This window comes from Ochotona curzoniae, unplaced genomic scaffold (assembly GCF_017591425.1).
Source record: "Ochotona curzoniae isolate NIBS_2020 unplaced genomic scaffold, NIBS_Ocur_1.0 contig_3819, whole genome shotgun sequence".
In the NCBI taxonomy this organism is placed as follows: Eukaryota; Metazoa; Chordata; class Mammalia; order Lagomorpha; family Ochotonidae; genus Ochotona; species Ochotona curzoniae.
In genome coordinates, this window is record NW_024466004.1 from 42,900,342 (window position 1) to 42,972,430 (window position 72,089).

Genomic DNA, 72,089 nt, shown 5'->3' on the forward strand with positions numbered 1-72,089 from the left:
TGAACAGTGGCTTGAGGATCATACATGCTTGTTTTTGTATACCTGGTCTTAGAGTATATAACAGTATCTACACACAAAAAAGACTGAAAAATTAATTTCAATACTTCTAATTCAGATTTATTGTAACAATCAGCTTTCTACTAATGGTCAGGGAAAGCAGTGGAAGATGGTCCAAACCTTGGGCCCCAGCACAGAAATGTGAGACCCAGAAGACATTTTTGCTCCCAGCTTCAGAAAGTGTATTAAAGGTCAGCAGGGATTAGGAAAGGAGAGAGCAAATCGAAGTCTATTTTGTGATAGTTGGAGATGATGGAAAATACCAGAGATGAATAGCATGTTGTTTGAATAAACAAACCTGTGTCTGAACCCTGCTCAGTACCTAGAATGTCATTAAAACAATGTTGGAGGCAGAAGCATTGAAATGTTAAATGAAAACATCACGTTACAACCAATGTAACAAAACTTACGAAAATCCACTAAACCACTTCAGTTCATTAAAATTTAGAACTGCAGTGCTAAATTAGAGAGATGTGAAATAGCTTCAGATAGAGGGAAAGTGGCAACCTAAGATTTTGAAATACAATAATCAGAGAATAACAAGATACCACAAAGAAATATTTAAAAAGCCACTTTGGTTTATATTAGTAATTTCCTAATAAGTATTACAACTTAAAATCTTACTTAGTCATTCTCATTCTCCATGCCACCCTTTACAGGTATTAATTTACAGTTAGATAAGAGTGAGGTTTTCTGCAATTCTCATGCATAACAGGATGATTAAAATGTTACTAATACGCTACACATATGCATGCACCAAAAACATATATATAGGAGTTTTGCTTTGGATATTTTTCCAAAAAGGAAAGCTAAATGTTTGAACAGATAGGTACATTTATCCTAATAGGCACTGAACAAAAATTGCATCAAAACATTACATGTTACCAATAACTATGTGTTATTTTCCTGTAGAAAAGTTAAAAATGATAAACAAAATTCCATACCATAACTAAATATAAAATAAAAGCGTTGACAAAAACCAAATCCTACTGAATAAAAATTCTTAAAGTACTACTAATATTCCATATATATTTCCCGGAATTTTCAAAAATATTTATTAATTTTATGTGTAAGTCAGATTTACAGACAGAAGGAGAGACAAAGAGAAAGACCTTCCGTCTGCTGGTTCACTCCCCAAGTGGCTGCAATGGCCGGAACTGAGCTGATCTGAAACCAGGTACTAGGAGCTTCTGCTGCATCTCCCACATTGGTGCAGGGTCCCAGGGTTTTGGGCCATCCTCCACAGCCTTCTCAGGCCACGAGCAGGGAACTGGAAGGGATATAGAGCAGCCAGACTATTAACCAGCACCCATATAGGGTCCCAGCAGATACAAGGCAAGGATTTAGCCACTAGGCTAGTATGTCAGGCCCCATTTTGGGGGATTTTAAAAGCATCTGCCTTTAAAATAAAGGGATCAATTACAACAAAGAGGACAGAATTAAATCAAGAGACATACAGAATGCAATGCAGGAGAGAAACAAAAGAAATGCATGCCCTATACCATTTCTTGAAGATTAATTTATCATTATTACAAAGGCAGATTTTATAGAGAGATATAACAGAAAGAGCTTCTGTCTGCTGGTTTATTCCTCAAATGATCGCAATGACCAAAGCTGAGCTTATCTGAAGCCTAGAGGCAGGAGCCTCCTGAGGGGCTGCTACATGAGTACAGGGTTTCAATGACTTGGACTGTTCTCTATTGCCTTTCCATGCCACAAGCAGGCAGCTGGTTTGGAAGTATAACAACTGACCCTATGTGGGTTACCAACATCCACTGTTAGGGTTAGCCAGTTATGTCACGGTGTTAGCATTTCATCTTAAGCCATTTTACAAAGACAGTTGTGCCATGGTGCAGAGAAGGGCAGACCAAAAGTGATAGGGGGCTGGTGCCATTGCTCAACTAGCTAATCTTATGACTACAAGAGCCAGCATCCCACTTGGGCATGCGTCCTGGCTGCTCCACTTCCAATCCAGCTCTCTATACAATGGAGGATGATTCAGCTCCTTTGGACCCTGCACAACATGGAAGACCCAGAATTAGTCCTGGCTCCTAGCTTCAGATCTGCTTAGTCTCAGCTAATGCAGCCATTATAGGAGTGAATCAGAAGATAAAAGACCTTTCTCTCTGCCTCTCCTTCTCTGTGAAGATCTGTCTTTCCAATAAAAATCAATGAATATTTAAAAAAAGGTTCATGGACCCAAGGACAAATATGCCCATACATTCACATGCTTTAAATATTGAAACCAACAAGATTCTATTGTGAAATAAAACAGTGATATATTATTCAATGTAAATATAAATTGTTCAAAAAAGATGCATTTATTGTTTATTTGAAAGTCAGATGTGTGGAGAGAAATAAAGTGAGGGCAGGAAAGAGAAAGAAAAAGAGGAAGAGAATGACAGATTGCTCCATTTACTGGTTGGCTGGCTATAGCTGGGCCAAGTGAAAGCCAAGAGCCTAGAAATATATCTCATGATGTTGACAGGGTCCCAAGCACTTGAAGCATTCTGCTGCTTTCCCAAATTGCAGTAGCAGGGAGACGATGGGTAATGGAGTAACCAACATTCAAACAGGCTCTCAGTATTGCAGGTAGTGATTTGACCGCTTGCAGCACAACGCTGGCACCATCATTCCACTTTTACCCAAGAGTTCATGTATGTTTCATGAGATGAGCATATCTAAAGCCAGGAGCCAGGAGTTTCTTCCAGGTATCCCACATAGGTGCAGGGTCCCAAGGCTTTGGGGCATTTCTTGCTGCTTTCCCAGGCCACAGCAGGGAGCTGGATTGGAAAAGACACATCTGGGACATGAACACAGGAGAGCCTGGCACTTAAGATGCTGGAATTAACCTGTTGAGCCTTGGCATTTGCTGCAGAAGATATAATATAAATTAATACAAATATTATTCAAAACATTATCCATTGACCTCTATGAGCATTTTTGATAATTCTGAAAATTTTCTATATACTTTATTAATTACTTCTATTAAAGATTTACAGGTACACATATGGGCACAGATATCCATCTACATATTCTTAAAGCACCTATTGTCTATTGGATCCAAATGGCACTTGTGAAACTTAATGTTTAGTTGACGTTCTGGAAAATTTCTTAGGTATTTACCAATGATTTTCTTCATTCATATCTTGCCATAGCTTCCAAGCTGCTTTCACTTGTCATCCTCCTCAATCAAACTGAAATTTCTCCCACTTACCTAACCAAGTATCGCTTTGCATAGTTTCTGTTTAGGTAATAAAAATACTTTGCCAGTTATTTCTTCTTGCAATACATTTTCCTCCCTTGGTTCTTTTATAAAGACTTTGCACTTGAGCAATGCTTTCTTAAACTGAATCTTAAAGTTTTGTTTTTTTGTTTTGTTTTGTTTTGTTTCAGATATGTCACCTCAGTATTCTTATTGAAGATCTTATAGTGTATGCAAGCACCAAAGTCCAAAATTTGTTCATACATTGAATTTTGAAAAGTCATGATATTTGCTTTCTCAGATTTCAGGAAAGTTAGACTACGCTTATACCCATAGATGGATGAAGCATAATTCACCCAAAAATGGCATCACATGGGCCATTCATTGTGCATATGTGATGTTTTTGCAATATTATATATCAGAAAGTCAAACTGAAGATTCTGGAACTTCCAGATAACAGAGTTTGTGAATACCATATTCAAAGCTGCCTAGTCTTCATCATTGGTTTTCATAATGAATAAAATCATGTCAGAAGACTTTCCCAACCCTGAAATACAGATGGTAGCCAATTTAAGTAGAGTAGATAGAATAGAGGACAAGATGTAGACAAGACAGAATAGAGGACCAGATGGAAACCTATCCCTAATTTATTGTTGTATTGATTTTTTTCCTGTTTAACAGGGATTGTGCATTTTGTACTAATCTCGTCATCAACTACTCATTTGCATCAAGTTTTGTTACATTTTTGGTAGGCTGTGGAAATTAGTATATGTTTTTAATTCACTGAATTTTTCTTAAGATAGGATTGCTGTATTATATTTCACAGATACACACAATATTAGTGTCCCTTATATTTTCTCTGTTTTAGTTATTTATTTGAAAAACAGTGTTATTTAAAGAGAAGGAAAAATACAGATATACAGAGGAACAAAGAAAAAGATAAATTCCATTCTCTGTCCCCCTCCTGATATGGCCACAACAGCTGGGTAAGCAAAACTGTGGAACAAGGATCTGAGCCTCCTATATGGGTGGTCGGGTCCCAAATGCTTGATTTATCTTCCACTGCATTTCCAGTTCCATCAGCAGGGAGCTTGATGGGAACTGGAGCAGCTGAGGCTTGAAATGGCACCCATATGGTATTCCAGTGTTGCAACTAGCAGCTTAATGAAGTATATCGCAGCACAAGTCTCCAATGTTCCTTAATTAAGTGATAGGTTTAATGATAAATGAGTAAAATGCTATAGATACACACATTCTCCTAAAAGGAGTATAAAGTGTGATTGTTGGATAAGAAGGTTGTATCTGAAATTTTCTGCATTTTCTTTTCTCCCATTGTCAAATGGATCATTACATTTGAACAGTTAATTCTCTTTTACTTAAATTCTATATTATTTCAATTGATCACTTCTTCTATTAGTATAATTTTCTGTTCATCGTATCTTTATATTAATGAAAAGCTATTCTGTGGATTTTGTTAACATAAATGATCTAAAATTTATAAAGGAGAAAGGAAACATAAATTCATTTTTTTTTCCCTCATTGGTTGATGAGAATATTTCTCAGTCACTTAACCACTAGACCTTCATGTATTCCTTGGACTAGGTAGTGGGTCACTCACATCTATCAAACCTTGCCATACAATTAACTGAATCATTAAAACGGTACTAGACTTTTGTGACAAACTGAAATGACTAAGATCCTGCCTAAGGCACCACACTGCTTGGCTGTTTAAGAAAATTCCATCTTTCTCTACTGTTGATGGATAATGTGACAAAGATATTCCGATTAAATTCTAACTTTGGAATACTTAATAAATTAGTTAACGGCATTGGAAGTGCCATGTCTGTTCTCCTGTCAAGGCAGAGCAGGGCTGTACCACTGATGTTTTACCCTTTCTGTTGCCTTTGAGATAGCGCCTTGCATTTGAGGGGTCACAGCCTGTGAAGGTAGAAGATGACAGCTGGGGCTGAGGTTCATTTGTAAAGCTCCTGTGCTTATTCATTTCTTTCTTTCAAAAACATAATGCATGAAGATCACAAAACATTATTTGACAGGTTGAAACCTTACATCTCTCTTCCTACTTGTCATCTTCTGTTCTTTTGAAAATTTTGCATAAAAATAAAACAACTATCTTTTACCATTTCAGGACATTTTCAAGGAAGTTGATATATATACAGTCATCTATATCTATCTATCTATCTATATATATACATAAGCAATTTTTAATAGACCTGGATAAAATAATATACAAAATGCATATTGAATGAAAGCTTACAACTTTGCATTTGTTTTCTCACAAATTTGTTATGTATGCAAATATTGAATGACACATTTGTTTTTACATAGGCTAAATAATTTTAACTAATGTTATACTATTTTCAACTCATAACTTTTATATATTATTATAATTATTAGGTTTGTATTTAAAAAACATCATGCACATAGAGTGGCAAACTTGGAAAAGTATATAATTCTAGAAGTTAATACATTGAGGGCTTTCTCCTAGTTTCAACATTAAGTATTTGTGACCTTCATAGTCACTTGATACCTTTAGTTCTAGATTTTGTCGTCAGGGAAATAAGAAAGTGAGTTTGAGCAATCTTTTAGATCCTTCACAGATTTAACCATTGTCAAGTATCAACATTAATAATATGTTGTAGATTATTAACAGATAGACAAGCATATTGTTCTATGACATCCTGTTTCATATATATTGAGAATGGAAGCTTGTATAGTTTATTAAACTGCTTTATGAAGTAAGGTAATTTGGAAAATGCTCCAATCTTATTTCAGGACAAGATTTGTTGTCTTCAGCAGTAAGTGGATGATCTGTTGTTCATGCGAAATCTCGCTGTGTGTCACCAAGGAATTCCCCTGTTTTGACCAACTTTTGCCGTTAGGTTTTTAAACCTGTGATTCTGATCTATAGTGATTTCCTGTCTGCCCAGCTGTCATCCCTGGTACTTCACTCTTGACTTTGATGCCTGTGTCTGTGGCTCCTTTCTTTTTAAGTTTTTATTGTGTATCATATTTTTATTTTTGAAATAATTTTCATATTTCTGAAGTCAGTGATAAGTTGGCAACAATTTTTCTGATTTTCACAAATAGTGGATTAGTAGACAGTACTATAATTCCAACTATGTATAATTCTAATTATTGGTAGGGGCAGTGACAGTATTATTGCTACCACCACTGCAAACACTGGTGAAAAAAATGTAGTCCTACTATTACAATAAATCTAGAGCGGCCTTAATGTACTAGATTTCATCTCAGTGTATCACTTACTGTAACCAGATGAGTATATTTTCTTTACATGAGTAATGAAACAATGGGAGAGATATTACTGTAAACACCATTGCATACTCTTAGTCACTGAATTAAGAACAGAAAGCTCAGTTATATGTAAAAAGGAGAATATTGTGAGTTCATTATAATGTGCAAGCCATTAGCAGCAATATATTCTTCATTATAAGCTAATTCTACTTATAAAGTATTCATGATCCCTATTTGCATTGTGAGTTCTGTCACAGCACTTTAACTTCTTAGGTTTGTCTCCTATATGCAACTTCTCTGTACCATGATGAAAGTTTAACTCACGATGTATTTGTCTTGTTATTCTGATCCTAATATAGGGTTGAAAATAGACCAGAGTTCAGAGGTATTTCCATTAAGCATCTAATATAATGGAGATGTGTTTTAAAATGATCATTTCAAAATTAAACTCTAAATAATTCCTAAAAAATAGTTGGGGAATTAATATAATGTGTTCTGATAAATCAATTCTGTAGTAACTGACAGAGTAAGGGCAGAATATATTCCTATTAAATGAATGTTTAATGAATAACTACATAAAACACACATGCGTGTATACACACACACAGAGCTAACAAAAATGCCCACGTCTCTCAAAATTTTAAAACAAAGAAAAAAGGAAGAATGGAAGATAGACAGAAAGTAGAAGAAAGAATGGCAAGCAGGTAGGCAAATATGTTTCAGAGTGGGAGAGAAAGAATATAGGAGAAGAAATACAGTAAAGAAAGAAAAAGAAGGTGAAAGTAAGAAGAGCGAGCATGACAGAGGGCAGAACCTGAGCATTAAGCTTACAGTTCAAATGGATAGGTCCTACATCAGAGTGTCTGAGCTTGATACCAGGCTCCCCAGACACCAGCATCCCACAAATGTAGACCCTTAGGGGCAGCAGTGATGACTCAAACAGTTCCTGTCGCTTGGGTAAAGTATCCACACTTTATTCCCTGCTCCTAGCCTTGGCCCTGAGCCCAGAATGCACCACAGCTACCATTTTATTTCTACTTCTATTTCTCTATCTTTGTCTCTATTTCCCTTGCTTTGTCATCCCTCTCCCTTTATTTTTTTACCTCCCTGTTTGCAGAATTTGAAAAATAAGCAAGAGAGAAACAGGATAAAAAGGCTGGTAGTACTGTCTAAAAAGTATTGAAATAAAATCTTAATGGGTCCGGTGCAACAGTGTAGCAATTAAAGTCCTCTCCTTGAATGTGCCAGGATCCCATATGGATGCTGGTTCTAACCCTAGCGGCCCCGCTTCCCGCCGAACTCCCTGCTTGTGGCCTGGAAAAGCAGTCAAGGGTGGCCCAAAGCCTTGGGACTCTGCACCCACGTGGGAGACTCTGAGCTCCTTCCTGGCTCTTGGATTTGAATTGGCTCAGCTCCAGCCGTTGTAGCAACTTGGGGAGTGAACCATCGGACAGAAGATCTTCCTCTCTTTTTCTTGCCTCCTCCTCTCTGTATATCTGACTTTCCAATAAAATAAATCTTAAAAAAAATCTTCTTAAAGATTTTTATGCTGATGCAATGCAGGCATCATTGTCTTCGATACATTGTGAAATCAACGATGTGAATACGTTAGCACTGATGGTAATAGAAAAAAAGAAGAGAGTGAAACCTGTTTTTCTGTTTCTGATTTACAAGTTCAGTAGCTGATGGTGCCTTGTAGAGACATCATAAGTTTAGCTTTTGATTAGGTCAGACACACCTTTGAGATGAATAGGTAAAATGGCTATTCAGATGAGAAAAAAGGAGAATGCAAAATGTAGATTTCAGAAATGTTGGCAAAGAGATGATGCAGATGAACCTGGAGTGTAAAGAGAGCACATATTGATACATAGTTGATATATTTATTCATTTCATTTTAATCTTCGTTGTACTCTGTACATAACACTGTACACTAACAATATCAGCTAAAATTTTATTGAATATCTGTAAGATTTTACAACCATTTTTCTATCATGTACAGTGGTTATTTGATATTATATTAGTCACTGTATCATTTATAACACTCTATGCACCCTAACAAAGAATTGTTTTTTCAATGTGTAGCAGATTCATGCACTGTTGAAACTTGTTTCTAATGTAAATGCAGTTGTGCAAGTTGCTACAAGAGTCTTAGTGCAAAATACCGTATTACAATATAAAAATTTGATTTTTAGTGATATTAAATCTATCATTCTTAAACTAGTAATTGTACATGCTAAACCAAGTAACCTGTAAAAACAAACAGGAAATCTGGAAACACATCAGTTAAAAAAATATATGCCCCACTGCTGCTGAGACCTGTGCATTGGACGTCATGCTCAGATGCACATGGGAGGCATGACAACCAGTTTGCTGAGGCCTGCAGAGGACATTTAGTACCATGGAGGACAGAACAAATTGAACAGCTCTCCTGGCCAAGCCTTGACAGCAAGTATCTGGACAAATCGAGACACTAATGGGGATTCTGTCAGCAAATAGACCTTTAAAGGATTTCCTCAATCTTGTAGCAATGAAATCAACAGCATCTCCCAACTATTGAAACTACTTAAGCAGTACTCTTAGAACATGCTCCATACAGGGTGCCTAGGATGACATTGGGTGGCCATCCTCCATTGCGGAGTACTGATGTAATTGGGCTAGTAGAAACGCCCTCTTCCCTTCTCTCTCCACTCTTACAAGATACAGGAAGAAAGAAGGAGATTGGAGGCAGCTGTCTCATACACTGTCGCCATTCCTTGACCCTCCCATTCTAATTGGCAGTGCACATGGCCATGGATCACTCTGAACAATGTCAACTCATAAAGAATAAAATGAATCTATTACTTTAAAAATGCATGATCTTTTTCAAGAACTGAATTTTATGTTCAAACACTGAATAGAAAAAATAACTTGTTTATTTTTACCCAGAGCCTAAGCACCTTCACTGAATTCCTGCTTGAGCAAGACAGTTCTATATTGTTCTTACATTCACCCTGCTTAATAGCCCCAGTGGTGAGATAATTCTTTTAATACAGAAAACACAAAGAGGAGCAAAACATTTTGGAAACAATTTTAAGAGTTGATGTTATTGACCCCCATCACTGAAAATAAACAATGGATTTTTTTTTTCACTGAAAAAATTTATGTCTGAAATGTCCTCTTTCAGATTGTTAGATCTGAAGAGAATCTCTAAGCCAAGTTTCGGTGTGTGAGAAGCTGGTTCCCCTCTTATCTTCAGAGAAATAAGGAACTGAGATATATCTAACAAGTGCGTTGTCGTGTGCCAACACATCACAATTTTTATGACACATTTTTGGCATGAATTATTTGATCCTTGCATTGTCTCATACTTTATCAGATTATATTTCTATAGTCCAAAAATATTATAAATTATATTTGCTGCTTCATAATTCAGTGTGGGAGAAATTAATAAATAAAACAATTATCCAATTTACCATCTCTGTCTTCTTTATTATACTCACAGAGGCAGGTATCTGATAACTTCCTAGTTCATTTTATTTTGTTCTGAACAATTTTTGTTTGTCTGGTTTTGGTTCTTCTCAGCAACAAATTGGTCTGAATCCCTTCATCTTTCATGCCTAGACATAGAAGTACAGTTCCATTTTCTTTCTAATGTATATTTATATTTATTTTCACCTGCATGAAAGGCAGATAAAGAGAGAAAGATATTGAAGAGATCTTTCATCTGCTATTCAACATTAGAGATAAGGAAAGACAGAAAGAAAGATCCTACATTTACTGGTTCACTTCCCAAATGGTCAGAGAGAAGGGAGGAGATTTTTCCAAGTTTCAAATGCCAATACAGGATCCCCAGGCTTTGGGCCATCCTCTCCTACTTTCCCAGGCCCAAAGCAGGGAGCTGGATGGGAAATAGAACAGCTGGGACATAAACCGGTGCCCATACAGAATCTCAGCACTTGAAGAGGGAGGATTAGCTAAAGGTAACCATTTCCCTGGACCCTGTTTCTACATTTTCTATTTCCTTGAGTCTAAACCTGGGAAAAATGCACAATGACAGCAATCCAGAGTTGAATACAGTGTTGAGTAATGCTGTAGCTGGGGAGGCTTTCACAAATGCAGTCTGAAAGATGGCGGTCTGAGGTCAGTTAGTTCTGCACAAGGGCACAGCCCGGCTCTAAGGACAACTTTGTACTGCAAATCATCTTTTACTTTTCTTATACCATCAGCTTCTAAAGAAATGGCCTTTTATGATTCTTATTCATTTTACAAATCTTGCCTCAGCTTGTCCATCCTTTTTTATATCTGATTCTGTCATAAAATCGAGGCCCAAGATTACTGACATTAACCATCTTATATTTCCTTCAAAGTTCCATTTCACACCTTGGACCCAGTATATTCTGTGCATTTCTGTAACATATCACCAAGCTTACCTATGAATCAATTCATATATATATTTTTTCATATTAAGATATTATAATATATTAGAACCTTTATATATTCTATTTTGTAAATTCAAAAATACAAAAATAAATAATCTCTCCTAACACAGTTTACTCTGATAAGTGAAGGAGAAGGGGAGATCCTACCTCCACTGGGTCACTCCCCAAGTGGCCATAACAGTTGGACCTTACCCAAGCTGAAGCTGGGGTCTAAGAAGAACCAGGAGCCGGGAGCCAGAAGCCTCCTGTGAGTCTGCCAAGTAGCTGCAGGGGCCAAAGGCTTGGCCATCTTCTGCTGCCTTCTTAGACTGTAAGCAATGAACTGGATCAGAAATTGAGCAGCTTGGACTCGAATTGGGATGCCAGTGCTGTAGCTTGCTAACCGTTGCACCAACCCCATTCTGATATGTTTTAAGTTTTTAATTCATTGGAGTTATTGGATTTGTTGTATGATTAAATACTGTGTGTGAAACAGGTCTGGTTTAAAAGCAGAAACCTTTTTTCCTTATTTTACACCACTAGGGTAACTGTGCCTGAATAAATGTGAGCCTCTGTTTCCTCTGCAGTAGAGTAAGTGTCATCCTATGAGCTTGTGATATTATAATTTGCTTAGTTTTTAGAAATGATTATTTGTGGGCCCGGCAGTGTGGCCTAGTGCTAAGGTTCTTGCCTTGAATGCACCAGGATCCCATATGGGCACGTTCTAATCCCAGCAGCCCCAATTCTCATCCCGCCCCCTGCTTGTGGCCTGGGAAAGCATGTGGGGACAACCCAAAGCCATGGGCCATGGGACCCTGCACCCATGTGGGATGACTGGAGGAAGTTCCTGGCTCTTAGCTTCAGATCGACACAGCACGGGCCATTACAGTCAGTTGGGGAGTGAATCATCGGAGGGAAGATCTTCCTCTCTGTCTCTCCTTCTCTCTGTATATCTGACTTTGTAATAAAAATAAAATAAATCTTTAAAAACAAAAGAAATGATTATTTGTAAAATGCCACGTTTCAAAATATGGTATGTAAATAAGCAACATAAACAGTCCAAAGTTTTTCTTGACTTTTGATAAGAATTAGCTGGTGTATATGCTATGTGTTACCAAACAACATTGGTGGAAATTGAAAGGATTTCAGACTAAGCGTGACAAAGTGGTGCAGCATTTCTCCGCCTGATGAGACAGTGTATATGTCAGGATTGGCGACAAAGTTACATCAAGTGTTAAGTCAAGCCAAAAGTTTACACAGGGTGTTAATTTCAGGCTTCTTACTTTTCTTGGTTCTGAGAAACAAATCTATTGCCTCTCTTGTGTGGGACTTCTTGGCTGCCCATAAAGTGCCAGTTAATAGCATCCACGTTTGACCTAGTATACAAATCCTGGATTCCAACCAGACACTGGGCCAGCTGCAGTTGCACACCTACTACAGTTCTCCTTGCCCTCTGAGTGTGAAGATGACTGCAACTGACAGACCAGGTAGCTTTCCATAACAGCGTGATGCTTTTACTTCCAAACATGATAAGCAAAGACAAACCAACCACTGAATGATGTAACTAGTGGGCAAACAGCGTAGCTTTCTCAAAAGGAAGGTGCTCTGTAAATCAACCTCTTGTCCCAACTGGTTTTATGAATGGCTTTCAAGACACTGACAGTATGTCAGGACAACTACCTATATCCGTAAGAGCCTGGTATAAGGACGGCCTCAAATCCTTTGTGGCAAAGGTCTCTGTTGACTGCCAAGCAGCCTGATGAAATCACCTGTGCTCCTTTATATTACAAAGCGTTTTTTTTTCTAGCCAGTTAAACTGAGACTGTAATAGCGCCTTAGGAAATGCTACGTAACTGTGTATTTCCAAGGAATGGTGCTCGTGTGTATTGAAAAGGTAGCAGCCAAGCAAGTAAAATGTGGACTGAATCAGGTGGCAGACAAGACAAAGCTGAGCCAGAAACACAAAAGAGCATTTATGTGCAAGCCAAAACCATTCTTCTATTCAGCCATTGTGGACCACACTGCTGTTCTCACGCTGATTTTCTGTTTCCCCTTTGCATTCTGACAACAACACTGTCAGCAGAAGCACAGTCCAACAAGGGCACTTCTGTGTATCTACTCCTTGCCTTGTTTTTCTAACCCCATATTCCACTTCCCATTTCTTTTCACTTTTCTTTTTTTTTTCCCTAAATAAATATGTGCAGGGAGAAATCACCAAGTAAATGTCTGCTTTTGTTTAAAAAGCTAATATTCCATAAAAGAGCATTACTATTTTCTATGGCATTTATGTCTTTATTTTTCCTCCTAACCCTTTAAGGTTTTTGCATTTGGTTTGTCTTTTCTGTCAAGAACTCAAGTGTTTGCTAACGTAACATTGCTTGCATGTGCGAACTTAGAGTGACATTCTTGCCCATACTCTAAGACATTACAATAGTTAAGGATTGTAAACTAGACTTCGATAGCAACACTGTTTAGCTAATTCTATACAAAAAAAATGTTATGTTTTTACATAATATTCCTCATTGTTTTCCAAAACAGAATATAGGCCATTTAAAGATAAAGTCATAATCCTGAAACATCTTTAGATAGCATAGGTTGCTGATGTTATGTTTTTAGCTGTATAATTTAACCGTCTATCCTCTGGGAAGCCACTAAAATTTATTCTTCTTAACTGTTGAACTGCCTTGTAATTTTGAAAAGATTTCCAAAAGTTATGCAATATATTATCCAATTTTAAACAGTTTTACTGCTAGTTCTATTTAGTTAGTTAGTTAGTTAGTTAAAAGGCACAGTAATGGAGAAGCATTCAAATGTACACAGAAATATCCCATTTGATGATTAATTCCCTACAACACCCATAATTGGGTCAAGGTAAAGCCTGTAGCTTGAATATTTGAGGTTTCTGGATTGAAATTGGAGGCTGGACATGACCCCAAGCATTGTAATATGGGATTCTGGTGTCTCGAGTAGCAGCTGTGTGAGCTGTGCTACAGCATCTGCCCCTGCAGTTTATGATTCAATTTACTATTCCAGTTTTGGTATTCCGTAGTTCTGCACAAGTATCAACAGGTCTGTTATTCTATGTGTTTTATGGTTAGTCTCCAAGTCTTGAAATGTGTATAATGAAGGTCTTGGATCAGTCGTAGTGACAAGTTAAGTGTATGAATATGCACTGGATAAAATATGTCTGTGCAAGGCCTGGTGTGGCAGCCTAGTAGCTAAAGAGCTTGCCTTGCATGTACTCGGATTCCCATAATGACTTCGACTTTAGTCTCAGCTACCCCACTTCCCATCCAGCTCCCTGCTTGTGGCTTGGGAAAGCAGTTAAGGAAGTGCCCATGACCTTGGGACCCAGCACCTGTGTGGGCAACCCAGAAGAGACACTGGGCTCCTGGCTTGAGGCTGGCACAGCTCCAGCTGCAGTGCTTGCGTGGCGAGTGGATCAGCAGACAGAGAATCTCCCTCTCTGTCTTTCCTCTTCTCTGCATATCTGACTTTCCAATAAAAATAAAATAAATCTTTAAAATCTTTAAATCCGTTTTTTTTTTTTTTTTTTTAAGATACATCTGTGCAAAAGCCAATGAAGAAAAGGAAAGAGGAAGCATTGGCAGGGGAACGGCAGGGGATGGAATAAAGTTTGCTGTCCTGGATCTGTATCTGTGGAATGCAGGGAATCTTTGGTGTATATATATATATATATATAAACTTGAACTCGCAAAAATAAGAGACAAACTTAAGATTATGGATTATTGGGCCCGGCGCGGTGGCGCAAGTGGTTAAGTCCTCACCTTGCACGCCCTGGATCCCATATGGGCGCCGGTTCTAATCCCGGCAGCCCCGCTTCCCTTCCAGCTCCCTGCCTGTGGCCTGGGAAAGCAGTCGAGGACAGCCCAAAGCTTTGGGAACCTGCACCCGCGTGGGAGACCCGGAAGAGGCTCCTGGCTTCGGATCGGCATAGTATCGGCCTGTTGCGCTCACTTGGGGAGTGAATCATCGGATGGAAGATCTTCCTCTCTGTCTCTCCTCTCTGTATATCCGCCTTTCCAATAAAAAACAATAAAAATAAATCTTAAAAAATAAAAGATTATGGACTATTGATTTGCTAATAATGGAATGAGTGGCATGGGCATGGAGCTTAGGGTTATGGCATGGCAAGATTCTGTGGTCATGTTTGTTTTTGATATCCGTGAGTTCATCCATGCCATGAAAGTAGCCACTTATGTTTCTGAAAGGTTAAAGTAGAACATGAATGAAATGAAGGAAAAAGAACATAAAAAATATTTAAACTATCCAGCATGGCATAAGCAAAATGAATCTTTCATCCTATTTTTATAAATCCATTGATATTTCTTATGGTCTTTCCATTGTTTAGGAGATTTTGGCATGTGTATTTCAGAAATATGTGTAGATTTTGAACAACAGCAGATTGAAGGAATGAGTCAATGGATGGGTGGATGAACATCTGGGCTTTTAGAAAACAAATAATTTATCTTGTTTTCATTTAAAAAGTAGGAAGAATATTTAAAAAGGCTAATCAAAAAGTGCCCTTATTAGAGATATTATGAAACTCAATTAATTTAATAAATTGTGTTACTCATTTTGTAAGTAATTAAGCACATTATTTGAATCTTTTTAAGATTTGTTTCTATTTATTTATTTTTCAAGTTTATTTTATTTTTATTTTAGAAAGTCACATTTACAGAGAAGAAGAGAGAAAAAGAGGAACATCTCCTGTCCGCTGGTTCACTTCCCAAGTAGCCACAAGAGCCGGAGTGGAGTCGATCTGAAGCCAGGAGCCAGGAGTCTCCTCTGGGTCTCACATGCTGGGACTGTGTCCCAAGACTTTGGGCCATCCTTGACTGCTTTCCCAGAACACAAGCAGGGAACTGGATGGGAAGTGGAACAACTGGCGTCCACACATCATCCTGTGCATGTAAGGCAAAATCTTTAGCCATTAGGCTACCGAGCCTAGACTCTATTCCTTGAATTTAAGCAATAAGAAGCAACACCACAGGCCTGGCGCGACAGCGTAGTGGTTAAGGTCCTCTCTTTGAATGTGCTAGGATCCCATATGGGTGCCGGTTGTAATCCCGGTGGCCCCACTTCCCACCCTGGCTTCGGATTGGCTCAGCTCCAGCCGTTGCAGTCGCTTGGAGAGTGAACCATTGGACAGCAGATCTTCCTCTCTGTCTCTCCTCCTCTCTGTGTATCTGCCTTTCCAAGAAAAATAAATAAATTTTTTAAAAAAGAATCAACATCACAATTTTACAAATAACCTAATGAAAACAAAATGAGTGAGTATGAACGGAACAGTGGTCAAATACTAAGTTGTAAGACAATATATACTTAAGACCTTTAGGTAGTGTCAAACATTGTTTATTCTGTGGATAGAATCTACAAAATAAATGCTGTATGCGGCTATGTGAAGAGTTGCACATTTACACTGAGGTATTTGCTAAAAAACACAAACCAGGCCTGCCTAATGGGCACACAACACGGTTTAATCCCTCCCGAAGAGCTGGTGTCACATTATGGGCGCCAGTTCATGTCCCAGCTTCTTCACTTTGCATTGAGTTCCCAGCTTGTGTTCTGAGAAAGCGTCAGCGGATGACCCAAGGCCGTGAGCTCTGTACCCTCACGGGAGAACTGCAAGCATCTCCTGGCGCCTTACATGAGACTGTCTCAGCTCTAACTCTTGTGATCTTTTGGAAAATGAAGCAGCAGGTGGAAGATCTTTCTCTGTGTCTCCCCTTCTCTTTGTAAATCTGCCTTTCTAATAAAAGTTAATAAATCTTTAAAAACAAAAAGCACAGGCTACACACACTGTTTTTCAGTACATGGATTCAGTTATTTGGATTGTTTTTGATGGTGGTGGTGTATCTTATAGTCGATTAATTGGTTCACACCAGCTCTGAGTTCTGACTTCTGCTCCTTAACTGTTTATGACTCAATGATTAGTTGTCTGTCTTTCCATTATGCTGCATATTGGGAATCCAATATTCGTGTACATGAAGTGATGGTAATGAAAAGACAGTTAGAAATAGAAGGATTAAGATGCTAAGTTGTACCTCATCTTCTTCATTCTTCCAGAGAAGCATATGTTACAATAAACATCTTTGTATTTCATGATTTGCTTGACAGTCAAAAATGGACCACATAATCTATCTTCTCCTGAGTATGTGATTAATGAACTATCCTCATATCCCCTAATTACCATATCCGGAAAGAAGTTGCTTTGTAGCAGATTAATGGAAAAAAGCATCCTTGAGTGAACAGTTAGAATTGCTTGTCTAGTATTCCGTATGACTTAGTTTTTGAGCATGCGATTACCAGCCTCAGAACACTACACAGCAGAACTATGAAAAGGAGATGCACTCTGGAGAGACCCTCTTTATCTAGCATAAAAGTGATTGCTTTTATCTGGGTAATAACAATTTGCTGCCAATTGAAGGTTTTGCTTCTTAAATTTCATGTAAAACAGAAATCAGAACTCAATTGTGCAAATAAATATAGAAGCAAACAGACAAATAAATATCCTCTCCATGTGCTGAAAAATTACCTTTGGAAGACAAAAAGACAAAATATTGTAGAGAGGGTCAAAACGGTAGCTGGAACTTGCAGGTTCTTTTCCTGAATTTGTACTCGATATAATAAATATACTCCTGGTTGACATGATCCTTACAAATTATTTATTCCAACTCTCATTCAACAGTAGAGTTGTCTTAAATATTTTGGTATGGGGGCTCCTGCTTGGATTAAATTATGCAAAATAATCACCCTTCAAAGCAACTCATTTCAGTGAGACAAACAGAAATGAGTCCTTCTTTTCAAAACTCTCCCTTGTGACTCTAGTTCTGTATTTGCAGAGTCACTTGGAACCAATCAAATTCATTGAGCTACTAGAGATCTTCCAAATATTTTTATACATGTTTCAATTCTTTTCTTGATCTATTTATTTCTAAAGCTCTAATAATAATTTATACTAAAGGAATACCAAATCATGCCATTATGTGTAATATGATCTGATAAAGCATTGCAATGGATGTCTTTCCTTGATATCATTTTACAATGAGAGGCGTGGAGCTGGGAGCTTCTGTTCTATTACTTGTTAGAATACATGTTAAGCTGTAGTGAACCACAGTGTCCTTACTATGTTATGTAACCCCAGAAACGCAAGCAAAATACCCCTCTGTTTTACTTGTTATGCAAATCTATTTCTCACCTTCATAAACTTAGCCTCTAGTTATCAACATTTAGTGCTCAGAGTATTCTTCTTTAGCTTTCATGTGGTGTCTTTCTCTTATGAGGCTTATTTTATTAACTAAGTGTCTCCAAATTCTATCTGTTTTGATGCAAATTACAGAATTTCATTTTGCTTTATGGCTGAATATGATTTCATAGTGTGTATATCTTACATTTCTTTATCCATTAAACAAGTATTGGGCAGGATGCTCAATTCTGTATTTTGGCTATGATGAATCAGCCATAAACACAGTGGACCAGCAGCGGCTGACATAAATATTTCATTTCTTTCAGATATGACATAGTTGTAGAAATGCTGGATTATGTGACATTTATACTTTTAGTTTCTAAGAAATGTCTATTCTGATATTCATAGTGACTTCACTAATTTATAATTTCACCAACAGCATATGAGGGGTTTCTTTTCTCTAAATCTCACCAGCACTCATTGCCTTTTGCTTCTTGACAGTAGCCATTCTACAGGAGTAAAACAGATATCTCCTTAGACTTTCAAAAGGGTATTAAGTTGAAAGGTAGCATTACCGAGATAGGATAGAAGAAAAAGAGGGGCCAGTCAAGCAGGCCATGTGCTGTGGCCCCCCAGGTGCATTAGCAGAGAGTGGGATTAGAAAAGGAGCAGCTGGGTCTCTCACGGGCATCTTTATGGGCTTCTTGTGTCGCCAAAAGCAGCTGAATTTGTTGTGTGCCAACACGTGTCCTGATTCAGGTTTTTAATCGCATTTTTCCGATGGTTCATTGTATTGACTTTTTAATGTATTTCCTCATCATTTATATTTACTCTTTTGATAACTGTCTATTCAAGTTCTTTGCTAATTTCTTAATTGATTGCATTTTTGTTTTTGAAATCCTGCTCTATTCTGGATATTAATCATTTATCAGAGAAGTAGCTTGTGAATATTTTCTCCCACTCTGTCAGATGTCCCTTTACTCTTGAGTGTTTCCTCCTGAAATGGGCATAATTGAATTTGTGTAATTTCAGATTTGTTGTCTGTACTTTTAGGGTCTAATAAAAATAATCACTGACCACCTCGATGTACTGAATTTTTGTCAGCGTATTCTAGAAATTTCATAGTTTTACATCTTTAAATTAGATTTTTTTTTATCTATTTTAAGTAGATTTTGTACAAGCTAAAGAGGTAGAGATCTAGTTTCAGACCTATCTTTCATGTGTTTATACACCTTTGCAAGCTCCCTGTATTGAAAAACTGTTGTTTTTTTCAATGTGTGTTCTTACACCTGTTAAAACTTGGTCAGCTGCACATACTTTTAAGATGGTATTACAGTGTGTTCCGGATAATATACAGTTTTTTTTTTTATCTAGTCTTCTCAAAGCTATATTTTTAATGCTGTAATTGTTTCATTAGATCAATTACATGTGAATTTTATTGAAATTGAATCTGGTTGTGTGTGTGTGTGTGTTTGTGTGTTTTGAAAGCATATACACCAAGAGTAGCTTGTGCATTTATAAAGACTATCAAATTTTACCTATTTGAGCAATGTGGCTGCTTGGAGAAGCTGTCACATCTTTGATTCTCAATTTATTCTATCAAGAGAAACAACACTTTGAATAGTACAAAGTTTTTTGTATCTTTATATTTATTTATCCTGTATTTTTAAACAATACTTGATGTCTCTCCTATCACATCCTTTCTTTCTCCTGCCTTTTTCTTCTTTTCTGTATATTTTTTGTTACAGTAGTTTAAATTTACATTATAATAAAGGGCTTAATACTTCACAAAATATATTAAACAAGTAAAAAGCAAAAACACCTTAGTTTATGGTGGGAAAACAGACATCAACTAAAAGTTGTTTGTACAAATAAACCTGAGTCAGGCTATTGTTTAACAAAAGAGAGGAAGAATGTTATGCCACTAATGCCTTGATAATCTGTAATTACTTTGACATGTACTGTATATGAATGAAATCATTATATTTTTGTCAATTACAATTTTTAGTAATTGTAGCAGAACACAGCAGAACAGCAGGCTGGGGTCACTCCAGTCTTTCTATCCTTGTAGTGGCCGGCAAAGGCTGTCACTATGGAACTTTGAGGGGCAGTTGGTACCTTTGGAGGAAACTGATCTGGAGCAGCTGCAAGAGCAGATGTAACTGTAGACGAAGCTTAAACCTGAGCCCTGGAGTTGATCTGAGCCTTGGCCTTGCCCTTGTTCTGAGACTGGGTCTTGGCCTTTGCTTTGGTCTTTCACTGGGCCAGCCTGAGACTCTTGGCAATGTGGGCACAAGTACGCTTCCCAAGTTTGGGTGGGCAATGTAGGTAAGTTGATTGAGCATGTGGCTATTGCCCTTGGGGATCATGAGCTTCACTTTGGTTTCACTACGGCCTCGATGCCCTTGGCACATACGATCATTGCCTTGGAGTCATTGGCCTGAATCTTCTTCAGGCCCTTCTTGTTGTACATATTGATAAAGTGCATATTCCTCAGGAACTTGTGTTCAATTCCTATCCAAAATGCCTATCTTTGTGATTATGGCATCCTGATGCCACTTCTGCACTTTATGGAATGGTTGTGTGCAGTGTGGTTGTTGAACTTAGCATGGCTGAATGGAACCTGCAGCTGCAAAAGCCCTGGCGATGGGAAAAAAAGGAATGGTATAACATTCGTAATCATTGGTTTGACAAAGCTATGAAACATGTTTTAATCAATTTATTTTTATTTGAATTTCAGAATTACACAGAGAGAGAAACAGAAAGGGAAATACAGCAAGATCCTCCATCTGCTGCTTTACTCACCAAATGGGCACAACATCCAAAGGTGAGCCTGCCCAAAGCTGAAAGCCAGGGATCCCTTCCAGTCCTCCCATGTAGGTGCAGGGGCCCCAAATCCTTCGGCCTGGCTTTCCCAGGCCATTAGCAGAGGCTGTATCAAAAGTGTATTAGAAGATGAAAGGATGGCCACGTGGGTGCAGGATTAGCCTTCTAGGCCATGAGTAGGCTCCAACATAAAACACAGATTTGCAAAACTATATTTTCAACAATATTGATATGCACAGGCACTTCTTTTTATGCTTTTGTTTCTATTTGTTATTAATGGTAAACGTCAAAAATGAACCGTATGACTTTGAAATGTCACTTCATGTCTAATGAATAATACATCTTATAAAGAAATCTAGGAGACTAGACTATATATGCCTTCTAATTAAACACATCATTTTAGTTGCATTTTGCTAACTATTTAAAGTTTTCTGGTGACACATAAAATTATACATATTTATGAGTTTACATGTGATATCACATGCACACACTTATATATATCTATGTATACTGCAAAAGTCCTGTCTGGGCATTATGTGTTGATCTCATCAAACAATTAATATTGCATTGTAATAAAAAAGGTTAAACGTCCTTCTCTTTTAAAATATGCCATAGGTGATGATGATGTGGTACATATTTATTTAAAAAAAACTGAATTCTAATATGAAAAATATCAACAAATACTATAAATAATAATCAAATGAAAAATCCATTTCTCTCACGTATGGAAAGTTTTAGAATTAATCACATATCATCAAAACTATTGTGACATATCATGACTATTGCATATGTTTCAATATTTTATCTAAAAATAAAAGTCAGAGAAAAGAAGATAGAAAATGAGAGAAGTAGAGAACAAAAGGAACGAAGAAAAGAAGGAAGGAAGGAAGGAAGGAAGGAAGGAAGGAAGGAAGGAAGGAAGGAAGGAAAGAATGAGGGCCCAGTCTGATGTGTCGAGATCCCATATAAGCACAAGTTTGTGTCCCAGCTACTCCTCTTCTCATCCAGCTTCCTGCCTGTGGCCTGGCAGGAAGGTGGAGGATGACCCAAAGCCTTGGGCCCCTGGACCCCTGTGGGAGATTCCAAGGAGTTTCCTGGGTCCTAGCTTTAAATCGGTTCAGCTACTGCTATTGTGGCTCCTTGGGAAGTGTGCAGGCAAACAGAGGATCTTGTCTCTTATCTTATTCTCTCTGTGAATCTGCCTTCCAAGAAAGATAAATGAATCTTCAAAGAAAAATAATTTAACCATAATCACTTCTTTGCCTTGTATCTTTCAAATGATGGAACTTATTGCATTTAGTATAAACATATTAATGTGAGAATTTGTATGAATTAGCTTGTAGTAATTATGCATTTTCTGTGACTCTGAGATTTAATGTGGTAATACATTTCTTAAAAACTGAAAAATAAGTAAAAACTAAAAATTAAAAGTTTTCGCTTATGTATCAAAATGTTCATTAATTTGGATTCAGAACACTCAGAGAAGGAACGTTCTGATGAGTGCTTCATCAAGTAAGAGAGAAAATTAATGCATAATCTCGGCTCAGTGAGAGACATCTTCAGGGCAAACAAGATGGTCATAATTCCAGATTCAATATTTCTTTTCTTTGTCAAGAAACAATTGTACCTCATTCGGTTTTGCCTTTCTGAAACCTGAAATGGTGATTATTTCTTTCACTTAGCTTCTCAAGATATATATGCATTAGATACTGTTTTATTTTGACAGCATTTTATCTGTCCTATTCATTTTATTAAACTATGTTTTTGAAGTGAATATTATCATCTATACAATTCATCTTTGTGCTGCTTATCTGTCTTAAACTCCAGATTTAATATTTATTGCTCCTAATTTTCATTTTATTTTATGGCCATGTCCCTTCTTGAATTTGATCATGCGGAATAGTTGGGGAGCAGATTTGTGTGATATCAATAATCTATTAGCATATCCTCTGCAGCTACATCAAGGCGATCTGTGAATGACACCAACTATAACTTTTCAACAATTATGACTTGCACTGTGATCATAAGCCAACCATATTACTTCTGAAGACTTAATTTGGAAATCTATTCAGAAACTGAATTGAATCATTTTATTTTTTAGTATGTTTCTATACCTAAGAGTCTTCCCTGTTTGGACTAAATGTACAGTTCTGTGTGTGGAACAGTGGGGGAGGATATGTTTTGCTCTCCACACAGATTACCTGCAAATAAAGATATATTTTCAAGAGAAGCAGCATAATCACCTCTTGGGCAGAAATATCAAGTAAATGGTTAGTAAAAGTAATATGATGATTGTGGAAAAATTAGGTAGGAAGGCCACACAGCAGATACTGAAGTACTCAGAGATAAGAATGACCGTGTTCAAAGCAATGAGAAGGACAGGAAAGGATAAGATGTTCATTCCAGAAGTGTCCCTTTCAGGGATTCTATGGATACAAATGGGATTTTACTCACAGGTCTGAAATTCACAGTCTTTGATTTGACACTGAAGTCTCTTTTGTCTCTCTCTAACCAAGCTTCAAGATAAGCGCTATTCTTTTGGTCACCGGGTAGGTTGCTGGGCACAGGAGGTGGTACAAGACTACTTAGAAAGGGCTGAGAGCAGCCTCAGACAACAGTTATGTATAATGCTACATTCCCTGCAGGTCTAATGCTCTGAGGAAGTAGAGTTGATGGCAGAGGTGTGATATCATCTATTTTAATCATTGAGTCTGAAACTGGTAAGTAGAGATCTGCAATAAGCAATTAGGTACACAAATTGAAATCTTAGCAAGATATGGTTTGTAGGTTTCTATTGAGAGTTATCAACTTGTATATCAGTTCTGAGGAAATTATTTGAATATAATCATTTGCCAAGAATATACAGAAAATTCAGAATTGAAGTAGTACATGTGGAAGAATATGTATTTGAGGAAAATGGAAGATTTCATAAAAAATGAAATGAGGCTATCAGATGAGAAAGATAAACTGATGGCACACCAGTAAAGGAAGGGGTGAACCAGCAGCACAGGAGGAAATACAGAAAGACCAGCAAGCACTCATTGAATTTTGAATTATTGACTACTGTAGAAAGACACTTTGCTTAAAGTTATTAATTTATTTTCATCTATGTGAAAGCAAAATCACAGACAGCAAAAGAGAGATCAGAGCAAATGGGTGATATACCACTTATTGATGTTCTTCCCAGTTGTCTGTAGTAGTCAGGGTTTGGCCAGGCTTGATCCAAGTAGCACAAAATCCACCAAAGCCTCCCAGGGGGGTGGCCAAGAAGCATGTTATTGAACGGCCATTTACTGCCTGCTAGATTCTATTAATTAGAAACCGAATTAGAAGAAGAGGAATCAGCCTCAAAAATCATACTCCAGGCCCGGAGCAGTGGCCTAGTGACTAAGGTCCTCACCTTAAATGTGCCAGGATTCCATATGGGCGCCAGTTCGAATCCAGGCAGCTCCACTTCCCATCCAGCTCCCTGCTTGTGGCCTGGGAAAGCAGTTGAGGACAACCCAGAGCTTTGGGATCCTGCACCCGCCTGGGAGACCCAGAAGAGGTTCCTGGTTGCCAGCTTTGGGTCCACACAGTACCGGCCATAACGGTCACTTGGGGAGTGAATCATCTGTCGGAAGATCTTCCTCTCTGTCTCTCCTCCTGTCTGTATATCTGACTTTGTAATAAAAATAAATAAATAAAAAAAAATCATGCTCCAACATGTTATGCAGTCTACATTGGTGGTGGCTAAGCCTGCTGTGACAATTCCAGCACCAGAAAGTGATTTATTTGCAACACTATGGTATGGATCTTCGCATTCAATTATGGAATAATGTGATGGTTAAGACAGATGTTGGGATGCTCATGTCCCCTTCTGAATTACCAGGTTTCAAGTCCCAGCTCTGCTCCCAATTCCAACTTCCTGCTAATGCGCATGCCTGTCCAGGTACTGCGTGATGAGGTATACTATTTGGTGCCTATAAGTCACATGGGGGATATAGAATGGATGAGTCTCTGCTTCCCGGTTTTGTCCCTGATTAGTAGGAGTTTATTTAAGAAAAAAAAAAAAAAGCAAACGTTGTTATAGTCAGTAGAAAGAGGTGTAAAGTCAATAGAAGGTTGTACTATTATTATTAAATTTTCAGCAGGAACAAATATTGGAGGTGCCCATGAGCTGAAATGGAAAGACCAATGAAGGAGAATTCACCTTACTCAGATTGATTTGCAAAATAAATTTAGTTTTAACTCTTTGCATATATGTATATTTTTTTCTCTGTAAAGTAAAGGAATTATATTGAAGCTAAATTTGCAGTTTCTGGTATCAGTTTCAGGAAAAGTAATTGCCAGGTGGCCTGTACTTCGTCACATGTGTTATCCATTCTTAAAGTGCCAAGGATGCCACAGTGATTCTGTAAACATTCCTACAGTTTATGTGATTCTTCAAATCCCAAAATTTAAGAAAATATTATTTACCAGTTTATTTTTTTTTAAAGATTTACTCATTTTTCTTGGAAAGGCAGATGTATACAGAGGAAGAGAGACAGAGAGGGAGATCTTCCGTCCGATGATTCACTACCCAAGTGGCTGCAACGGCTGGAACTGAGACAATCCGAAGCCAGGAGCCAGGAGCTCTTCCGGGTCTCTCATGCAGGTGCAGGGTCCCAAAGCCTTGGGCTGTCCTCGACTTCTTTCCCAGGCCACAGGCAGGGAGCTGGGTGAGTAGCAGGGCTGCCGGGATTAGAACCGGTGCCTGTATGGGATCCTGGCATGTTCAAGGCTAGGATTTTAACCACTACGCCATCACACTGGGCCCCTCATCAGTTCATTTTTGGACTTTATTCAGTGATTTTCTGAAAACAGTATTGAAAATATTTCTGAAAATTGTCTTTGCAATAAACAATTCATCTTAAAACCATGGTCTCTCAGGGCTGGGACAATAGCCTAGTGGCTAAAGTTCTTGCCTTGTATCTGCCAGGATCCCATATGGGCGCTGGCTGCAGTACTGGCGGCTCTACTTACCATCGAGCTCCATGCTTGAGGCCTGTAGAAGCAGTGGAGAATGGCTCAAAGCCCTGGGATCCTTCACCAGCATGGGAGACTTGGAAGAGGCTGCTGACTTCCCATTGCAAATCAGCTTATTCTGTCCCTTGCAGCCACTTGGGGAGTGAGTCAGTGGAAAGCGGATCTTTCAGTCTCTCCTTCTGTCTGTGAATCTAACTTTCTGATACAAATCAATAAATATCTCTAAAAATCTGTCATGGTCTCTCAAGACTTGAAGTGAAAGAAATGATCACGACTGAGACATCCTAAACTAGTTTTATGCTTTTGTTTCTGTTTGATGTTACTGGTTAGGAAACATGAAAGTAGAAAATCTGTCACTCTATTTTTTCCGCTGCCTGTTCTGAACTACAATGTAGACTAATAACTACCCAGAGTTCCAAGCACCACATGTGTCAGAACAGGACATGCATTAGAATGGGATGTGTGTTAGGATCGGATGAACCCAGCTCGTATTTAAGTCCACCGAGGTGCTAGTCAAGGGTACCTCTGCAACATTTGCAGCGAAATTCTCGGAAGTCGTAAGCACTATTACTCAGTTCATTTGTGAACAAATATGGGAGAGCAGACGGCATATTTCAGAAAAGATATTAATGAATCATCCCCAGTTGAACTATTGATGGCCCATAGGACTGCAAAATGAATCAGATGGTCTATTTTTTAAATTAAACTTGCATTTTCAATGAATTATTTATGGAAAAGTACAGCTGTAACCTTGATGATATTAAACTGTTCTGGGCTGCTAAGTTATCTCTTACCAGTGACTATTCACAGTCAGCATGCGGGAATGCATTAGCATGGTGCGTGAGAAACATGAAGTGGTCTCTGAAGAGGTGGAAATAAATGATCCCATCAGTTTTAGTGCCTTCTTGCCATAGTTGTTTGTCAAAGATTTATGTGCAAATACTCTACTTTAGGGTATTTGTAATCCATAAATATGGGTGATTCTGTTCTTCAAGTTCTATACAGTCATTATTCAAAACATCAGAACCAATCATGACAACGGATACTGGCTGTGCATGCTGTTTACTTTAGCAACACACTTTGCAAGTATGGGGGTTAAGTAAGTTCATTTAGGCTATCTCTCGCATGGAAATGAAAGACCATTTGTGGGTCCGGCGTGATAACATAACGGTTAAAGTCCTCGCTTTGAAAGCGCTGGGATCCCTTAACGGTGCCGGTTCTAATCCCCGTAGTTCCACTTCCCATCCTGCTTCCTGCCTGTGGCCTGGGAAAACAGTCGAGGATGGCCCAGGGCTTTAGGACCCTGCACCTCCATGGGAGATGTGGTGGAAGAGCTCCTGGCTCATGGCTTCGGATTGTCTCAGGTCCAGCCGTTGTGGCCACTGGAGAGTGAACCATCAGAAGGAAGGTCTTCCTCTGTCTCTCCTTCTCTCTGTATATCTGCCTTTCCAATAAAAATAAATAAATCTTTTTAAAAATAAATAAAAGCAAAACAAACAAAAAGCCTTTTCCTGGAGGTTGCATGTTTAAAAAAAAAAAACACTATTTGAATATTAGGAAAGCAAAAACAAAAAAAAAAAAAGAAAGAAAAATTCAAGTTGTATTCACAAAAGCGCAATTAGTGCTCAAAATACAAACTGAAAGTTTAAGCAGAAAGTAAGGTTATTTGACCATCTAGGTACTCTTTCTGAACCAGTTCATATTACTTGGATATCAACACCTTAGTCTTATTTTTATATCCTTATTTATCTGTTTGAAAGGTACTGCAGCAAAAGAGAGAGAGAGAATCTGTCTTTCATCTACTGATTCATTCAGCAAATGACTAGAAAACTATATTTTCATAAATGCTGATACATATGTATTTCATTTTTTATTTGTTTTTAATGTTTTTGTCCTTCAATTTAGTTTGTATTTATTTGGGAGAACAAGTTATTTGTGTTTCTGTGGCTAAGTTCACTGAGCACAGTGTCATCCATTTGTTTCCATTTTGATGCAAATGGCAAATTTCCCTTTTTCAAAGTTCAATAATATTACATTAAACACACATACACATATATATTACATTTTATTTATTCATTCATATGAGGATGCACAGCTTGGATGATCCAATGTTTTGGCCATTGTGACAAGTGCTACTGCAAACATGGTGACACATAAATATCTCTTTAAAATGATGTGTTCATGCTTTTTGGCTTTATACCCAGAAATAAAATTCATGGATCAAATGGAAAGTTTATTTCTATTTTTGAAGAAATATCCATTTGGTGCTTGTTGGTGACTGAAGCTTACTCACATTCCTATCAATAGTATATAAGGGTTTCCCTTTCTCCACATCCTTAGCAGCATTCATTACTGTCAGTCTTTTGGACTTCAGCTATTTACTGAAGCTGGTGAGACACTATTTCTGCTATTTTCTGGTTTTGATTTTTGTTTCTTTAATGGTAGTACTGTAGAACTTTTTTTTTTTTTGAATGCTTGTTGTCTGTTTTCATTTTAGTTTTCATAATATGTTTTAATAATTCCATGATACAATTCTGTGGGCTCTGGGATTTCCTTTTGCGTTCCCCTAATCCTGCACTCCCCGCCACCATTTACTCCATGTCATTGCAATAGTATAATCCTTCATATTCAATCTTAAGTCTATCATTCTGCTATTAAAGTGTATCCTGACATTGCAGACATGGACATTGGCAAAGTTCAGCATCCTCTTGTCAAGACACATTTCTTAACTAGATTGACTGTTGCTTATTTCTTAACCTTCTGACATATTTTGGAAATGAATCTTTTGTCAGATAGGTATCTCATAAATATTGTGTTTTTCAATCCTGTTGGATATCATGGCACCCTCTCAGTAATTTTTTTCTTGTTCAGAAGCTTCTAAGTTTGTTTGATCTCACTCTTTTAGTGTTGCTGTTGTTTCCTGGGCTTTAGGGGTCTTGTGCAATAAGTTGGTACTTACACTGGTATCTAGGAGTGTTTCCCCAACATTTTCTTTTAGTAACTTCAAAGTACCAGGTCTTAAATTTGGGTCTTTACTCCAACTTGTGTTGGCTTTTGTATAAAGCAAGAGACAGGGAACATATTTCCTTCATTCACACGCACACACACACACACACACACACACACACATTAATTAATTTTGCCACCATTATTCACTGAATCAATCTGCCAGCATTATTGCCAGACTTGATTATCCTTACACCAATATTTGGTAAAGCACAATTTTTAAAGAACACCTCCAAATAAAGTGGGCGGCACAGCATGATAATCCTCCACCCTATGTATCTGACATTCCATATGGGCACCATTTCATCTCCCAGCTACTCCACTTACAATTCGGCTCTCAGTTTATGGCCTTGGAAAAGAGTGGAGTATGATCCAAGTCCTTGAACCCACACTGAAGATCTGAAACAAGCTCCTTACTCCCAGCTTCAGATAAGCTCAGTTCTGGTCATTGTGACTATTTAAAGAGTGAACGATCAGGAGGAAGATGTTGTCCCTCTCTCTTTCCTTCTTTCTCTGTAAAATTAATGCCTTTCCAATAAAAATGAATAAATAAATATAGTTGGTAAAACAAATTTTCTTAAAAAGTCCTCACTTGTGATAGAATCAGGTATATTGATCTCTTAGTGGGATCCGCTGATATTTTTCTGCTAGCAATAATGCTCATGAAAAGAAAAGAATAAAAGGGCATATTATGTATATATATGTAAATTATTTATGTACTAATTATATAAACAGTCAACTGTAGTGTTTTTCAACAAGATCTTCTTTATACAAATATATTAAGTACATAGTATTGCTATAGGTTATGTTAATATTTTAATAGAAGAGTCTGATTTTTTTTTAAAAAAACAAGCATCTGATAAAGGCTATAAAAATTTGACACTCAGCCAAATAAATGTGTCTAAAGTTTGATTAGCCAAAAAGGAGTTAATAAAAATCTTCCCTCATTTTTAAACCAGGTTGGTCAATGCTTCTTGATCTTGGTATTCCCAATGCTTGGACTGGACAATTCACTGTTAAATGGACTTATCCTGTTTACTGTAGGATATCTAGTATCCCATCCTCAACCCAACATATGCCATCAGCAATTCTCTCAGTGTGCGAACCAAAACGACTTTCTGTAAGTTGTCAATGTCCCTTCTGCAGAGGGTGAGTTGATTTTCATGTTGAAAACCTTTATAAAGAGTCTTACAAATGTTTGCAGATGGCGGCTTGCTCTTCCACTGCAGTGGAAGGGGTCCTGTGGGAAAGAATAAAGACATTCTGGCCAAAAGCCTATCAATTCTCAACACCTGAGACCGACCAGGGGAGTATGTGTCGTAGAAACCATATGATACAATCCAGACCACAACAACTAACTGTTCAGCTCAAAAGAGATTCATTAGCTAATTATTTTATGTTTCTATTTTTTATTTTTATATGCAGAAATGACAATTGATACATTTGTACTTGTTTTTATTGAGCCTTGAAAAGCAATTGTTTTTCTTCTGTTAAAAATGAATTAATTGCTGGTTAGGCTGCAATTTTAGTCAAGATGGTATGTTAGTTGATAACATGGAGTCTGTAGGAAATGGTGAGAATAAAAGTGCTTTTATATTAGCAAGGGGTTTTTCAAAACGATTCCATCCAAGTTTTTGTATTGGTCATGTTCTTCTTTATCTTCTACTGACCTCAAGTTTGAAAGTCCTATGGACTGTTTGCTCTTCAGTGTCTTCTGAGAAGCCATATGACTGTTTCTTGACTCCATATTGCATATATTGTTACAGTATAAATATATTTCATAAATGAAAAGAATATATTTATAAACCACAAACTATTAACAAGCCTTAATTTTGTCCAGTATAAGTTTGATAAAAAGAAACATAGTAGCCTGGATTGGATTCCTATCTATCCTCTAGTCCAAACATTTCCAGGATGATAAAATTCATTCCAGATGGCATTGCCTTTTAGTTTGCAGTATATCTGGACTGTGAAGCAATTCTGGGTCTGAAATGGAGGAAATATAAAGGTACCTTTATTAAAATGTTAGAAGCTTGTGGTCAGATGTGTTTTGCTATAGGTTTTCATGTTTCTCTTGGCTTCAAATTACTTAAGTTGTATAATGGTGACTCCATTTGCTCATAGTGGCATCATTGGTGTGCTGTGTGAAACTTCTAATCATAGTTCCTTACATCTGAGGATAATTTTCCTCATGATACAGTTCCAGACCTGCTTCTTACAAGAATGTCCATCTGACTCTCTTATTTTACTGATTGCCTGTTGCCTTTCCCTCTTGAAACCCTCCCCACCTCCTGATTGCCCTCTCCTTATATTCGTCTGGGTCTCCTTGTCTGTTTAAAAATTCATTTCCCCTGCTAGAATGGGCAAACTCAGTTGAGGGTAATTCTCTAAGTGTCTACTAATTCAGGAACATATATTATTTCTAACATGTGCTATAAACCTTCTTTAAAGATTTCTTAAAAGCATGATTAAGTGGGGCCAACTTGGTGGTTCAGTGCCTTAAGTTACCTTCTAGGATTTTACCATTCCAGATGTGCAATCATTCCAGGCCTGGTTACTCTATTAATGATCCAGGTACTACTAATGGATCTGGGTCAGCAGCAGAGGATGGCCCAAATTCCAGGGATCCTGCACCCACATGAGAGATTAGGAAGAAGCACCTGGCACTTGGGTTCAACATGACCCAACCTCAGCCATTGTGGTCATCCGGGGAGCAAACCAAAGAATGGATAATGAGTCTCTGTTCCTCCCTCTATCTAATTCTGCCTTTCCAATAAAGTATATATTTGCATATACATAATTATATGTATATATTATATAATCAAATCAATTAGTTTTATAACCTGAGAATTAAAAATGGTACTTAATATCTAAAATGATAGAAAGTGATTGAAGAATTAATTATATGTATCCAAGTGTTGTGAAGGACTACACTCTTCCATTTAGCTTTTTTTCTTTCTTTCAACTCTTTTATGATTTATGCAAATGCAAAGCATTCATGTTGACAGTTGAAACAAACTAAATATTCAGTATTTTTAAATCACTTATATTTTCTGGTAAGTAATGGATGTTACCAAAAGTGACTATGCAGTGATATAACAGAGTCAAATTATATATTAGAAAGATTAATACAGGGGAGGGCCCGGCTCGATGGCACAGCAGTTGTCCTCGCCTTGAACGTTCCAGGATCCCATATAGGCACTGGTTCTAATCCCAGCAGTCCCCTTCCCACCCAGCTCCCTGCTTGTGGCCTGGGAAAGCAGTTGAGGACGACCCAAAGCCTTGGTACCCTGCATGGGAAACCAGAAGAGCTTCTGTCTCCTGGCTTCAGACTGGCTCAGCTCCAGCTGATGTGGTCACTTGGGGAGTGAAGTTTTGGACTAAAGATCTTGCTCTCGGTCTCTCCTCCTCTCTGTATATCTGCCTTTCCAATAAAAAAAAAACAAATCTTAAAATCTTAAAAATAAAACATTAATGCAGGGGAGATTTAAAGACAAGATCATGAGAGTACCAAGATGTCAAAGCCGTGATATCTGAGGTAATAAGGTCGTGGCAGAGAGCAATAAGCTGTTAGGGAATCAAAAAGCAAGGTAACCCATATGGAATGCTGCTGCTCCCTTCTGACATTGATTCTAAAAACAACACAAATGAGACTCGCAGGTTACCCCCTACAAGATTTCCTTCAAGTTATGAGATTGTAAAAACCTTAAAAAATATGCTGAGTTTTAAGTTTAACATATAGTATAATGAAACATCCATTCAAATTATTTTAAGCACTATTGAGTAAATCTTTGGTAAAGACATTAAGAGTTCAATGTACTGCTGAATAATTAAAGATTCCAGGTAAGCAATTATCTAGTTTTTTCCAAGTCCTGCACAATGTGCTCCTGTGTGATTGTCTAATTAGTTGAATATAAGACCCTTAGGTCAGTGTATTATAGTCATGTCTGTTATGTTCTTCATATTTTTGCATAAATGGCTTGTGCAGTTTGGATGTCCTTGACTGTCTTAATTGACTGTGATTCTTAGCTGAAAGGCTAACTCATCTATAAGTTCTTTCCTGATGACTCCAACAAGAAAGGCCATTGTTAGTCATTCCATGGTTTGTAGTAACGTTGGTTTATATTTCCATCGTTGCTTCTCCTAGTTTTACTTTGTTTAGCAATGTGTCTCTAACAGAGGTGCAGTACTCTAAGAAGATAAAGATGTTTTAGCTATATTTACTTTTCAGTGTGATAGACCTACAAATCTAAGGCTGACTGTTAAGATGGAACATAGAAAGAAAGTAGAAATGTAAAAAGAACTAACATTTCTGAGCCTCCTACATATCTAAATCTTCTTAAAAATGACAGTTTGTGGCTGGATTTTTCTTCCTGAATGCTTTGAATAGCTTACAGACATGTTCTACCTGCAGTGTTGTGGCTCTCTAAGTGCAAATCAAATCCCTGGTTTATGCCATCGAGGTTTACTAATTTAGGGGACCAGGCTGGTTTTGTGAGCATTTAAATTAGTCACCTATGGTATACATATGTGCCAAATTTTACATGTGAAATCAGTCATAGAAAACTGCTTATTGTTGTAGTTGTGTGAATGAAGAAATGGAGACTCACAGAGACTAGTTTTTGCATTATCATTCTACTTAGCAGTTCAGTATAGCTCATTTAAAAAATCACACTCTAGCAGTGGATGTTTAGAGCGAGAGTTAACAGGCTGCTTGGGATGCACAAATCACCCATGAGAAAGCCCGTTTCAAGTACTGTGTCCTACTCTTGTTTGTTTGTTTTTTTTTTTTTAAGGTCTATTTATTTTACTTGAGAATAAGAGAGAGAGGGAAAGAGAGAGAGTCTTCCTCTGCTGGTTTACTGCCCGAAGAGCCATATCAGCCAGAGAGGGGTCTGGCCAAAGCCAGGAGCCAGGAGTTTCTTCTAGGATCCCAATTGGATGTGGGGCCCAAAGGCCTTTGGTAATTCTGCTGCTTCCACAGAGCACTCGCAGGGATCTGGATTGAAAGGGGCTCAGTGGGGACTAGATTCAGTGCCCTCTGGGGATTTCATGCTGTAGGCAGGAGATTTGCTTGCTGCACCACTACTGTGGCTGGTTCCTACTCTTTTGATTCAGTTTTCTGTTAATTGTCAGTCTGTGAATATGCACATGATGAGTAACCCTCGTGGGAGAGCTGGATCAGTTTCTGGGCTCATGGTCCTGCCTCCGCTAACCTGGTTGTTGTGAGGTCAGCATTTGAGACTGAATCCGAAAACAAAAGATGACTTTCTCCCTTTTAAGTAAGAATGGAAGCAAAGTAAAAATATAAATTTCAGTAACTTTTCATCAAAGCTTGACTACCTAGATAAAACATAATCCGTTGTCACAATAACATTTATTGTAATAACAAATGTACACAATTACATTTGAGCTATCTATTAACTCTAAAATTTAATATCCTACCACCATAGAAACTGATTTCTATAAGACTATGGAAGTAGAGGTGTCCTGTATATGCTCAAGTTTTGGGGAGTAAATGAACAAGTTATATAAAGATTGTCTAATGCCATATCTAGTACTCATTGTTTCATAATATGCTAGAATGTGAACTTTGCCAGGTACTGCAACAGTGTTATGTTCCTGAAAACCAGAGAAACTCCAAGAAACTTGAGCAGATGTGAAGGGGTAACCAGGTATGGTATAAAGACAGATCATAATTACAGGATATGCATGCTTCCAGAATTTTCAGCTTCTTCTGCAGTATGTATTTGAACTTCAGAGCGCTTAACAGGTACTTGATCATTCAATAAAGAAATTCCAGTCTAGTTTTCCTTATTTCCAGGAAGGATCTTAATGTTAATGCTGTAGTTACACTGCTACTGTAACTGAATGAAAATTACATGACATTACTGGAAATAAAACTGATGATGTTCAGATGGAAAGTCAAAGCAAAGATAAGAAGATCTATGCAAATTACTCTTTCTTTAAATGCATTTTCATTTATTTGAAAGGGAAAGAGAGAGAAACATGCTATCTGGCTGCTCATTCTCCAAATGGCCTCAATGGCTCGAGTTGAACAGTGTGAAAACCAGGAGCTGACATTCTCCCAGCTGCAGAGGCCCGTGTACTTGAGTCACAACAGGTGACATCCTAAGGTTTGCATTTAGTGGAAGCTGGAATCAGAAAATCAGGCATTCTGCTGATTCACTGTACCAAACACTTGCAGTAAATTGACAGATTTAAAGCCGATTTTCATCATTAGGCTAAATACGATCTCTGCAAGATATGGTAAGCATAGCTATAAACATATTTCATGTTGGTAGCTAAAATCTCTGATCACTTGGAGTGAAGCATGGCAATTCAGAAAAATTTCATAATTAATACTTGTTTACTTTTTTAAGGAAGAATGCATTCTAAGTTTGAAAAATGTTGTGTTTTTCATAATGATTGCATGTCACTTGAAGTAGGAGGTCCCACATAACTAAGCCGGCTGAGTTACATAATTCTGTATAATAAAAAGAAGTTTGTAAACAGTACTACATCAAAACCGAAGGTGTGATAATTGACTCAGTAATTTGGATATTGAACATGATATATCTGGTATCCAGTGCTGTGGTGCTAAGAACATGTTTGTGTTATAAAACTCCTCTGCTTTCCAAGTCTTCCCTGCATGTACCAACCTCACACACACAGCCTCTGAGACTGAAGTATTTGTTCACATACTTGCGTGGACACCCTTACAGATGGAAACACATCGTCACAGCAGAGCAAGAATCATCAAATGAGATCAACAGGCAAGGCATCGGATCAAAGATGGAGGTCACACTCTAAATGCGTTCCTACTTTTAGACACTTTTAGACATTTAGCACTTTCAGACATTTTCAGACCATTGAAATTCTATCATGTGGACTATTATCTCAATTAATCTTGTCTAGAACTTTATTCCCACAAAATAAATCTCGTAGAAAAGGCAAAGGTTAAAGAATAATATTCCTTGAGTTTGTAAAAAGACAACTGGATGAGCTATCTTTGTAGAGAAAGAGAATCCGAATGTCTTATTACCTATAGACTGTCAATCAGATTAATTTACTTCAGCCAATTTTCTGAGATTTTTTTTTTCAGTTTAACTTCTTAATTGAGTTAGGATGTAAAACAAATAAAGATCATCTGTCCAACTGAAATAAAACAGTCTATTTCCAATAGGAAAGAGTTAACTATAATCATTTATAGGATATTTCAACAAATTAATTGAAATTCTAATCAGAAGCGAAAAAGTACTTTGAAATGAGGGTAGAGGGCAAGATATAGATGAACAGACTAAAATACTGACCTCAAAATACATCAATCGATAAAAATAGAAAGTGTTTTATCTCCTTCTTTAATAACAAGGATCAGATCAAGCGAAAGGCTTCCTTTGCTCTTCAGCTCCTTAAATCAGTAACTTCAAAGAATTAGGGCTCCGTTCACATTATTAGGTGTTCTAGGGGAAATCTAAGTGGGCCTCCGCTTCAGAAAGTGTCCCTTTGTCCTTGATCAGCTAGTTGGTGAGGGCCTGTACTATTTGTCTCTGTCAAGAGCACACATCTTAGAACCAGCACTCCAAAGTCACTGCCGTGTCCATATTTCTGAGCTAAAGGAATGTTCTTCAGAGTATTGACTACTGTGAACTTGGCAAGTTTGCCCTTTCGACAAGGTGAATGAAGTCATTTTATCCACCAGCGTGGAGTCCACACAGCAATTCTTAAGGAGGTGTGAGGGTATATTTTTAACATCAGAGTTACCGCAGACATAGAATGAACTGGTAAACAGTGTGGAATTAAAAAAAAAAAATAGATGTTTTCAAAATGTAGCCATCAAACATGTTTATCTTTTAAATTGCCACAGCACTGTTGCTAACAATTAACATAAATTTTACTGATTCCTGTTAAAATGACAAAAATAATTATTACATCTTAAGTGCAATACTCAAAAGAGACATTAAGCAGGGAAACAACATGTATTAACAAAATCATCATTTGTTAAATATCTTTTAAAACACTAAAGAAAGTATAAGCCAGACATAGCAGGAAATATTCTTTTTCTGAGAAATACTTTCAGAACAAAATGAATTTATCTCAATGGTCATTACATCATACTCAACATTTTGAAATAATGAATTGGGTTGCTGGGCTGCTTTTGACCCTGAATAAAAGATGCATAGTGAGATGAGAAAGAGCAAAACAGATGCAGCAAAATTAAATAACTTCATAACTCATGTTTAAATTAGTATAGGTATTTTCCCCGTGTTATCCTAACAAAGGAGCGGATGCTTTCGTTAGCTCTTCTGAAAAACGATGTCGTAGAGATGTATTTAATCAATTTGGTTTAGAAGAATTTTAAACACAGTTCTAGGTGACTTGTTTCTAGGTGACATTATTTTTTTTTCTATTAGGATCTGCTTTAGTTCTATAGGAAAAGCAAGGTTATTCAATAACTCACTGAAGTCTTGATACATTCTGGGACTTTATAAACCAATTTCACTCGGTTTGATTACATGGGAAGTTCATACTTTTCAACGCCCAGTTGCAATTCCATTAGTGTTATACAACACTTTTAAAAAATATCAGTCAGGCACCCTTCCCATCCTTTCCACAGCAGGTTTGCAAGTCCTTGGTTCACTTGTGGTGGCTATGAAATATCGCAATAAGGAACACTATAATTAAAGTAATTAAATTAGGTATCTAAGAGAAATGTTCTTTCCTGCAGTATGTGGGGAAGACCTGGAGGATTGTTATTTACTGATATGTTTATTTTGCACGAAGAGGAAACACTTTCAATATGATTTCTTTTTTTTTTTTAAGATTTATTTATTTATTGGAAAGTCAGATATACAGAGAGGAGGAAAGACAGAGAGGAAGATCTTCCGTCCGATGATTCACTCCCCAAGTGAGTGCAACGGCCAATGCTATGCCGATCTGAAGCCAGGATCCAGGAATTTCTTCCAGGTCTCCCACACAGGTGCAGGGTCCCAAAGCTTTGGGCCGTCCTTGACTGCTTTCCCAGGCCACAAGCAGGGAGCTGGAAGGGAAGTGGAGCTGCCTGGATTAGAACCGGCGCCCATATGGGATTCCGGGAATTCCAGGCAAGGACTTTAGCCACTAGGCCACTCCTCTGGGCCCTCAATATGATTTCTAACTGTTTTTTCTGTGAAAATCTTCAGAATAATTTTCAGATAAACGTTAACATCCTTTCTGTTATACTCTAAGAAAATTGAATTTGTTTTTTGACATTTAATGTTAATCCATTTTCTCCTTCCTCCTTTTCATGTCTGTGCAATCACTTTTGAAATCATTAGTGTCTGACTCCCAACATCACGTGTTCATGTAGAAAAAAATTACCTTTTGAAAATCTATTCAAAAAATCCAGAAAAGTATAAATGAAAAATTTAATTTAATGATTCACATTCTCTAACATTTCATAGTTGTAACTGAAGTCACGTCATAACATTTTCATGGATAAAACATTTGTGGAATTCTGAAATATATACTCCATTTGAAACCATACTTTTCCTTCACAAAAATGTCAGTTTCTCAAAAGAGTAACTTTTCTATAAAAAGGTAACTAAAAACCTGTAACATATGATAGAAAGTACAATTTTAAAGTAGATGCTGTCTCAGACATGGATACAGTGAAGGATGTTATCAGGCTAACTGCCAACAGATGAGTATGTGTATTGATTATGTATTAGGTCTTGTAACACACAAAATATGCATGGTAGATTTACTGATAATTGTGATACAGTGTTTACCTAATGAGGTTTTAATGAATATTTTGTTACATATAGAAATTAAAATAATAATCTTATTTTTAGGATATCATAAGTTAAGAGTAATCAATGATCTTTCAGAAATTACTCTTAGCAGGCTAACAGGAGGAGACTAGCCAGATAGATCAACCAACAGCGGAAGGAGGGATGCAGTGATTTCATCTTTTTTTTTTTTTTCAAAATAATGCTTGTTTCTCTTGTGGCATGCCATTACAAAAAAAACCAAACAAACAAAAAAAACTTATGAGGAAAGCTTGCCTTATAGTGAAATAATATGTTACCTGGACCTTAAATAACAGTCTAAAGGATGAACTCAATAATCAGTAGAAATACTTGTGGAAAAGTGGAACCTAAAAGTATGCCTCATTGCAGCATGAGCGTGGGATGAGTCAATTAGCAGAACATACAGACTATGGTTATAGTGAAGCAGTTGAAGAAGATGAACTAATCCGGATATCTCCCTCAGGGAAGTTTTCTTTTTCTGGAAGAGCACAGATGAGAAACACTGAAAAATATGACTGAATTCTTCATAATGTATGTTTCTAAGTCAACCTAAGAAAGTTTAAGATATCTGAATCAGAATTTTTTAGAAATAGAATTAGGTAGGAAAGAATAAAGTTTAACAACACTAATAAAGTCACAACATACCCTTAGCATTCAGTGTTTACTATCTGACACATAATTCATGACAGAGCTTTCTGTTGGGGGAAAAAAAAAGGAGAAAACTCTAAGATCTCTTGTTCTAAAATCTGTGGCAGTAGTTTGCAATTGAGCTAGAAATAAAGCTGTCCTTACTTGACTGACTGAAATAGCAATGCAAACAAAGCATTGTAAATGGTTTGATGCTGGAATATTAGGCAATACATACCTTAGAAACTCAGAGAAATAAGAGGCAGAGGGGGGATTCTTCTTATTCCATTCGCCAGAATATCTGAGAATTGAGCTCCAATTCAGCAAATTTATATCAAACATTTTTTTAATCAACAAGTAGACTGGATTTTATCTTTATAAAAGAGTTAATATTTCTTGAGATTACACTATTATACTCTATATATAATATTTTGAAAAATGAGGTCATTCTACATATTCAGCTTAATTATTAATGTATTGATCTGAGAGGCAGATTGATAGAGCAGAAGAGTCATCTGTTAGTTAGCTACCCCAATCCCTGCAATGGATAGATCTGAGACTATTTGAAGCCAGGAGATTCTTCCAGATCCCACACATGTGTTCAAGGGTCCAAGGACCTGAGATATCTCTCACTGCTTCCATGGACCAGAGGCAGAAATCCGAATTGGAAGTGGAGCGGCCAGGACTCAAATCTGTACCTATAAGAGACACCAGAGTAACAGGTGGAGGATAAATCTACTAAGCCACTATGACAGCCATAATACATCTCCTTTTCTAATAACTTAATTGTTACAGCCATATTAGAAGTATAAAAACATAGTTTGCTCCATCCATCTCTACTCTCTGATGCAGATATTTCACTAAATGGTGTTTCATCACCATTTCAGTTCCATTGAATGTTTTCTAAAGAATGAGCTTTAGTAATTTCATCTTAGTTTTATTTTTAATATTTCTACATTATAATTACTTATATAGTGGTAATCTCTGAGTAAATAAATTTCTAAAACTTTTTTCTTAGGTTGATCATCAGGAAATTTCCTAAAAGTTAAATTGTTTTTTTTTATTCATCATCACACTAAAAGCATTCGGTGTATCAGAAAACTGTCTAAAAACAATTTTCACTGGTAAATTTCAGTGGTACAAGTTTGAATTTAATGGAGTAAAGGATTCACTTTATTTTTGAAAAGCAAAACAGTGGATTTTTCGAAACTAGTTTCTACACTGATAGGGGAAATAACAGGAAGTGAAGGTGATTGATTCATGTGTAAGTTACAACTAAAATATATTCAAACAGACATTGAATTCAATTTAGGGTTCTTGCTCTTTTTCTTTGGAGGTGATTCAAGCATTTTGGCAGGGACACAACTCTGCCTGGCACCACCAGATGGGTCTCTAGTTCTGATTGAAGGTACATTTCAAACACTTTTCCAACCATTCGGTTGACTTCTTTATTCCAGTCTGAGGGACTGTGCATAAACAAAACACTAAGGCTGACACTTGGATGGCAGAGGATGCATTAAGTGAAAGAATTAACCAGAAGAATAATCACTGTAAATTCATCAAAAAGGAAACTGGATCCTGTTATATTTTTCAGTGTAGCAGTGAAGTGCATATCAATTTACAATGGCTGTGTGGAGTAAGGTCAGTTCTGATGGTTATAGAGCATTCATATGTTGGTGTTTCTTTCTTGCAACCTTAAAGGAGAATTAATAAGACACAAATTGCTATTTTGGATCTTGTGTGTGTGTATATGTGTGTGTGTGTGTAGATTTATGCTTTCATGTGCACTTTCGTGGTTTCTACCGAGATATACCATGTTTTTAAATTTTTACAATATTCTATTTATTTATATATATGTATATTATCTGTGTTATCAATTTGTAAAAATCAGTTAAGACTTTTTTGGGAATTATTAAAGTTATTCTTTTTAGTTTCTATGGATACAATATAATTACAGATGTGATTTTGCACTGCATAACTGCATCTACTTTTAAACATTTTATTTATTTATTTAAAAGGAAGATTATAATAGAGAAATAGGGAAAGAGGTAAATTTATCTTGTTGCACTCCCCAAACATCTGCAATAGCCAGGGTCGAGCCTGGCTGGTGCCAAGGGTCAAGAATTTCATCCAGGTTTCCTATGTGAGTAGCAGGACTCAAATGTTTGAGCTGCTTACCAATATGCACGCTACCGGTTGGAAGCTGGGTGAGAAGCCAAAGAGTCAGTGCTTGAAACAACCTCTCAGCCATAGGCTGCAGGATACCCAGGTTACGGTTTAATTGGCTGATCCATGGGAAGTTTCCCTGAAGTCTCTTTTTCACTTCTAATTCATGCCCAATTTGACTTAACTGAAGTCATTAAATTCACTCCATAAAGATTGAATCAAGTAACATATTGTTGAGAAAAACACCAGTAGCCATTTACCGAGGGTGTCTATTGGATTCCTATGGCTTAATGAGAATTCAAACTTTTTTTAGAGATTTCATTTGTTTAGTTTGTGTATGACGTGGAGGCTATCTACAACCACTGGTAAAATATGTATTCTTCAGATGTCAATTTGAACATTATAGTTCATGGCAGCAAGTTGCACAAGTCCAGTCTTTTCATTTTGGGATGCTTATTTGCTGGGAATGATAGGTGTTTTTGGAAGCCAAAGGAGGCAGCTAGATAGGCAGTTGATAATGTGGAACCACCTTGAGTTTCATAAAAGAAAGTATCGGTTTGGGTGCCCATAAGATTTATCTTAAATCATTTTTTTGACTAAAGCAAAAGTGCAGTATTTAAAGGTACTTAGTATTTGAAATACCTAATTCTACTTAAATATTTACCATTCAATTAAATAATTGAGGAACAATAATTATTTTCCAAAACCTTTTATGTACTTTTCAGTTATTATTTAAATTACTTTACCCTCATCTTTAATATTTTTTTCCACTAATGTGTGATTTAGTTTGTTTAGATTTTCTAATTCCTTGAGCAAAATTACTTATGCAAGGTCTGTTTGCTTTGCTAAGTTAGGCGTTTTGTCATTATACACTTGGGGGAACTTTGTAGTGAAGTGGTTTAAGCTTGCTATTCCTGCGTCTCATCTGAAAGAGGTTTCTGATCCAGCTTTGTGTTGTTTTATCTTGGGAAGAAGCAGAGTATGGAGTCTCTGTGTTCCTTGCTTCAAATACATCTAGAACCTGTTGGAGGCAATTTAGAATTGAACCACTAGGTGAAAGAGCTCACTTTATTTCTCTCCCTCTCTTTCTCTCTCATTCTGTTTGCTATGCTTATCAAGTGTATGCGTATAAATTACATTTTAAAAAACATATCATTTTTCCTCTTAGAATTTCTCTTGTTTTTTCCTCCTTGGTTGTGATATATTTTATTGCCATTTTTAAAATTATAAATACATTATTATTTTTTTCTTTCTGAAATTTTGATTTATTATTACTCAGGAATGGATATTTATAATCCAAAGTTTCTGTTAGGGAGTTCTAATGGTGTTGCATCACCTTCAGAAGGTATAATTAATATGACTTCAATATTTTTAGATGAGTTAAGAATTATTTTTATGAAGTTTTTTTTTTAATTAAAAAGGCAGATTTACAGAAAGAGAGACAGAAAAGGATCTTCTATGTGCTTGTTCACGCCCCAAGTGGCTGCAGTGTCATTCCGGAGCCCAGCCAGTCCACAGCCAAGAGTCAGGTGCTTCTATGGATCTGAAATGTGAAAGCATGACCCCAAGGTTTTGGGCCATCCTATACTGCTTTTGCAGGCCATAAACAGGGAGCTGGCTATATGGAAAGTAGAGCAGCCAGGACACCAACCTTGTATGGGACCCTAGCACTTGCAAGGCAAGGATAGAGCCACTGAGTCGTTGTGCTGGGCCTAGTCATTGTGTGTTTTCAAACAGCTTCCAAACTCACCAATTCTTCCTTTTGATTGATCTATTTTGCCTTTTATCATATTTTTAAATGGACTTAGCATATTTTTTGCAGTTCAAAGATTACTTTTTAATATTTTAACTATTAATTATATCTTATAGATTTATTCCTATGTATAACTTCACTTAGTCTCTTAAAACATTTTTTGAATCCTATTGTCAAAAGTTTGAATTTGCTTATTCTGTTTTGTAAAGTCATTTTTCACAAGTTCTTGATGCTTGTGGGCATGATATTGTCTTTTTATTAAGGTATTATTATGCATCCCAATTTTTATACCTGGCTCTATAACTGTTCTTCTAGATATTCTTAGCAGTCTGTGGTTTTCTCTGACCTTATGAAGGGTACTTCTATTGCATCAGTAGAAGGCCTCATTAGTCCTGATTTGTTATGAGTTAGCTTTTGAAATATTCAGATCCTTAGGTACCTGGAGCCACCCTAGTTGAGTTTATGGCCAATTGCTGGTGCGTTGTCAGAATGAAGTTGGAAGTATCTCAAAAGGATAGTCCAGCTCTGCATGCCTCTACATGGAGCTTGACTATGCCTCGAGGCTTCATCCACAAGGTCAGAATTTGGTAAGGTTGTACAGCACTTTATCAGGGTCTCCTGACTTGGTCAATCCACCTCTAGATGAATCATTTGACAGAATTAGAGGAAGCAATTCAAAGTTCACATGGTGCTAGGAGCATCAGTTCTCATGGATCAAACTTTAAACACAAAAGGATGGGGTGCCAGATTGCGACATGGTTACTCCTCTTCGGAACCTGCTAATTGGCCTGGGAAAGCAGTGGCTGGTTTATGAAATGCTTTGCCCTCTGAAGCTGTGTGGAAAATTAAGAAGAAGCTCGTGGCTCCTGGTTTCAGTCTGGGCCTGCCCTGGCCATTGTGAGTCATTGGGAATAGACTGACAAAACGATGATATTTCCCTGTATATATTTCCTTTCTTCCCTATAACTCTGCTTTTCAAATAAATAAGTAAATCTTTTCAAAAATGAGTTTAGGAACAACAAAAACTGTAATTGTGGACTCCAGTACATGTCCCACAAAAATTGTAAGATCAGACTCTATTAAAAAAAATAAAGCTTTTAAGTAATTTAACTATATTCCATGACAAACTTAATAATATCTGTAAGATATATATAAAAAAAAACACAGCCATCGAAAAGGTAAGTTTTTATTGTCAGGTATCCAATTAAAAAGTTCTGGTAAACAAAGAAATGAAAACATGTGAGCTATGATTAGCAAGCTGAATCCATTGAAATCAACTCATGATGGACACATAGAATTAAATGAAAAGAGCAAATCCTGAAACAGTTATCTTATCTACATTCCCTGTTCTTTGAAAACATGTGGAAATATAACGCATTCTAATTTGCAACATGAAAGATATAAATGATGCAACAAGTCAAAATCCTTGGATGAACACCACATCTTGGGAAATGAGAAAGTTAAGGATGGAAATTTTTGACAGATAAGGGAGTATTACAAAAGGAAAAAAAAAAAAAAAAAACTTCCAGGAAACAAAAACATCAAATGTATGTAAAATGAAGCACAACATGAAAATACTCAGGAAAATAGAAAAAGAAAGAAAAATCTTCATTAACTTTTGGGTCAATTCCAATAGGCCCATGTGTACACAAAATTTGAATGTTCTTAAAATAGATTATTGACACAAAAACGTTTGAAGGGCTACTCATCAAACAATGTCAAACTTTGATGACGTATTTCATGCATCGTCAAAATTCTCTGGCAATACAAACTCAATTTCCTAGATGATTGCTTTTCACTGATGAAGATACATGTATAATCAATAATGGAATCAACAAATAATTCTACAAATCTACAATAAAAAGAGACAATTATCAGTGTAAGAAGAAATCGCCACCTCTATTTTTTTGTGCTCTCTTATGCAGACAACTGACAGTCTAGTAGTTCTGTGAGCCCATATCCAGCAGCCCTCAGCCGAGGCACAATGGCTAAACACAAGAGCATCCCCTATTCTTTGCACCACCACCAAAGAACAGAAGCGGGGATATGTCCCTAGCTGTATCGAGAAGGATAAACTATCCTATCAGAACACACCCTGTGAGAGCATGTTCCAATCAGAACAGAGTAGAGCAAGGGGAGAAGACAAACTAAAAAGAGGCCTTTGATCTGCGTATGTCTTATGCATGACGAGGGAGACTTGGTGTCAGGTGAATGTCTGCTAAATCCACTCTGATATTAAATCCAATAATGCAAACAATAGTGGTACTTAAGTGAAAAGTGAGAACAAAAATCGAGTCAATGTTAGAAAATGTTAAGGAATGCTGCAATATCTATTCTGGGTTCTACAATTACCAAATATCTGAGATATCAGTTTGTAACTGAAAATGACTATGTGTCAGAATTTGTTTTCGCATTTATAGATTTTTTTTAAATAACTTCATCAAAACCTTGTGTAGCAGGCTACATTCTAAGAGATCTAAAAAAAGGTTAATTTTACTTCATATTTTATACTGTCCAATTAATAATGGATCTCTTCACTCAAGGGTTGATAGATTTTTTTAAAGATGGGATTTTATACTTCTTGAGGCCTTGAAGTTTTATTTGCTAATGTAAACTGACTTTTTGTGGTAGAATAAAACACTCTTTTTTGCTGAAGTAACATCTAAGAAGTCAATGTACCAGCATGACAAATGCTTAATAAAATTTTGTAACTGAGGCCTTGTCACATGTTAATGATAAATTCTCACGTTAAATGAAAGATGACTCCGTTGTTAATAATGAATTTTAGTAATAAATCAAATAATTAAACATGCAATACTGAGATCTTGGTTTTGTTAAATGTATCTCTGACAATTTACATGTTTTAATTTATAAAGATGATATAGACACCTAAATTTGGGAAATGCATGATATGTCTTTCATTTTTTTTCTAATGGAAGTAAATAATACTTTGAAAATGTATGGAGCAGAATATAACAGATCTTTACAAGTGAGGACTATTTTAACATTTGTATGTAATGTATGTTATTAGCAAATTAATGTGGATGAGGTACTTTAGAAAAAGATGAGGATGAGTAGAAAACAAGTAGAAGACAGAAATCATGTTCCTGCTTAGCTTAAAATCTAACTGAAGAAATAAAAAAAAATTTATATACAGACTCATCAGCACATGTACCCACAGACACATGCACATTTGCATTTTCGAAGCTAAATAGTAAGTAATAGTAATTGAAAGGTTAAGAATGAGTTAAGATGTAATGGTGCTAGATGTTAATAGCACCATTACATTAATCACAAAGCATTGTTTTGATTAGTAAGGTTGAGTGATGCTAAGAAATTCCCCAAATGAGATTGTGTTTATTTGCTTTCATTGTGTCTGTGTCTGTTTTTATAACAGTTCCTGATGTCCTTACTCAGTCTCCAGGAGTCAGATCGAGAGAATTGTATTCACGGTCCCTACTTCTGACATTCAGCAGTTCTAGTACAAGGGGCATAAACTCATGCAGTGACTGACAGTAAATGGGCCTGGAGCCACAGCTCATACTTACTTAGCTAACACTAGCTGACAGCTACACTTTGGAGGTCAGCCAAAGAAATTAAGAGAAAGGGCATTATATGAACTTTATCTTTCCTACAATAATAAAATAGGATGGAAATATTGAGGAGAGACTCTTTTTACAGTTTTTGGTTGAGTACATTTCACTTCAAGTTGAGGAATATTTCTAGGATTAAAAGTGTTAATAGAAGAACTCTTTTATGGGAACAGGAGAGTACTATCATATAAAGGGACTGTTTGGTTACCTGCTTTATAACGAGATTTCCTAGAACAGGTTTTTGTATTCACTTGAAATTTTAAGGGCTGGAAGCTGGACGTGAGGTTAATGTAATAAAAATATTATAAAAATAATATTTTCTCTTGAAAATACATACATTATTTTTCAGCAAGTGAAAGTACAATATCTAATGTGTAATCTTTAAGGAATATTATGTGATAATTACTTTCATAATAGGCTTATATAATGAGATATTCTCAAAATATCGGTGGCTTCATATTTATTAAGATTCTCCTCTACAGTGCTGAGGGTATAGGTAACAAAGCATATTGAAAAGCGCTTTTTTATGGAAATTAATAAACATATTCCCTTAACATTAGGCATTATTTTTCCTGTTTTGTATTATTTTTCCTTCAATTGGTTGATATAATGTCAACTCTTCCCACAGCCCCGTCCACACACACACACACACACACAATTATTCTTTCTAGTCATTGTGTGTTATTTGTATATGAGTGTCACTTCCCTGTCATTCCATAGTTTGTACTAACTCAAGCACTGCTTGGTTATTTTTGTAACCATTCACTTTTTCAATCACTGCAAAAATATTTGTTGAATATAGTTGTGAGTAAAGCAGTCTGCTCTACTCAGGGAGAGAAAGAAGCAACACCACTGAAAGCATATCATATTCTTGAGGTTTTAATGTGGAGGAAAATCATACTGCCATATAATTAATGTGATTAGAGGTTTAAGTGCACAGCACAGCCAATGCCTCCATCGTGGTCATGGATGATAGAATCACAAAGATTGGAAATAACAAAGTGATCGAGGTTAATTGAACAATTTAGTCCATGAAAAGGCTTAAAGAAAGCGAGTAATGCTGATTAAAGGGAGGATTTTGCTGCACCGTGAAAGGGGACCAATGCTACTACAGGAGCACAAAGAATGTGTGGACATTTAAGTTACTTGGTGAGAGAGGTATAGCAAATGTGTCTACCACCAGCAAGCACTCTTGTCATGGAGGGAGATCAAAATGAGACCTCAAAAACAGAAATAAAAAGAAAGGAAAACTTCATTACAAAGACATAGAATCCAGGTGAAATGACATGTAAATCATTTAACTTAACAAAAACAACTAAGACAAGTACATCTTTTAGAAGAATGGTTTGAGAGGACAAATTTAAATCACAAAAAGACATTTCTTGAGGATTTTTTCAGTCAAAACAGAAAAAGAAAAAGGAAAAAAATGACATGAGTTACATCTAAGAACAAACAGAAAGACTCCATTAGATTTAAGGCATGATGAGTTTATAACAGATGATTGATGTTTGTTCATTTGAGCATCGATTCCCAAGGAGAGATGCAAGGATGGTTCTTCAGGTTCCTGTTTCATTGGCATGATTTGTAACCAGGTATTTTCTGAGATTATGATCCGAAAACAGCAATATCATTAGAAATAAATGAAAGAAGAGAGGCAAGTGGAGAGGGAAGGAGGAGGGAAGAAGAGGAGAGGGGAGAGAAAGAGTGAAAAGACAGAGAGGAAGAGAGCGCGGACAAAGAAGGAGAGAAAGAGAGACCACTGCCTTCGGGCTTTAATTCATTTCAGTAAATATATCTAGAGAATAGCGAAAATGTAAATAATGAGAACTATGATAGTATGTCCCTGGGTGGGGTCAGAAAAACAATCTGACCAGATAAAATGATTTTGATAATTTAAGATTTGGAATGACAGAGCTTTGGCCATGTCTTCTAGAAAAAGGTTCTAGAAACATAAAAGGATCTAAATTAGATCTCTGATTATTTAAGGACATTTCAAGAAGAAACTGAAAGACACCTGATATCACAAAGATAAATAGTGGAGAAAGAACACTAAAGTATTAGAATCGGAAAAAGGAAAAGATTGTTCAGATGTAAGGACACAGAGTCAGGTGTCCAGGGATTTCATGAATGTAAGAAGTGAAAAAGACCTCACAATTTGAGACTCACTTACAACCCATTGGCATGTTAATTTTAACATGGAGGTAGAAGTAAAAGGGAAGCATTGTACTGAGCTGTAAACAAATAAAAACAGACAAACAAAAAAGTGAAGAAGCCATTTGAAAGAGTTTTCAACACTCTTGATTAGAAGGAAGGATATGAAGAAAACCTGCAGTCAGCCTGCGCTCAACTTTGAGTATATTAGTCTTCTAAAAAATATCTGATGATGAAACTCGACATACTTCTGATCTCCGTGCAGATGCAGGCCTCTTGTGTCTGATCCCAAAGATGGTAAAATCATAGTTTTATACAGTCATGGTCAATGTCGGTATCAACTTCAAAGAACACTATGATGGAAAAAATAGCACATTTAAGCAGCAAACATTCATTTTAACCCTATTACAGAATGCTATTTCAAGTCTGTCAAGATTGCTATGTTCATAGAAATATTAGATACACTGTTTAATCACTCCATTATTGTCTCCATAAAGAATCAAAGTTTAAGTAATTTGCTCAAGGAATGCTTATAGTCTTCTCAGGTTCATCAGCTTTGTTAAAACTTTGCTTATTTTTATTTGAAATGCAGAGACGATGGTGGGGGCAGATAGAGAAAGAGAGATCTTCCATTGCTGCGTCACACTTCAACTAATCACACGGCCAGAGTCCAGCTAGTCTGAACTCAGGAGCCAAAAGCTTCTTCCAGGTCTCTCATGGCGCTTAGGGGCCCAAGAATTTGGACCCTCCCCTGATGCCTTCCTAGGCCATTTTTAGGGAAATTGGTCAGAATTTGAGATTCTGAGACTCAAACCTGTGGCTCTATGGGATGTTGTAGTAATTGTATATACTGTGGAATTGGAAAATACAAATAATTTTTTTTTGTCTTTCTAGTGTTTTGACATGATTTTCTTTTTGCTTTCCAATGAGAAAACATTTTGTTAACCATTTAATATTGCATTTATTTCTGTTTTTAAACCACTTTAATAATTTCTATTAAAAAGGGATTAAAAGTGCTGAAAATAGCAAATGTATTAAAAATTGTTTTACTTTCATTAAAGGTATAAGATCCCTGGATAATTTAAAATTTAAAAGACAAAGATGTTGGCATAATACTGGAGAAATGATGAGTTATGTACATTGAAGTTAAATTTTGACTGATAATGAAAGTTACATATAGAAGTTAAATGAGGAGAGAAGAAAATTTAGACTGTGTGTAAAGGGAAAGAAAGGACACATATCAAAATATTTCTTCTTCTTCTTATTTTTTTTTATTGGCAAGTCAGATTGACAGAGAGGAGAGTCGGAGACAAAGATCTTCCATGTTCTGGTTCATTCCTCAAGTGGCTGCAACGGCCAGAGCTAAGCCAATCCAAAGCCAGGCGTCTGGAGCTTCTTCTGGGTCTCCCACATGGGTGTAGGGTCCCAAGGCTTTGGGCCATCCTTGACTGCTTTCCCAAGCCACAAGCAGGGAGCTGATGGGCAGTGGGGCAGCCAGGACAGGAACCAGTCCCCATACAGGATCCTGGCACATGCAAGGCAAGGACTTTAGCCAGGCTTACACGCCTGGCCCACATGCAGATTAATTTTTAATATTTATTTATTTTAAAGAATTACAGAGAAGAGAGACACAAAAAACTAGAGCGAGAAAAAGCGAAATTTTCATACACTGATTCACTCCTTCTGTGGCGGGACTGGGCCAATGTTGAAGCTAGGAGCCTAAAACTCCATTTAGATCTGTGTAATTTGTAGAGAACCAACTATGTCAGTCGTTTTCTGTTGCTTTTCCAGGCACTGCAGCAGAAAGGTCAACCAAAGGGGAATCAGTTGGGACTCTAAAGAGTACTCATTTCGGATGCATGTCTCACATGTGGCTGCTTATCCTAAAGCGCTAGGTAAATCAGCAGACCACAGCTGAGAATTTGGATGCCTGTCAATTGTATGAAGACATAGATGGAACTCCTGGCTAGGGCTTCAGCCTGGCTATTCCCGATCATTGTAGTCATTGGGAGAGTGAACCAGTGAATGGAAGTTCTTTCTTGCTCTCTGTGTCTGCTCTTTCCCTCTGTGACTGCATAAAATGTCACCTTATTTATCTTTTTTAAAGAGTCATGTGTTTTTGGGCCCGGCGCTGTGGCACAAGTGGTTAAGTTCCTCACCTTGCACGCCCCCGGGATCCCATATGGGCGCCGGTTCTATCCCGGCAGCCCCACTTCCCTTCCAGCTCCCTGCCTGTGGCCTGGGAAAGCAGCAGAGGACAGCCCAAAGCTTTGGGACCCTGCACCCACGTGGGAGACCTGGAAGAGGCTCCTGGCTTCGGATTGGCATAGCATTGGCACTTGCGCTCACTTGGGGAGTGAATCATCGGACGGAAGATCTTCCTATCTGTCTCTCCTCTCTGTGTATCTGCCTTTCCAATAAAAAAATAATAAAAATAAATCTTAAAAAAAAAAAGAGTCATGTGTTTTCATTGGAAAGACAGATTTATGGCAGTAGAGACAGAAAGATCCCAGCCCAATGGTTTGTTTGCTAAAGGGCTCCAACAGCAGATCTGAGTTGATCTGAATCCAGGAGCAGAGAGCTTCTGGGTGGGGTTTCCTGTGCAAGTGCAATGTCCCAAGGGTTTGGGATTTTCTTCCACTACTTTCCCAGGCCATAAACAGGGAGCTGGATATAAAGTTCAGTGTCTGTATGGGATGCCAGGTCTTGAAGGTGGAGGATTGGTCTGTTGAACCATGGCACTGGCTTTTATATTATCTTAAGTAGCTCTATCTATGTAGGGTCTCTATAAATAAGTCTTATACAGTGCCTCTTCCATATGGTGAAGCAACTTGGGTATCAACAGTTTTTAAAGTGCATGACTAAATATGAAAACATTATGTTGAACACTATAGATAGATTATGAAATGTTGATAACTATCTGAAGACACTCATTATGGAGTTTTTAAATGTCATCAGGTAAATCTGGTTACGGTTTGCTTCTGTATCTGCTGAGGTAATATCTCAGAATTTTCTGATTTGATTTCATCAGACTGTATTTGAAAGGATATGTATGCCTGGCAGGTTTATACAAACCACATGTCCTGTCCATTTCTTTAGTCAGTTTGCTGAGTCCCACAAGTTGAATTTTCATATCATCCTTTTTGCAAAAATAATAACTTCAGACAGTTATGCATGGGTCACTAATCTCATGCAACATGCTTGATTTCTAGGAAACGTGCAGTGCACAAGCATTTTCAGGTTTACATTTTTGTGTTCTTTTATGGTCAGAGTCACTTGAAACTGAAAGAGTGAAGGAGAAACTGTCGCTCTGCTCCTGTTGTGACCAAGTGTCAACTCTCCCGTGCTGAAAGCTTTGAACATAATTCCTTGGGGGTTTTTCTACTTCAAATTCCATAGTTTTGTGATTTCACGATTCTTTGAAAATTTCTCCCATGTTTCTCTTGAACAATGCGAGAAGGAATCTCTTCTTCCAAATTCTCATTGTCTTTTGGATCTGATAAGTATTTATTTAGAAAAAATATATTCGAGCATATTCACTATTGGATAAAAAGACACCTCCATGCATAGGTAGTATTCACAATTGTTCAATTACAGAGAAACACCTCGCGATCCTGCTGCTTCTAATGGTCACTGTCCCAAGGAAGCTGGTGGTCAATACAAGAGATAGGAAGTGGCCATCACTTTCAATGAGACTAACCACAGAGTCCTAAAGTAAAGGCATTCATTAGCCATCTGCCAAAGATAAGCCATAGCCAACTCCTGTCTCCTAGGAATAAAGCCTCTGTTGGAACTTCATATCGTTTTCTTCAAAATTAATAGGTATAAAAATATGAGCTGAGTTGATTTTGTTCAACTTTGATATTGATCTTGGATTTAAAATTCCAAAAGAAACAAATAACTACTGAAAGAGATAAAAATAAACATCCTGTATAGGAGGATTTTTTTCATTTTTTTTTCCTATTGAAAAATGACTATGATATTAAGGACTTAAAAACATATCCATGCAGATAAAATTAGAAAGTGAAGTAATTGATCAAGTATCTTAATGAAGTCATTTTAATATGATTTAGCACGAGATAAAGACACAAACTGACCAGGTGATAATATTGTGCAATGTAAAGTGATTCAACTCTTAAAATTACACCCCAGACAGTATGTTCTTTGAATTATAGCCTCAGATTAGCTTTAAGGAGGTCAGAGAATTGTTTTAATTATGTTATCTGTTGTGTTAAATGTTCATGGAGTTGCCTAAGTGACTATATACTATACAGAAAAGTGTTTTTCTTTATAGTGATAAAAAATTGAAATCACAACTTAAAAGTAATTTGAGTGAAATCTTTTAAATAAATGCTTGTTAGTGATGTGATAGATTTCTAAAGTTACACATTACATAAAAGCAATGTGTTTTAAAGTAGATGTTTTGTTTATTTTAAAAATAGATGTTAGGAACTCTAATATCCTCAAAGTAACTGTTGGGAAGATGCTTTTTCATGTAAATTGGAAGCCACCACTTTTTATTTAATCTGAGATAGCACTGGATGTGAGATAAAGAACTGATTTAACTACCTCAAAGAAATAGAAAAATGATACACTTGCAGTTAAATTTCAAACATTTTTGCATAACTCACACTTTTATTTCACATTTATTGAAAGATGTTTCAGCTTCATCTGACATTCAAAATCATGTATCATTCTTCTGAATACATAAAATAACTTGCAAGTGCTAAATATATAAGACTGCCATGATAGTATTAAAACAAATACCAATTTGAAAGATTTTTGGTTTTGGAAATTATGCAATTCAGAGCAGTGCAAGGGCATTATAACAGAGCCTCAGGATCTTGGGACCATAACAGAGTAGGGGATACTTAACTGCAGAGAAAACTCAATTCAAATGACCATTTGTTTCAGTAAAGAATTATGCTTTATATTAAACCTGTCTATTATCAGGAAGGTACATTTCTTTCACTCATCTAGGTATATGTGCTCCACGTTTTTGAGTCCATCATTTACCTACAATATTTCTAAGAGATGAGTTTATCAGCCATAAGAAATAAACAATATTTAAATGGAAACTTATCAGAACCTGAGTTTTTCCTTGCAATTATTTTTACTTCTGTTACTAAGAGCATTTTAAGAAGATAATTGGCGAGGAATAGCTGGGAGAATTTCAAATAGCCATTATTTCGATGAGCTTGGGTTGACCATATTTAGTGGAGGAAGTATACAAAAAGAAAATAAAGCTAAAAGGATGTAAATGAATTTTAAGCATTGAATTTCCCATGGCTATTTGTTCCTCTGCATTATTGTTTCTCCCCTTGAGTCAGTACTATTTAGCCTTCTCCCTCTCAAAACCAGAATGTGAGTGTGTGTGGAATTTATATAAGTCCACATATAAAAAAAATAACATTGGCCAGGTAGTTATTTGGTAATATCAGGCATCATACTTTTGGGTAAACTGGAGCTTTTTGCCTTTCTAAACTGTTAAAACTACATGGTTTTTCAAGGTTACATACTGTTTGTTCTGTTTTTCCATTTTGCCTTAATAGTAATAAACAGCTTCTCAAGTTGTAAATTTTAGTTCTCTGAAAGATAAACAGTATCACTCACTTGCTTGGGTAAAAATGCTGCATTGAATATTTGAGCCTTTACAAAAAAATACATATTTTGCCCTCAAAAATTACAGCACACAATCACTAGAGACAGGAATCTGAATATAGAATCAGTTTAACACAGAGATGGGTATATAGGTTTAAAAAGACTTTGAAATTGTCAAAGTTTTATCAACAAGTGGAAGCCGGCTGAATGTAAGAATGGAATGGGTGCCTGTGATTGAAAACTCCCATGATAAGACATGACAGCAAGAGAATCAAACAGGCTTATGGAATAAAGATTTTAGAGGAAAAGAGAAACCAGCATACAAAATGAATACAAATGAAACCAGTGAAGACAGCAAGACCTCAAAAAAAAAAATCAAAGTAAAAAAAAAAATACATAAACATGACATAGGACACAAACCCTACCAAAAAAGAGACCAGCCTTTCTCACCTGCCCAACCCACAAACACTGAATCAGACAACCGCAGCTCTTTCGTGTTAGATGTAACCGCTGATGTTATTTCTCAAGGGCAGTGACTTAAAAAGGAAAATGAAAGGGAAATTGCAGAAGAGAATTCTATCCTGCTAACATAGCAAAGTTTTGCTAAAAGGCCTCTGTGTGGAAGTACCACATAAACAGAAAAACTTGGCACTAGCAGTAGTCATGACTTTAGGTAAAATATAAAGCTTGATGGTCACACTCAGAAACTGGAAAAGTATATAGAACATTTTTTAGATTGAGAATTTCATCTAGAGCCCATGAGAAAGCATTGCAATTAACAACATGTGATTAAGGCCATGGAATTATCAGTGATCCAGTGAACAAACTTGCAAACTCTTCTAACAAGCCCCTGTACGTTGTTCTAGAGGACATGCTTAGTTCTCCTCTGTGCTCTGAAGAAAATAGTGTTGTCAAGCAACCTTGCCAAGACTCTTATTTAACATGACACTCAGAAAAAATAAAGCATCAAATAAGCAAAAACGAAACCAAAACACATGGACGAGGCTAAGAGCAATCAAACTTAGCACAGCACAAGGAAGTAGAAGGGAGGGGAAATGTGGTGGTGACTGTAATATTGATGAATGAGCACTTCAGTCAAACATGAACCAGTCCTTTTTAATGCAAAAATATAAGAAAATGCTCTCACGTTGAAATTTTCCCCCCGACATTGCTGTCTTTCTGTTTTTAGCTTTTTTTTTTTCCTACTGATACCTGTCTCTATTTAGCATCTTAGTTCTTCACCACCAACCCAAAGATAAATAGTGATACAGAATTTCTTTCTAATTCTGCAGTGGAGGGTAAAGTATTTTTTAAATGAAAGTATAAAGTAGAACTCCACTACTTAGACATTTAGTCATTTTAAGAAATTGTAAGTAGCAAATTGTTTCAGAAGTAGACTGGAAAAAGTTTAGAGTGTGTGTGTGTAAGAGAAAGGGAAAGAGGAAAAGAGAAATTAATTGAAAAAAACTGAAGTAGCAAGTAGAAATCAAATACTTTATGAAATTGGGAGATTCAAATATAGATATAAAATGCAGTTAATAACATTTGTATTTTAATTATCATAAAATGTATATGAAATGCAATAATCATATCTGTGTGAAAGACTGATTGTTCTTTCTTATGAAACCCTATATGAGCATGGATTTTTTTAATCTCAGTAAAGCATAACTAATACTTTGTTACTATTTTCATCAAATCATTTGGTGTCTATTTCTTATCTTCCATAGATACTTCCTCCCATTGAAATGTCAAAGGACACTTTTTAAAGATTTATTTTTATTATTTTTTCATTGGAAAGGCGGATGTACAGAGAGGAGAGACAGAGAGGAAGATCTTCCGTCCGATGATTCACTCCCCAAGTGAGCGCAACCGCCGATACTATGCCGATCCGAAGCCAGGAGCCTCTTCTGGGTCTCCCACGCGGGTGCAGGTTCCCAAAGCTTTGGGCCATCCTCGACTGCTTTCCTGGGCCACAGGCAGGGAGCTGGAAGGGAAGCGGGGCTGCGGGGATAGAACTGGCGCCCATATGGGATCCTGGGCGTGCAAGGTGAGGACCTTAACCACTTGTGCCACAGCGCAGGGCCCAAAGGACACTTCTTTAAAAGAAACTATGAACTCAGAGAGAGAGAGAGAAAGTGAGAGAAAGAAAATTGAATGCAGTAGAGACACAAAGATCTCTTTCAATTCACAAATGCCGATAAAAATCAGGACTGATCCTGGCAGAAGCCATGAGCCAAGAACTCCTTGCTTCAGGTAAAGTGGAGAGCCAAGAACATAATCTGAGACTATTACTTGGATGACAGGGACCCGGCTATTCGAACCAATACCTGCTGCTTTTCTCAGAATGCACAATGGTAGCAAGTTGGAATCAGCAATAGATCCAGCACTGTAGCCCAGATAGCTTGATACCGAATATAGGTATCCCAAGCAGCGCCTTAAATGCTATATCAAATGTAACCTACCTAGTGCCTCAGGAACAAAGTCAAAGACCAAAGAAGTCATTTATCAGTGTGATTTAAAACATAGGTATGAAGTCTTAACTCAGTAATTTATATTTCTTTTCTAAAAAATATTATTTAGCTCATTCCTCAAAACTTAATTGATAGCTTAGAGGAACCATAGAAACAGAAATACTTATGATGCAATTATATGAGAACTACAATAGTGTTTGTTGAAACTTTAAAACGTGATGATAACACACACAATGTGTCATATATTCTTGCTTAATTTTAATTGTTAGCATCTTTTTAAAATTAATTCACAAAAATATGGTTTTTGAAGAAATAAAATTGTAGAAAAGTCAGAAGTGTGACCTCTCACCACCACCTTTCAGCATCAATCTACAAGTCCTAGCTAATTCAATATGACAAGAAAAGGAAACAAAATCTATATAGTTCTTTGTAAGAAATGAAAATGTCTCTAATTAGAGTTGACCTTTGAGTAATATAAAAAAAATAGTACAGAATCAACATAGAATTTTATAAGATTGATACAAATAATAACAGAATACAAGCTAAGGTATGAAAATCAACCACCTTCCTTTAAGCCAGCAATAAAAAAAAGAAAAGGAAGAAGAAGAAAGGAAGAAAAATAAATCCAAAATTTACACATAACACTACACTTGTGGTGGGTAAAGTACCCAAATGGGCCTGTCCAAGTCCAGACTGCTCCACTTTCCATGCAGCTGCCTGCCAGTGGCCTGGCAATGGCAACGGTAGGTGGCCCACACAGTTCATATCCTGCCACCCACGGGACAACTCCCATTTCAGCTGCATCAGCCCAGTGTGGAAGGACATCTGGAGAATGAGCCAGCCTATGGAAGGCTCTGCTTCTGTCTCCCTCTCTCTGGAATTCCTAAAATAAAACCATACTTCTCCTGTAAAATGAAGACAATACTGTTTGATCAAAAGCTTTATATTTTGCTCAAGTTGTATAAAGATTTAGCTAAGGAAAATGAGTAAATTTTAAACACTAGCATGCATTATGGAGACTACATCGAGTACTCTATTGCATAACGAAATACAGTTAGATCTTAAAAGCTGAACTATGTGAAAAGATAGATATGTTAATTAGATTCACTACTATTAAACTAGCTATAACATACCTATAAATGAAATTGTATAGAAAATCAAGTAAAACAAAAATTACAGACCCCTAAATACAATATAATCTATATTAGAAGTATTGCAAACAAAATCATTAGGTGTGAATTCTTCAAATTATGTAGAGGATCTATATGAAGACAATCACAAACATTGATGAAGGACATCAAATGCATTATTGTAATAAACAGATATTCTAAGTTCATTGATAGAAGATTCGATATCACCAATTAGTTTTTTCCTACCTAATGTCTAATCAAAGTCACAACAAACTTCTCTGCAATTAGCCAAAAAATGTTTTATAGACTGTACAGAGATCGGGTAAAAATAACCAACATAACATTGGAAAACAAGAAAGAAGTCAGGAAACTGATATTATGTGACATTGAGACATGCTGTGGTGGATCTTGTGGCACCAACTATGGTGCATTTCAGATGCCTACATCCGGTATTGTAATGCCTGGGATAGACGCTCTACTACTAGGTTTTCAATGCAGTTTTTTTTTTGTTTATTATTTTTTAATGCATCCTGGAGGCAGCAGCTGATGATCCAAGTCCTTGTGTTCCTAACATCCACCTAGGAGTCCAGGATGGTTTCTGGCTCCTGGAGTCAGTGCGGCTCAGCCTGATTGTTTCAGGCATTTGGGGTGTGAAACAGTGGATGGCATTATGCCTTTGAAAAAAACACATGCATATGTTTTAAAAATTAAACAGCTACATTGATCAAGATACTATGATGATGGAAAAACAGTGAACAACAGGACAGAATAGAATCAGATATAAAGACACACTAACAAAACTTTGATAAAGGATCTAAGGAAAACAATGACACAAAGATAATTATCTCAATTGTGTTATGTCAGCTAAATAGAAAGGAAAAAGGAAAAATTAAACCTATATGTAGACACATATCTTACACACTTTAAAGAATTTGGCTTAAAATTAACCTGAGACCAAATTATAGCATGAAAGACTATAAAACTCCTGGAGGATAATATGAGATAAAATCTACATGACTTTAGGATCTGGCAATGTCTTTCAATATATTACTCCAAAAGTACAAACCATAAAAGCATAGCTAAATGTTGATTTTATTAAAAAAAGAAATCCAACATACACAGCTAAACATCTACATCTCATATCGGAATATCTTAATTTGAATCTGGTACTGCTTCCAATTTCAGCTTCCTGGTAACATACATTCTAGCAAGTAACAGATGATGACTCAAGAACGTAAGACACCTGGATTGAGTTCTTAGCTCTTGACTTTGCCTTTGCCTAGCCCTGACTAAAGCCATTATGCCATTATTTAGAGGGTGAACTGGAAGGTGGCAACACACATAATCACATGCTATCTCTCTCTTCATGTTTGAAATAGAACTTTCATTTCAAAAATTAAATATGTCTACTCTGTTAAGCACACTGTCAAAATGAAAGTAGTAGCCATAGATGATCCAAAATTGTTCTCAAAACACCTGATAAAGTGATGTTGACTGAATTATATAAAGACCTTTTAAAATTATTTCTCTTTTGTTTGAAAAGCAGAGTTAAAAAGAAAGGAGAGGCAAACAGAGAGAGGTCTTCCATCCACAGAATCACTTGCCAAGTGCCCAAAGGACCTAGATTAGTCCAGGCTGAAGCCAGAATTGAAGAGTTTCCTCTGAGTCTGCTGTGTGGAATGAGAGGGGAAAAACACGTTGACCATTTCAGCTGCTTTCCCAGGTACATTAAAAAAAGATGCACAGGCACATATAAACACAAGAAAAGATGCTTCACATTTTCAATCATTAAGAAAATACAAATTGGGCCAACAGTCAAGGCATTAGCTAAGACAACCATGGCAGTGTGCCAAGGTAGGTTTTCTGGCTCTGGCGTTTGATTCTAGCTTCGTGTCAGTGCAGAGCATTGGAATTCACAAGCAATGGGCTCAAACAGTTGGATCACAGCCATCTATGTAGGAGATTAGTGCTGGTTCCTTGTTCTAGTCTCCTGGCTTTGGGATGGTCCAGTAACAATGCTGTGGGCATTTCGGAAATGTATAAAACTATATCTTGTAATCTCTCTATTTCCTAAAGAAATAAACAAAATAAATGAAAGTGAATAACCACTCTGAATTTATTAGACAAATCAAAATCAAAAACACAGAAAAGAAAACAGAACAAATGTTTATGAATCCATGGGTCAGAGGAGACTCACACATATTTGCTGTTCAGAATAAAAGATATTTTAACTTTTTCTAAGACAGTGGGGCTGTCTTCAAAGGTGAATATAAACATATTCTTTCATCATAAAAATCAACTGATTGAACTTTATGATGTTCACAAAAGAAATCAAAACATCTTACACAACTTTTTGCACCTACATATTTAAACAGCTGTATTCAAAATTGCCAAGATTAAAAGCTGTTTTGAAATTCTTCAGTGGATAAATGGGCAAACCACGGTGCATCTAGCTAATCAAATAGTTTTCTGTGTTAAGAACTACTCTGTATAATCATAAACATGCAAGCAGGAAACATGATGTCTATGTATCATAATTATTCCAACTATATAACATTCTGGAAAACTAAGAGCATAGGGAAATTTCAATAAAGTAAATGTGGTTTATACACAATGGAATACTATTCAACCAGGAAATATAATGCAATCCTGTGTTTGGGGAAAATAGAAAGGAAAAAGCCTTAAATGGAGATCATTATGTTTATTGAAATAAGTCATACAAAAAAGACAAATACATTTTTCTGACTTATGGTACCTAATATGTAGAGTACAAAAAAGTAACAAATGTGTGAGAGATGAATTAACATGTTATGATTTTGTTATCCTTTATATAATCTTGTCCATATTTTTTGTGAAAATATTTTCTCCTAACTTTTGCTTCCTGAACACTATAGTTCATGGAAAATCAAGATGTATCATACCTTAACATAGTTTTCCAAAGAATCTCATTTTCCTCCAAATTCTCAAGAAAGAAGTCAACATAATTATGTGAATTTCCATCATTGCATACTGGATTAAAACTTTCAAAACAATTTATTTTTCTGTGGTCAGTTGACATACTGCTTTTCTACACAAAAATCAATATAGAGTGTCAATATACTTGAAACAAAATACTAAATTACTGTTAAGTTCTTCAATGTTTTCAAATTTTCTAAGAAATGCTAAGGCAGGTAGTGCAAAAGGACAGGTATTTAATTTATTGACTTAAAAAAATCACCGTCAGTAGTAGTTCTGTAGGTGACTGATAGTCTCGGGGGAATGATGTGGATTGCCTAAAGAAATACCAGCCTTAGCCACTTAGTAAAATGCTCTGCATTACCATGGACTCCATGTGTTATGCTACTAAAGAAATACCTGTTATATTTTCTTATATTCCGCCTTGGCTTTTGCCTACTACTCTTATCTGTGTTTCCCATGTTTATTTCTCATATATTTCTGCATTCAAAATATATTTTGGCTGCATTTCCTTGAACTGGCATGAATGGAAATATTACAGTTAGCATTAGCAATTCAATCTCACCTTCATTCAGAATATATTAATTCTCTGGAAACAGTTTGCATTCTGTGCGTATTATGTACAAATAACTGCAGAACCTGATGTGGTTTTATGACTACATTGGGAACTCAACAATAGTTGTGACTTGTTCCTTAGTTATTATAATAATGTTTTTAATATTATATGACTCAGAAAATAAAAGAATAAGGAACAAAGAAAAGATTGATTGTTATACAAATAATATTTTACTGGCATATTTAGACCTCATGGTTGCACAGATTCTGATTTTTGGTTGTATATTCATCAAACATCATTCATTAGAAAGTATGGCAGATCCTAGATTAAAATCCATGTCTCCAAGTACAGTGTTATTAAATGACCTCATTTAATTGAATATTCAGTTACCTGGGGAAGCATTATTTCTCTAGGATTGTCCTAACAAGATAAAACAAACTACAGTTTAAAACAATAGACATTTCCTCTCCCATGAAGTTTGAAACTAAGATGATAGTATGACCACTATTCTCCAAGGGTTCTAGGGAATATCTGTGCTCCTCTCTCAGGTTCTGTTAGCCTGAATCACTCTTAGACTTTGGAAGCACAATTCTATCTTCTGCCTTTTTCTTAATTTTTGAAATCTCATGTCTTCAAGTCATCTTTCTAGAGGAAACCACTCAAATTGGATGAAGAGCCCACCTTTCTGCAGTATAAAATGCATACTGACCACTTACACCTACAATGAACATGTAATGAAGTTCTGCTGATTAAGACTTTGGCATAGTGTTCAGAGGGCGGAATTCAACCTATAACAGCTTCTAAAAGCATTAAAACGTGGAGTGTTATGTATGGCTCTCAGCAGATGCATATGCAGGATTGTGCAAAATGAATGAACTGGAGAAGCACTAGGAAATTTTTGGAACTCAAATTATCTTGTAAGTTTGATTGTAGTATGTGTCAACTCAGGCTTCATACTTTACTGCTTGTGAATAATTCAACACATGGAGATAATGAGATTTCTGGGAAAAACAGAAATACTTCGTAACTCATTGTAGTAAGTAAATATCTATAAAATAATAATTTATATTTATCTTTAGCCCATTCAGATATTTTAAGTACATGTTGATATATCTTTTTCATACTTTTAGTTACAATGGTATAAAATGGTGATATTTAATTATTCCATTTAAATTATTCCATACATCATATAATCGATCATTTCTCTGTTTCAACATTTGAGACTTGCTCAATTATGTAATTATGCTTTGATGAATTCATTTCCATATCAAAGTTTTTAAATGGCCTTAATATTATAAAATGTAGTTTTAAAATCCTTTCTTGTTTGAAGTGTTTTTTAGCAATGAGAAATTTCTTTTTTTTTTTTTTTGAGAAATTTCTTAATTACGGATGAGATAATTTATGGCACTTACAATGAGTTGATAAATTACTCAATAAAAACTTAATCTCTGACATCATGATTTACATCTGTCATGGAACGTGTCCATCAGTCAATATATAACTGTATCTGTGTTGACACCTCTGATGGCCACTCTCTTTATTGTAGGAATTAATGTTTTAATGTGTTAGATGCTTGAATTTTATTCAAACGATGGCAGGCATCTGTGCTTCTTCTTATTATCCATGATGTTACGATTTTATCTTTGAAAGATCTTCAAAGTGGTAGTAGTTACTAAAGTTGACCAGCACTTTATCATTGAAATTTCTTCCTCTAGAGAGGAAAAATAGAATCCACACCTTAATCCATGGTTTTGCTCATCTTAATAATGACAAAAAATAAACAAGTGTTCAAATATCAAGGTATTAGAGCTGATGAATGACAACTGAGCACCCTTTAAACCTGAAATTTGGGGAGATTAACTTGCGTTTTCTTGTCTCCTTTTTGATCCTTTCCCAATTTTATTTTAGCATTACGTGGAAACTATTACTAAATAACGACTGAAGACAAGCCCTAAATATATAATGTGAAGCAAAGCGGAGAGTTTCAATCTGCTGAAAAGACAATATTATTATGTGAAATGTATTTACACAATGTATGTAATATATCAAAAATGTATTATGGAAGTTATATGTGAAAAACACAGAAATATTTATCTGATTAGTTTTTAGTTTGAAACATCAGATTCTTAATAAATGCAAAACATTTGCTATTATGTTTGCTAAATGGTAACTTTAGACAAGATTGACTCTTTTTCTTAACCCATATAATAGGATTTCTAACATATATAGAATCCTTCAGTTACAACAGGGAAAAAAGTTTACTTTTGAAATCATTGCCTTCACTGTTCTTTTATTCTTTTGTCGATGCTGTTATTTACAACTGCAAAACCTCAGGATCTCTAGTTTTTATGTTTCTTCCCATACCAATGATTTGCAGGATTAATCCAATCATCGATTGCACTGCTGAGGTATCCAGCTCATGGGTGAGAAGTGGGCAGGAAGTAGTGTTTAAAGCACCCTTTTATTTCAGAATTCATGCTGCAGAAATGACAACTTTGGTTTAATGTGGAGCTCACACCGACATGCTCTCCCAAGGAGACAACATTATTTTGGATTTCATACTAATTTTCATTCTTAGACTTCAAGTTTGGATGAAAGTTTTGTTACAGATTTTTGCCTTCTAAGTCTTGCAGCTGTTAGGTGGTAGTAGTACATAACTGAAAACTTAGATTTTAACTTTTCTGATAAACTGATAAAGTGAATATGCCAAATAGTAAAGAAGCAAACTATTAGAAGCAAACTCGGTAAAAGATAATATGTTTGTTTATAATCTCCAATTGAATTTTCAAGCAAAAAGTTATATAACTTAAAATCCCTGCTTGTTTAAACCCCAGATAAATCAATATAGATTGACAGTTTTAATCCCATCAATATTGAGATCACTGTATTTTATGTGCAGATATTCCCACGTACAACCAGTAAACATAACACTAAACTATGTTCAGCAATTGAGAAAATAAGAATATTTTACAAATGGAACTTTCTCTTCATCACAGATTCTTATTCTATTATTTTTTTCCTTAGATTTCTTTACCTTTTTAATTGTTTTTACAAATCTCATTCTTCCACAAATTCAATATGCCCTTTAATTTAAAAGAGAGAATTAAACCTGTTAATTTATTTTCTTTGAATCTCTGTACCACATAGAAAAATTCTATTTCATTAGCCAATGCAAAATGAAATTTGTTCCCCAACAATTATTCAATACATTATGCCTTTCTGCTTATGATGATATTTTCAACCCAAGGGGCTGTGATTTGAATTGGACCTTAAGATATGCTCTGGAATTAAACTGACTGGCTTTGTGTACATTTGTTAAAAAGATTTATTTATTTATTTATTTATTTATTTATTTATTTATTTAATTTATTTATTTATTTATTCTGAAAATTAGAAACCCAGAGTTATATATAGAAGGGAATACATGCACACACAAAGCTTCCATCTGCTAATTCACTCCCTAGACGTGCTCAGAGGCAGCTCTGAGACTTGTGGCACCCAGAGTCCAAATTTCATGCTTGACTGCCAAGTGGGTATCAAGGGAGGTAAACACTTGGATCTTCCACTGTCTTTTCAGGCTGTATACAATGAGATGAACAGGAAATAATGCTGCTGGGACATGAGTTAGTGCTAATACAGGATGTTATAACCACAAACAGGAACTTCACCTGCGACACCTTGGTGCCTGTCACAAGGATGTTTGGTTTTGAATCCTGGCTCAGGGTCCAGTGCAGTGGCTCAGCAGGCTGATGCTCCTCTTTTGGTCCCAGCATGCCATATGAGCAACAGTTCATGTCTTGGCTACTCCACTTCTGATCTGACTCTTTGATTCTGGCCCGGAAAAGCAGCATTTGGCCCAGGTTGTTGGGACCATGTACCCACTTGAGAGATTTCAAAGAAGCTCCTGCTTCCTGGCTTCAGATCATCTCAATGTCCATTTGGGGAGTGAACCAGCAGGCAGATGGAAAACCTTGTCTTTCTATCACTTCTTCTCAATAAATATTCCTTTCAAATAAAAATAAACAAACCTTTAGTAAGTCAATAAACAAATCATCGCTCAATCAATGAACAATTATGTGACATCAGTGAAATAAATTAGTTGATCTTTATGAAGATTAGATCAAATGACATGTGGTTTCTAGATTAGGATTTGTCAAGGACATAACAAGACTATAGTAGATATTAGCATTTAATTTTGGTATTATTTTCATTCTAGAAACATTTTAAATTTCATGCTGAATTTGCATATATATGTATATGTGTGTTGCATATAATCTCCATAGAAGATATGGCTGAATTGGTGTAACTACTGTATCTAATAGATTTTGTTAAATATCTGGGCAGGCTGAAATCATCCTTTTAATTGACACCTCATATTTTAACTTATTTAATTAGTTAACTCATTGAGTAGAGTGATAGCTTTAAGATTTTCTATTACTTTTGATGTTTTACTACTAAATCCTAGCATTCAAAATTTGACAGACAAATATATATGCATATATAGTTATGTATTTAAGATTTTACTGTATTTGTAAGGAATCTTTATAACATATACCTTATACTTTTCCAAACTAAATTAAAAGTATTGTCTTTTGCGTACTGGTATATAATTGTGGAGTTTCAACTCTTCTTTTTTTTTTTTTTCCATGCTGAAAAATATCTTACATTTTTGGGGAAAATGTTAATCATATCCACAGGCAAATTTTTAATGCATTTCTTTATGGAAATCTGTCATTCTGTTCATCATTCTAAATGTACACATGTCACTTCATATTTTTTTCCTTCTCAATTTCACTTTTAAATCATTTGGAGCTTTTTCAGAATTTTTCAGCGAGTTTCATCTTAAAATCTCTGATGCCTAATAATTCTGAAACATGGCAGTATAAGGCTAAAAACTGTGAAATATTCCAGAAGGATTTGCAGTAAATTTTGTAGATATCTAATCTTATTCAAGTATTAAACTCCTTAGAAATTTTCATACCAGGTTCAAATGCCATTTTCAGCATAATTTTTCAGTTTTGCATAGTTAATATACAATGAGACACACGTGGAAACTTTACTAAGCTATAAGATGCTTACTACAGATATCCTTGGCTAGATTTTATCATACAGCTTGAACTATCAAAATAGGAAAAATAAATGTTTATCATCTCATTGTGAAGTTTACCTGATTCTTTTGAATACTTCATTTATGCTTGTGGATTTTGTGACTCATGTAAATGATTCATTTACCTCTTTGGTAGGTAAATTTGTATATATATTATTGTTGGCTTGAAGGAAACCTAAATTTGAAATCATAGCTCACATTTTTCTGTTTAGTTAGATTTCATGGCTTTTAAATTGTATATAGTGCTTATCCTATTTCCTTTGAAAATTTCACCCTCATTTCCTATCACAGATATACTCAGTATCCAATTATAATTATTTTCATTCCCAGTTCAATTATTCCATCGTGTGAGATAACTCAGGCATAGTGTGTTAAAAACAAATACACTTTGAAATTTTGCCTAAATAAGTGGTAAAAGGTGTATTTAAATGACAGCAGTCTAAGACAGAGGACTAAATCAATGATCCTGGCCCAAATTTTTCAAGTTCTTTTTCAGCACCATGAATGTCATGCCATTTTTGGCATTTGAAATAACTGCTGAAAAAAACCCTATATTTCATTATCAGAAATGCAATCCCTACATACTCTGCAGTAAATTATGGCCCAACGCTTTGCACCTTGTGGGAGACCAGACAGAAGCTCCTGGCTTCGAATGAGCTTGACTTCGGCAGTTGTGGCTTTTTTGGGAGTCAACCAGTGGCTGGAAAACTTTTTTTTTCTGTCTCTCCTCCGTGTAGATCTGACTTTCCAATGAAAATAAAATGAAAAAAAAAAAAACAGAATAAATTGTAGTTTTTAATCATTAGATAACTATGATAAAGAATATATAGAAAAACTCTCAGCATATTCGGACAACTATAGTGGGGGCACAAATGTTGATCTCTTTATATAACACTTGTTGACAAAGAATATTTATCAGCGAGTTATTTTCAGGTAAACTCTTACATTTAGAACACAGAGTAGCAGCAAATAGCTTAAAACTTTTTATATCATATTTATGCTAAAAAAACATTATATTATAGTTTTAAGAAAATAACTATTAATCCATCATTTTCACACAAGCTTCATGTTTGAATGGGGCTGAGGCTTCCATTCCTCACTCATTCCTGCAACATTGATTTGTAAACTCACACCCAATAAGGTTTGATATTTGCAGTATAATCGCATTGTGGATGTCATGGTAAGATTTTATGCTCCAAAATCTGATCTTTTTTTTCTTTAACTCCTTGGATTTCTGAGGTCAAATTTTAAACAAGTAAATTGGGGCCCGACAGTGTGGCCTAGCGGCTAGAGTCCTCACCTTGAACATTCCATGATCCCATATGGGCACCACTTCTAATCCCGGCAGCTCCACTTCTCATCCAGCTCCCTGCTTGTGGCCTGGGAAAGCAGTCGAGGACGGCCCAAAGGCTTGGGATCCTGCACCTGTGTGGGAGGCCTAGAGGAAGTTCCTGGCTCCTGGCTTCGGCTCATCATAGCATCGTCCATTGCGCTCACTTGGAGAGTGAATCATTGGACAGAAGATCTTTCTCATGGTCTCTCCTCTTCTCTGTATATCTGCCTTACCAATAAAAATAAATAAATCTTAAAAAAATATTTTTAAACAAGTAAATAGTGTAAAACAAGATAATTGATCAGATGATACATTTAGACAATTAAATCTTGATTTTCTGTTCTCAGAATCAGCTTACTACAGTAAAGCAATTTTTAAATTGATTTCTGTGTAGATCATACAGCTGTGTAAACATATACATATGTAAACAGAACTCATCCTATATGGAACAAACTGTAAACTCAAATTTTGCACTTCTGGTCATCTTTCAGCCTATCTTATTGTAAACTATGGAATATTGGATGCAGAGTTAGCATCTGTAGAAAAATCTATTTTTGAACTGAATGCCATATGGAGAAGGAGAGGAAAATGATTCTTAGAAGGGTGAAGTAGCATTCTGTATCATGGCTCTCAGTAGCATGAAAGCACCATATGCCGTTTGCAGATTGTTACCCATTTCATTAATCACTATGAAACAAAGGAAAAGTAATACAATAATATGATATGAAATCTGCACATTGATCCAATTAATTCCAATTCACATTTGGCATGTAAACTTGATTCATTCTACACTAAATTCATATATTTAAATGATCATATCCTTAATATTGCATCTGATTTTTTTCAGAATAATTCTCAGAGGAAAATAAAAGTTGAGAACTAAGATTTTTACCAGTATGGCTCTCATTGAAGTAAATGAATCAATGATTCTAATTTCATTCCATCTTTTCCTTCTTAGTTCAACTGGCTTATGTTGATTTATTTTTATTCCTAATGAACTGATTTTGAACCTGATATAGTATTGAAAACTTTCTGAAATTCTGATCAATTTGGTTGATCTTCTGCTATAGCAGTCATTAAAGATATCTGCATTTGATAGAGCCTTGTTCACTGTGTTCTGGTTCTATTTCTTTTCTCAGACACAAAAACAACTGTGTTCTGATAGCTTTTTTTATTATTAATAATTAAATGTTGGGCCTAGTGTGATGGCTGTTTGTCTAATCCTGCCCTGGCAAGTATTGGGATCGTATATGGGCGTTAGCTCATGTCTCCACTGCTCAATATACCATCCAGCGGCCTGCTTGTAGCCTGGAAAAGCAGTGGTGGATTAAGCAAAGCGTGGGTACCATGCACCCACATCGAAGACCTGAAAGAGGTTCCCAGCTCCTGACTGCAATAGGTTCTGGCTCTTGCAGCCATTTGAGTAATGAATCAGTGAGTAGATCCTTCTCTTTGTCTTTCCTACTCTGTGTAAATCTGCCTTTCCAACAACAACAAAAAAAAAAACAATCACAAATACTAAATGTCATAAAATTTCATGGAAAACATAAATTTCATTTACCAGAATTCCTTGGCATTTAGGTAAGAGGTGGTGTTGATTTCTTTCATTTATCTTTATATTCAGGGTCACTTTAACTTCTTTAGCAACATGTCGATCTTTTTAAATGAGCCAACACACTTTCAGATAAGATCCAAATAAACTTAAAAATCCTGATCAAATCTTGTCAGTGTGTATTTGGCACATTTATATTGACTCATTGTGCGGCATATTTTGAAGTTCTAAAAGTTGTTAAAACAGAGAATCTTTATAGAAACTTCTTTTTTAACTGTTTTCCAGTAAATATTTTGTTTTCTGCTGTGCAGAAGAACTGGAGAGCAAGAAAATATGTTCTACGATGGAAAGTCTTGAACTCACACTGCTTAATACCTTCTATTTTATCTCCCCTCGCTGTGTTTATCAGAGATGGTCTTTAGACCTTTTCAAGGTTGTGGACTTCTGCCTGAAACCTTCTTTTCTGTTTACAAAGTTGGGAGTTACTGTTCCTCTGTAAAAGTTAAAATGATGGTTTTATTGACTGTGAGTTGAGGAAGTTTATTTTTTCCTCTTTTTTTTTTCCCTGACAACAATTGATCTGAGAAGCAGAGTGATGTTCTACCTCTTTTTCTCCTGATTGTCCAAATGGGCAATTTCTGTAATCTTGGACTTTTGGCTCTCTGTTCTATTGATTGTTTCAAAATGACTGTTGGATTGGAGTTGTAACGTAGGTCAATGCGGAACTATTTCCTAACCTTTATTTAGCAATGTTGTTTGGAGTTTGGCAATAGAACTGAAAGACATTCTCAGCATCTCTGTGAAAGTATGCTTCATAAATGGGTGGTTTGCTCTAGTAAAGGCAAACTTCAGCTTAAGGAACTCACAAGTTAGTGTGATGAGTTGAACGTGATTGTAGCAGGACTAAATTGCATAATGCTCTTTCATAATATCAAAAGAAAATGATCATCTAAAAGTGTTTATTACTTTCTTATTTATAATTTTCTTTTGTGTAAGTCATTTACTGTGGCTTTTGCTATTTACATGCTTTTGGCTTTTAAGAGTCTGGAACTTGGAATGGGGCTGATGAGTCACATTAAAGATCTTCATGTTCTGTGACAGCAAAGATGAAACAGCACATTTAATTGCACTCATTTAACCATTAAGCCTCATTTCCAAGGGTTCTGCCAGTTGTCAGGTGCACTATATTACAGTCTCACGTGGCATGTGACATTTTTTCTACTTGCTGCATCTGGTAAGAATACTTTTGTAAATACCGGTGTCCAAGCTAGTGAAAGAAGCCAGGTGTGGAACTGTGATGCTCAAATTAATGATGCTGAAGCATTAGAAAAACTGTAGAGAATGCTTTACATCTGGCGAGGCAGGACATTGTCATATTTACATGAATAAACTCATGTTTTGCATTTCCATTAATCAATTTGTTGTCAAACATCTGGATGATGGTCATTTTAAAAGATTATTTAAAAGTTATTATAAAACAAAAAGATTCTGCTAACATCAAAACAATTTTTTGTGGGTGTAGTTTATCAAATTTAGGGAGAGTAGGATTAACAGATTACTGCACCCAAACTGCTGGCGTTTCATTAATACACAGCTTTCTCTTTTGCTATTTCTTTCATGCTCACTAATAGTGCCACAATGCAAATGCATTCTCAGTAACTCTTACAAGGATTTCTTTTTTTTTTAAATTAAGGTTTTGTTTGTTTGGTTATTTATGTATGTATTTATCATTAAGGTAGCATATGGAGCGAGAGATTTTCAATATGCTGGTTCACTTTTCAGATGACCACGATAGCCTGGGCTGAACCAAGCCAAACCAGGAGCTTCACCTGGGTCTCCTGTCTAGGAGGCAGAAATTAAAAAAAAAAAAAAAAATCAGCCATCACCTTTGCTTTCCATGTGCATCAATAGGAGGCTGTTTTGAAAGCAGTGTGATTGGGTCTCAAATAAGCACTCCTAGCTCATTCGTTGCACCACATTGGCTGCATTAAAGCTTCCTTTCTATAATTCATTGAATCACAGCAGCATTTTAGCTTTTAAAAACCAAATACATTCATGCAACACATATTATAATAATAGAGGACATATTATCAAAGTACATACTGATCAGAAATGTGTTTGTAGTAAAAAAAGAAACAAATTTTAAATTTATTTCCAGTGTATCTTTGTTACAATTCCATGTGATATGGGGACACAACCAGATCAGGTGGTGAGCAGGGGGAAAAAAACTCAAAACATAATCTTGTATTATTTTGAAAACAAACGATAAATAAAAGAGTTGTTGGTAGCTAGTTGTTTTCCAGCTTTATACAGATAAAGAAG